Source organism: Crinia signifera, chromosome 2 (genome assembly GCF_055691185.1).
Source record: "Crinia signifera chromosome 2, ASM5569118v1, whole genome shotgun sequence".
Taxonomy (NCBI): Eukaryota; Metazoa; Chordata; class Amphibia; order Anura; family Myobatrachidae; genus Crinia; species Crinia signifera.
In genome coordinates this window covers 208,382,476-208,454,564 of record NC_139218.1, presented here as the reverse complement: position 1 = coordinate 208,454,564, position 72,089 = coordinate 208,382,476, and the positions used below count along the sequence as shown (strand labels likewise).

The 72,089-nt window shown below is 44.8% G+C and overlaps 1 protein-coding gene across 8 annotated transcripts; it reads left to right on the top strand.

Moving 5' to 3' along the window:
- Window positions 1-39,288: 39,288 nt before the first annotated feature.
- Window positions 39,289-64,693, top strand: SRRM1 (serine and arginine repetitive matrix 1). 8 transcript variants are annotated; one of them, XM_083173626.1, is made up of 18 exons: window positions 39,290-39,466; window positions 40,656-40,745; window positions 46,802-46,924; window positions 48,824-48,994; window positions 49,856-49,959; window positions 50,042-50,242; window positions 50,667-50,855; window positions 51,219-51,338; window positions 52,289-52,557; window positions 52,646-52,726; window positions 56,444-56,530; window positions 56,712-56,850; window positions 56,949-56,987; window positions 58,339-58,443; window positions 62,251-62,715; window positions 62,837-63,023; window positions 63,277-63,478; window positions 63,745-64,693. In XM_083173626.1, the coding sequence occupies exons 1-18, from the start codon at window positions 39,446-39,448 to the stop codon at window positions 63,750-63,752; spliced, it is 2,601 nt and encodes an 866-aa protein (XP_083029752.1). In that variant the 5' UTR covers window positions 39,290-39,445; the 3' UTR covers window positions 63,753-64,693. The 8 variants fall into 8 exon arrangements, with proteins under 8 accessions (XP_083029756.1, XP_083029752.1, XP_083029753.1 ...); XM_083173627.1 differs by having other exon boundaries at window positions 63,672-64,693; XM_083173622.1 differs by having other exon boundaries at window positions 39,291-39,466; window positions 63,277-63,444.
- Window positions 64,694-72,089: the final 7,396 nt, after the last annotated feature.

The following is a 72,089-nucleotide window of genomic DNA, read 5'->3' as shown; positions in this document are numbered from 1 at the left end:
AGCCCCCCCCCAGGGAGAAGCATACCCAGAAGCACCACCGTCCATGCGGAAGCCCCAGCCTGCTGAGGCCGCTCCAAGCTCCTGCTAAAGCCGGCCCGCAGCAGCGCAATCAGCAGAATCCCGGTGAGCTGCAGCGTAACTAGCAAGCCGAGGACAAGGAGAAGGTACCTGTCAGACTCAGCCCCTCATCCCTCCGTCACCTTACACCCAGACAGCCCCTGCATTGTGGGGCCTTGTGCCAGTCACATAGCATTGGTGCTGCCCACCTCCCACTGTAGTTCTGGGTGACTGCATCCGGGCTGTAGCAGCACCAGGCTGGTACCCACCACTCTTAGTTCTCTGCCTGACCCCCCCCCCCCACACTCTCTGCCTGACACCTCTATACCTCTCCTCTCTCTCTGCCTGACACCCCTCTCTTTCTCTCTCTGCCTGACCCCCCCTCTCTCTCTCTGTCTGACAGCTCTCTATCTCTCTCTCTCTCTCTTTCTCCCTGCCCCCCCCCCTCTCTCTGCCTGACCCCCTCTCTCTTTCTCTCACTCCCTGCCCCCCCTCTCTGCCTGACCTCTCTCTCTCCCTGACCCCCCCCCTCTCTCTCTGCCTGACCCCTCTCTCTCTCTCTGCCTGACCCCCCTCTCTCTCTCTGCCTGACCCCTCTCTCTCTCTCTCACCCCATCCCCCTCTCTGCCTGACCCTGACCCCCCTCTCTCTCTCTGCCTGACACTTCCCTCTCTCTCTCTCTCTGCCTGACCCCACCCCCTCTCTCTCTCTCTCTCTGCCTGACCCCCTCTCTCTTTCTGCCTGACCCCCCCCCTCTCTTTCTGCTTGACCCCACTCTCACCCATCTCTCTTTGCCTGACCCCACTAACTCTGCTTGACTTCTGCTCTCATCCCCTTTCTCTTTGTACCTGACCCCCATCTCTCTTACCACACTCTCTCTCTATTCCTGACACTCTCGCTTTCCCCCCACTTTCTTTACCTGACATATATCTATCTCTGACACTATCTCACTCTCCCCTCATTTCCTCACTTTCCTGATGCCCCCCTGTCATTCTCTCTAGCTATCTATGGGGGGCACCAACTTTTTTCTTGCCTCCGGGCATCATGGATGAACTTACGCCCCTGCCCTGCCAGTAGACTAAAACACCTAATTGAATAATTGGAACCCATACATCATGATTGCAATTATGCACTGATGTACTGATTTAAACACATGTTGCTACTGTTGCATTATAATGACATTTTTCTGTCTGCCGCAAAGTTGGTAATTTGTTACATTGCCTTTCTACTGTGATGACATGCATGCGCTGTTAAAATTGTATACTGCAATGTTATGTTCTTTTTGTAAATATGTAAATATCTGTTTTTTTCCTTCTGGTGATTGTTCAATTAATGATGTCATAGAGGGCAACCCGGTCTGCCTCTGATGACTCACTCACTCCTCCCTGCTATGGAGCACATGGTGTCCCCTGCACCCATAAATAACTTGTGTATGCAACTGTTCAGGTTGTTCCTGAAGACCAGTACTTGAAGTGGGGCGTTATACGGCGGTATAACATACTGCCACTTCCCGCCACCACTTCATTTTTGTCTGTTTCTAGACTGTACCAGCGCTAGGATAAAAGAGGTGTCCCTCTAGGTACACCTCTCCATTGGTGGCAGCAACACGCTGCAACGGACGGCTGTTTCTGGTCCCCCCTGCAGTATGAAGAAGTCGGCACCGGCTGCCAGACAATCCTGGCTCTCGCGGTCTGGCTGCCAATCAAAAGAAGGGCGGATTTTTTCGAATACTGGAATTAGCCAATCACGGCTCTTGGCCGCCAGCCAATGAGAAGTTGCTAAGCGGGAGGCGTGGTTGTCGGACTCAGGGGATGGAGGCTGAAGCGGGTGCTGGACCAGCGGGGCAAGAAAGCTGCAGCAGTTACTGGACCCTGTGAGTGAGGCAACAGCTTGAGCCAGACCCAGGGGCTTGGTGGTTTCAAGGCTGAGGTGTAAGCTAGTCTGGGGGTCTGGCCTGCAGGAGGACTGCTGCTGGTGGCAAGCGCAGCGCCCCAGTCTGTAAGATAGGCTCACTGGCCACACAGAAGATCAGGCATCTGCTGGATCCTCCAGCAGCTGCACCCATCACAGATCCACACTACAGTCCATAGCCTCAGCCCTCCTGCCGAGGAACTGCATTCACAGCAGGTGAGCTGCTGCTGTATGGCTTGGGGGAAGTAGGGATCAGGTGAGATGTTACATGCAACTGTTTGTTACATGCACTTGTATGTCCTTGATAACGGGTTAACACCCGAAACGCCGTTGGATTAAAGGCTTTTTACATTTCTGAAAACAGTCTGGAGAGTGCCGCTTCATTCCCACTACTATATTGGAACAACTCTGCTTGTTACCCAAGAAGGCACCACAGCATCATTACTGGATAATTACACGAGTGCCAGACCAAACCCCTGTTTTTATATATATATATATATATATATATACAGAGAGAGAGAGAGAGAGAGAGAGAGAGAGAGAGAGAGAGAGAGAGAGAGAGAGAGAGAGAGAGAGGAGAAGTGGATGGCACTCTCAGACGTAGATCGGCTGCCGGGGTGCAAGCGCCCAAAGTATGAATAGAGTAGAGGAGTACAGCGGCACACACTCTGACTTTGCAAACAAGAAGGATCACAGACGCAGTGGCTGGATGCCAACGTTTCGGATTTTTATCCGTTGTCAAGGCTAAGTACTTGGTGTATCACATTGTCACAATCGTATAATTGGCTAGGTGGTACCAAGTATAAACCCCTTCTTTGCTTCCACATATATATATATATATATATTTATGTTTATATTAATCCTCTCCCTGCAGTTACCCATTGTCCAAGCTTATACTACATTTACTCTGTGTTTTGACAGTGTAATTTTCTCCCATGCAGCTTGCGGCCAGTATTGACAAGTGGGAGGGGGGCCCCCCATCTAAAGTGACCCCGGGCCCCCCCGAAGGCTCAATCTGGACATGTAGGGGACCCACACCTGGTTCCCCACGACTACCCTCTCACTGTCCCACCCACCACAATGCGGTTCCCCCTGCAGTCCGTCTGGCAGACCATCCCATCACGTCACTCACCCGCTGCAGTGCGGCTCCCTGTCCACAACACAGCTCCCTCCCGTAGCCTCTAAATCCTCCACTAGCCTAAATTCCCCCTGCACCTGATGGGGCTGTATTAAAAGAGGATCCAGACCATTAGGTGACAGAAAATCTGTTTTCTACCTGTATTAAATTTCTCTTCTATTTTTTCTCTATTTTTTGTGTTATAATATTTAATGTAACTAGTAAAAGCTATTTCTTGCAGCATGTTACATTTCTTAGCATCTGGGGGATTCAGCATTAAATCCCGGCGGTCGGGATCCCGGCGTTCAAAATCCCGACGCCAGAATCCCGACCGCCGAAATCCCGACAAGGGGCGGGACATGGATCGCCCCCCCCCCCTGCAGGCTCGCTGCGCTTACCACGCTCGGCACACTAATTTATTCTCCCTCCAAGGGTGAAAGTGTTGGGATTTCGGCGGTCGGCGGTCGGGATTTCGGCTTCGGGATATTATAAAAATATCAAAATATATTAAGAATATATTTTAAAAATCGTATTTTTATTATTCTAATTTTAATAGTCAAAACCCTGTAGTAAAAAGTTTATGGCAGGTGAGGCATCGCCTCACCTGGCTACCTTTTCTGCACATCTCTTATCAAAACTCAGCAAATCTCCAGCAGTATATACTGCTGCACATGTGTGCCCACAGGTACTCCATGGCTCATAAAGGGGGTTATTCTGGTTGGTTTGGTCGGATCGCGTGCGCCCGGTACAGATGTTTTTTTCAATTGCGCATGCGTACCATTCGCAATGCGCATGTGTGGCTACAGCACACCGTGCACGAATGAACCTTCCCGAGCAAAAAATCCTATCCGTAAGTGCACGGGCACAGTGGGCGTGATGTGGACGTTTTTCAGGGGAGAGGCCAGAAAAGTGGGCAAAACTGGGCGTATATGGGGGTGTGCACCCGCCATGTTTGGTGAGCGCACAGTGCATTTTTGGCCCAAAACAGTCGGACGCCAAAGAGTGCTCAATACCACTCTAAATGTACCCATAGACGGTCCGTTCCCGGACCGTCCGTTTTGTACTATGCGATGCGCGCTCCTGTTGCGATTCTATCCCTACTGTCCCTGTATATTCGGAGGTCCAGGAAGGGTATACTGGAGATGTTATACTCAAAAGTAAATTTTAAATTGAGATTGTTGTTGTTTAACCCCTCTATGAATTTGCACAACTGTTCTTCAGTGCCATTCCAAATGATGAACACGTCATCAATGTAACGCATCCAGGTGGTAATGCAGTCCACAAAATGTTGATTATTCTCGCTAAATACCACCTCCCGTTCCCACCATCCAAGGAAGAGGTTGGCATATGTGGGGGCACATGCCGCCCCCATTGCCGTCCCCCTTCCTTGGATGTAGAAGTGATTATTGAACAGGAAGTAGTTCCTGTGTAGGACAAAATTTAACAGGTCCAGGAGAAAATGCTGGAAATCACCCAATCCTTCCATAGAGAGGAAGTATTTAACAGCTTGGACTCCCAGATCATGCCTGATACTGGTGTACAGAGCCTCAACGTCCAGACTCACAAGGAGTTCATTCTTGTCCAGGTATACATCGTTTATTTTCTTAAGGACATCTGCAGTGTCCTTTGTGTAGGATGGTAAGGACAATACGTGGTGCCGAAGATGGGTGTCAAGGAATATACAGGCATTTTCTATCAGGGCACCATTGCCTGACACAATGGGACGTCCTGGGGGTTCTTGCAGGTTTTTGTGGACTTTTGGCAACATATAAAATGTTGCTGTTCTGGGGTTGGGGACCTGTAGGAATTGATGTTCTGTTTTAGTGATGGTATTGTTACGTAGTGCCCCATCAATGATCCTCTCATATTGGGTCTTAAAATTCATTGTGGGATCAAATAGAGTCTTGGTGTAACATGTAGTGTCGTCAAGTTGTCGACTTGCTTCTTTAAGGTAAAGCTCAGTGGGCCATAGAACTATGTTCCCACCTTTGTCAGATGGTTTGACTGTGACGTCCTGCCATTTTTTGATCTCCTGCAGCGCTTTACGTTCGGCTTTGTTGATGTTATTGGAGGATCCAATTTTGTATTTGATCTTTTTATGCAGTTTGTCTAGATCCTTATTGACCATTTTGGTAAACACCCGGATCTCTGGGCATGTGCTTTCAGGGGGAAAAAAGGTTGATCGTTTTTTACACGTGGGTCTGACCATTTGTTCAGATGGTTGAGTTTCCAAATTACCTTCAAGATCTTCAAGTGCTCTAATTGCCTCCTGTTCTTCCGCCGTCCATTGTATTTGTGATGTCAGCGGATCCTCTTTTTTAGCATAGAGTTTAGTGAGTGATAATTTGCGGCTGAACAGTTGTAGGTTGGTCTCCCATTGGAAGCGATCAAAAGTACTGGTAGGACAGAAAGAAAGACCTTTTTGTAGGACAGATTTTTGTATATCCGTGAGTACATGTTGGGACAGGTTTATCACCTGTAATTCGGATACCCTTGCCTGTCCCCTTCCTTCCACCTGAGGGGATATCGATTCGGTGTTCTGGGTTCCCATCGAGAGAAATCCCTTCTTCTTCTTCTTGTCCCCCCGTCTTGTCGGTCTTTTTGTTTTGCGCCTCTGGTATTCCGGCCATATTCTAAAAAAGAAGAAGAGGAAGAGGAGGCAGATGGGGGGGCAAGCGATGTTGTGGAGCTTCCCATATTGTATTGTTGATTCATCTGTGAATCAGGAGATCTTCTACCCATCATAGGTTCGGTTTGTTGGAAACCGTTATCACTTAGATCTTCCGTACTCGAATAATCGGTTCCAGACGAGGAAGGTGCATGCCTCCTATTCTCCCTTTGGGGATTAGTCCTGGTCCAGCGAAAAATCTGTCCCACAGCGAAGTCTCTCTGATCCCTATGAAATTTGTTCTTCTTTCTTTCTATTATATTATTTTCGTATTCCTCCAGATCTTTTTTATTCCTTTCAAAATTGTTTTGAAACGTTGTTAACTGCTCCCATTGTTCTAACCTTTTTCCAATGGTTTCTATTTCTTTCGAAATCTCATCTAGCACTAGATGGTTGTGTTGTATAAGAATGCCCATGAGTTCCTGAGAACACTTGAGCAGACTTTTCTCCCACTCTTTCTTGAGATTGTCCGTGTAGAGGTCAAAAGCCGGGAAAGTTCTTGGTCTAAGACCCCTGGGTGTTATCTTGGTTTTACAATAATTTTCTAGACTGGTCAGATCCCAGTTGGTTCTGATCTGACGTTGTAGCAGGTATTTTAATTTGGTAAGATCATCCGTCCAGTTGCCATCTTGTGGTACTTCACCGCCTGGTGCCATAAAAATACTATCAAGATCTTCAGTCCTCCTTTTTTGTTGGCGTTCATTTTTAAGACTGAAGGTGGACATGTCGCTGGTGTGCCCTTGATGGAATACACCAATGAATGTACTGGTGGCCAGTCACGTGTCACTAAGAAGTCCTAAAATGGGTTTACTGGGTGTTAATACTCTGTGTCGTGCAGGATCCGAAATCGAGAAAGACCTCGATAATCGCAGATTTGCAAGAAGGGAAGGGAGTATGGATCCGCACAGACTAATACATTAAGTTTATATATATCTGGAAAACATGGAAAAACCAATATGTTGGACTACTAATATTAGATTAAAGTAGTCGTGGATTGGTGGTGCGCCCAACACATTCAGTATTTGTAACTGAGTAAAGGGGGGTGTCCGCAAGAAGCAGACCAAAAGACAAATGTGCCTTTTTGGGCGCACTCTTTATTGTATAAATTCAATATGGTTACTGCATTAAAACATAACTTTTAATAGGCTTCTTACACTAAAATACTGGGAACATTCATCAATTTACAATCAGTCATTTGATGCATATTCAATTAACTGTGCATCAGAAATCAGAATTCACATATAACATTAAGACAAGACATAGACAAATATACATTAAGAGACAAGCTGTACCATTCGCTTGTCTTGGTGTGCAACAAAATCTCTAGTCGCACTCTGAGATTTAATAGCCTCAGCAAGATATCGATTTATCTATAGTACCAAATCAATTCGAATATCAATTGCCTCAGCAAAATATCAACTGATGGCTCAGCCGCTTCAGCTCTGACCATCTCTCATGCTCTTCAATTGTAATGCAGAGCCAGTTACTGCCCCTTATGCTCAGGTGGAGAGGAGAGAGACCCTGTATAGTATTTAAAAATGAAGAAGAATGACCCCCGTGAGCAGTACTCCTACAACCGGTGGCTCCTGAGCATCTACTGTTAATTCACCCGTCTGAGTTACCAACCAGTCAGTTCGCCAAGAGTCTCCTCTCTGGCTAGTGAACTGGCCCCCTCCAGACTCTGCTGGATTCTGGCCTATAGGGGGGGTTTAGGTAACCTAATGGACTGAGTGTCAAGTAAGAATGCCAGGTTGGTTGTTATAAGGGAGTTATGGTATAGTGCACTTCTGCTTTCCAATTCAGCTTCGTGAGTCACCCTGGTGCTTTACAGTATTGCAGGGAGACACTCCGGGCTGAATGGATGAGAGAGTGTTTTCGGAAAAAGTGAATACCAGCGACAGACTGTCAGTTTACCATTTGATGGGACTTCTACTTTCAGAGATCTGCAAGCATCGAATCACTGATGAGAGAGTCCCAGACACATGGATGCCTAACCGACATATAAAGAGAGATTTGGATAGAATAAAGGTAGAATTTGAAATAGGAGAGAAAAAAGATGGAGATTATATTAGACAATCATACTCGCCTCCGGGTACTGTATGGCAATTTACAATGGAGGACTTAAATCCAGCATCATTCTGGATGTACCAGTGTGTATCAAAACACATCCAATCAATTGGTGATCCCTTAATTAGGTAGATTGTCCCCAAAAAAAGAGGGGGGGGGGTTGCAACAAGTTTATATTAGTGATGTGCAGGGCAGTCAATTACCTCAAAATTAGATCACTGCTGACAAATGCTGTGTAGCTTTTATCTAAAATGGATACAGTATAGACTATGTGCATGTATTCAGACAATAGTCACAGTTATACTGGATATTGTTACAATTGTGCATTTATTGACACTCTCTGTATTTAGTCCACCTAACTGTTTGGTGGGAGGTCAATTGGTGCACAGTATTATATCAGCTAAAACTAGCAAATGCATATATCTGACATTATAAATCCAACTGTAACCACACAAATTTGAGCATAAAGAATGGTATAAGCTGCTATCAAATAAACACATCAAGGAGCTACTGTTGGTAGAGCATGAGAGTGAATCATAAGCCGTATTTGCTCAGTAAGGCCCTTATTCTGATTGACGCGGACTTTACCGCATACTTTCGGATCGCGTCTTTACGGCGTCTGCACATGCGTGGAGAACGCTACGCGCATGTGCCACGCATTGACTCGGTACCAGTTCGGCCAAATCCCGTCCAGAACTGTTCACCGCTATCATTCGGGAAATAGGGGCGTATTATGGGCGTCATGCGGAATGACACATGGGCGTAGTTTCAAAGTGGGCAAAACGGGGCGGAAACATGGGCGGACACGGGGGAGTACACTTATGTTGGGGGGCGTACATTCGGAAACCACTCCGAATGCACGCGATCAAAAAGGGCAGAAATGTGCGGTGTCCACAAGTGTACTATTGCTTTGCGGACACCACTCGTTCATGCGGTAGGCGAACGTACGCCTAATGACTAAAACCATTAACACCTGAACCCAATAGAATCTACTCCTTTACTCATTACTCACTAATAGGCCGCTTGTCAGTGCTTTAATTGAAACCATTGCTGCTTCAAGGAAACCTTAGTAATCCCCCACATATGCTGTACTTGTCCCACACTTAAAAACTGCTAACAATGGACATGACTGAATATTAATACTATCAATACACATGTGTATTCGACATGTACTCATGAAACCACACATTTTGGGTAAAGTAAACACATTTATTTATATTCATGTCACACTCAATGCCAGTGTGATGCAAAGACCATAAAATAATACATACAAACAATAAACAACATGGCAGGAATGCTGCAAAATAAATAAAAATACAAAACATATATAATTGCACACAGATGGACTCCAGCACCTCCTATGTGCCACTGCACATGCAGCCAGTGGGAAATGAGGAGGCTGCTGGCCCTTCTACAGCAGGGCAAGCTGCACCTGACCATTCAACAGCAGGGCACCCTACACCTGGCCCTTCTGCAGCAGGCCAACCTGCAGCTGGCTCATATGCACCATCAGCAGAATCATTTGGAACACAACCGGGGACTTCACAAGATAGTACCATGGCCATCACTTCAAGTACAGCTGACAGTAATGGCAGGCAAAAGAGGGCAACAGGGGAACCACTAAGGACATATGAAGCAAGGGCTCATCTGGTTACCCTGAGCACGTGATTGGACACAAGAAGCTGACACACACAGCACAATGGAAGATTTGGGAACACATAACGGCGGAGATTAATGCAGCCACAAGTTCATTTCCGACCACGTTTGGCCTTGGTAGGCTCCTTGGCCTGTGCAGCAGCTCTTCGGGGACGGCCAGATGCTGGGGCAGGTGGAGCAGATGATGTGGAGGGGTTGGCTGGTCTACCCCTCCTGCCAGCAGGGAGTGTTTCCGGTGGTAATGCACCAGAAACGGATGACATTAGGACCCTGTTGCTGGTAATCAGCTCCACCATAAGCTCATTATGGTGGAGGAGGAGATCATTTTGGCGGGTGGCTTGCTCGGCCAGCACCTGAGCACTTGCAGCCATGGCCTGATGTGACTCAGCCATGGCCTGCATGCTCGCAGCCATGGACTGCTGGGTGCTGACCAAGCTCGCCAGGATCTCCTCGGTCCTACGCACCCGTTCTGATGCCAAGTCTCCCTGCTGGTTGATGTCCCCAAGCACCTGGGCCAAGGCGGCCAAATCGGCTTGGCCCGATGCCTGCTGCTGCACAGGCCTACCTCTGGGGCCAGGTGGCACGGACTCCTCCACCTCCTGAGCAGAGTCCTCACCAAGCGGTGGGGTGTCTGTGGGAAAAGATAAACACAATTAGGAGACATTCTACGATAATTACTTGCACAAGTTTATGGCATGACCAATATTTACCTTCCAGAAAAGACGCAAACACTTCAGCTGGGGCCTCGCTATCCATCGTGCTCACCCCCCTGATCTCCTCAACTGCTATACAGCTCTCGGCCATCACCTCCAGGGGGGTGAGCTCTAGCCCTGATGGCATGGGCCCGGCCCCAGATGTCTGGCTGTGTTCCCACCGCTTGGTCATCTTCCTCTTCAGGTTGGTTTTGAAGTCCTGCCACCTGCAATGTAAGTTGACATATTAATACATGTCACTCCCAATGTTAGCTGTTGCAGCCATTGCTCTGTGCTACATATTACAACATGTGATTAATGTCCCATATATAATATTACATGCAACTATGATATCAACCGTTACAATACACATTCACAATCACCCTACTCTAACTCTCCACGAAATAACATGGCAATAATGTATGTGTATCGTAACAACCTCACGGCCCATTTGCTAAATGCATCTAAGCATCAATTCAATCATTACTTGGCTATTACTGGCCACATGTATCACAAAACAACTTGCCTCTTCTTCACATGGTCCGTCTCACGAACTTGTGGCGCTACTTCATTAATCTCTGCCGTTATCTGTTCCCAAATCTTCCATCTGCGTGTGTGTGTCAGCTTCTCCGATGGACACTCAATCCAATCACGTGCTCGGGGAACCAGGATGGCAAGCTCCTGTGCTTCATATGCCTTATTTCTTGTAGTTGGTTCCTCTGTTGCCCTGGCTCTCCCCTTGCCACGTCCTTGGCCACGCCCCCTGTCACGTGTCGCTGCACTTGAAGTGCTGGCCATGGTACTACCTTGTGAAGTCCCCGGTTGTGTTCCAAACAATTCTGCTGATGGTGCATATGAGCCAGCTGCAGGTTGGCCTGCTGCAGAAGGGCCAGGTGTAGGTTGCCCTGCTGTAGAATGGTCAGGTGCAGGTTCCCCTGCTGTAGAAGGGCCAGCAGCCTCCTCATTACCCACTGGCCGCATGTGCAGTGGCACATAGGTGGTGCTGGAGTCCATCTGGTCAAATAGTTGCTGCAGCACTGGGTCCACCTCTGGTTGTGATCCAGACATGTTAGCAACAACATTGTCACCTTCTAATACACCTTTATATACTGTTTGTGTATCCTGTTTGGCGGACATCAGCGGCAGCTGCGTTCCGTGCGTGTGCGTACGTCGCTGTTTTTTCGCGCCGCATACGGTGGCGGAAATGCCATTGTGTAAAACCTGGTGAAAGTTCTACATGAAATACTGGTCACCAATGCTAACATTGCATAGAATCTTCTGATAAACCTGTGACTATTGCACAATACACATGCTATTTGCTAGCATGACATGACATTTGAATTATGACTACTGTGGTATTGTGGCGTTTTATTGCAAGCTAAAAGTAGCCCAATCCCTTAGATAATCCAGGCCACAAATCATGCAATACTCATCTCTACTGTTATAGACCACACATGTGAGAGCCCTATAAATAGTGAGTTGCTGCTAGAATCATTTGTCTCCAGATCTGGACTTGTCAGGGTCTAAGGTAAGCTCTTCCATGCTCCTTGTAGATATGATATCCATTAACAATGTAAGTGTATGAATGTATGCACCATTGCCTCACTGACTACAGATTGTTGGGCCAGCAAAGTGCGTGTATCATTATTGCAACATGTCACATGTTCACTATTTCACTCACAGGTCTTAAACATGTGTGGGTTCATCTATTGCAGGACAACATGTCCCAGCAATAGATGAAATGTCTCATAGTACATGATGTTGGCAAAAAATGCTGACACCTTTATATGTGTGTTTTGGACGGTGTGTATTGAGTTCATATTATTGTGTCATCATTAGAGAGTCAAATGGATCTGCGGGATTACACGGGGCGGCCATCTATTGTACGTATTGAAGGCTACAAATCAATTTGTAGTGGGATATGGCCATTATGTGCATAGGTGCATCAGTATTTATGTTCATTTCTTTATAGGTTGCAGAAGCTATTCTGCGCTACATGGAGAGGAGGCTAAGGGCACTTGCGGCTCTCCCCACTCGTCGCCCAAGGAGGCCAGGACGTGCTAGAATCTATCGCACACGGGTGACTCTGTTTGCTATGCCCGATGATGAGGTACTTACTAGGTACCGGTTACCCCCACATGTAATTCTGGATCTGCTCACCCTAATTCAGAGTGATTTGGAACCTCTACACGGGATCACGACAGCAATTCCGCCTCACACACAGCTGCTGGCGGTGTTGCATTTCTGCGCCTCAGGATCATTCCAACAAGTAGTGGCAGTACTTGCTGGAATATCTCAGCCGGCCTTCTGCCGAATCCTGAGGCGTGTGACGTCGGCCATGTTCAGGCGCAAGGGGCACTTCATGGCCATGACATTTGCCACCGAGACCCTGCGCAGAAGCCAGCAGGCCTTCCATCAAATTGCTGGCTTCCCTAATGTGATAGGGGCTGTGGATGGCACCCATGTACCATTTGTGCCTCCATCTCGAAGTGAGAAGATATATAGGAACCGCAAATTGTTCCACTCACTGAACGTGATGGTGGTATGTGGCCCATCCATGGAAATTCTCGCCTTCAACTCGAAGTTTCCCGGAAGTGCCCATGACTCTCATGTCATCCGACAAACCGGGATATGGCAAAGACTCCAAGAGCTGGAAGGCCGTGATGCGTGGGTTCTGGGTGACTCCGGTTACCCATGTACGCCCTGGCTACTTACGCCGTACAGCTACCCAGCACCGGGCCCACAGGAGGCATTCAATCGGGCGCATGTTGCCACCAGGCAAGTGGTGGAGCGCTCAATTGGCCTTTTAAAAGGTCGATTTAGAGTGCTCCACCGCACTGGTGGTGACTTACAATATGCGCCTGAAATGGTGTCGAGGATCGTGGGCCTGTGTATATTTTTCCACAACATTGCTGTGCGGCGTGAGATACCCTTTGATGAGTGGGAGGTACCATCTGAGCCGCAAGATCCGCCCATGCGCCCATCCCGCGCCCCTGAATGCCGGAGGGGATACCAGCTGCGGGACTCTGTGGCGCAAAGATACTTCAGGTACATGTTATCGAGTTCACAGAACACACCAATTATTGTACAAATCACCCCTGCAAATAAGTACAGTGTGTTAGTTGTCAGTGTTACAACACGAAAATTAGCCAGCCTGCCCTCCTAATGGCAAAGAAATAGGAGATATTTATCATATGTGCTTAGTTTTGGGGGAAGTTAAATATTGGTGCGAATTATTATACCTTGTTCAAGGGATCTTATGTGTTTGTTATATCTTCATTATTGTAGTTGATACTATCCCTGATGACTGGTGAGTACATTGATTTATTCTGTAATGTGTTTGGGATTTTTTCATGTGTTGATGTCTGATTTGTTTGCAGATATATATATATATATATATATATATATATATATCTATATATATGATATTAGAATTTATTCACATGTTTCTACATTTCAAGGAGCAGGCAGCCAGGCAGGCAGGCAGGCAGGCAGGCAGGCAGGGCTGTTGTATAATGGTGGTCTCAGGATACCTGCAAGTGTGTGTATGTGTCTTTTACACATAAATGTACGCATACACATAGATGCATAGAGTAAATAATGCTAAGTACAGCTATGCGTTGCTAAGCTATAGCACGCGTTGCTTGGCGGAGCGAGGCGTCATTGGATTTGCTAAGTGCATACACACTGTGTTTTATATATATCAGATTTGTTCATTGCCATACATCAACACTACTGTTTGGAAGGCAAGCGAATTTGTCACCATTTGTGTTGGCGCAGAGACGCTGTTCATGTAAAGATGAACAATAAAGTTATTAACACAAATAACTGTGATCAACCAATGCCACCAGCTGATTGGTTGATAGATGCCATTGTCAACATGGCGGAGACACGAAGGGCAGAACCCTTCACACATGCGGAGCTGCGGGTTCTTGTCTCCGTCATGGAGACAAGGCTGGGCCGTGCAGGGCCCTTTATAACGAACCGGCATAAGCGGAGGGCCTATGCTGCGGCAGGGCGCCGAATTTACGCCCGCACTCGGGTGCGGAGGTCCCTCGGGCAGCTGGAGAGGCGGTGGTCGGACCTCCGCAGGCGCCAGCCCCAGCTGCTTCAGCAACTCAGGGGCAAAATTGCTGAGTGTGAGTATTTTAGCTATGAAATTTCGCACTTACAACATAGCATATATAAACAATAAAATGTGTCTCATGATAAGTGGGTGTCCATGGGTTTAAAAGTCCATAGACTGTTATGTGTGCTTCTTCCTGGTTAACATGCAGTCATGTGGCTTTTATATGTAATGCCATAGCATTGAGGATTATGATGCATACAATGTGCCAGATCTAATATGTGTTACACATTGATAAATGCCTGGGTTGTAATGTGTGAACAAATTACTACCAATCACATACTAATTTAAATGTCACTATTTGGAATCCATTAACAGTAAGGAGCTACTTTCCTGCATCGTTTGCCATCATTATCACCCTTCCATGTATGTCTTGTTATGGATTAATACATGTGCCCCAATGACCCCACATTGACCATGATGTTTTTTTCTAACACACAGCACGAGCCCAAGCACAACAGGCCCGGGAAGAGGCGGAGGCAGCCCTGGCACAGGAGGAGGCCCAAGACCCGGAGGAGGAGGTGGCGGAAATGGTGGAGGAGGAGGAAGTGGAGGAGGAGGAGATGGTGGTGGAGGAGGAGGAGGTGCGTGAGGAGGTGGTGGAGGAGGATGTGGAAGCGGAGTTGGTTGCGGAGGAGGAGGTGTTGGTGGCGGAGGAGGAGGTGGAGGAGGTGGTGGTGGTGGAGGAGGAGGAGGAGGAGGAGGAGGAGGAGGAGGAGGTGGAGGAGGAGTTGGAGGAGGAGGTTGTTGGTGCAGAGGAGCTGGCGGAGGAGGGGTCTGAGGAGGCCACGGTTGCCCCGGAGGAGTCGGATGACGATGGGGAGGAGGCGTGCCAGGCCCCGGAATATCAGCAGATCGGTATGTTAACATAATGCATCATTCATGAAGTAGTTGTACTGGTATTTGTTATGTAGCACTGTTGATAAAAAAATTTTTTCCCATACTATTCATATAGACCCCAAAGTGGGTAGCTACAGATACAGGTACGGGTTAGATGGGGTGTCCAAGGCATCCCTTTCATCCAGGACACCTCTCAATTACACCGGTTTGTGGGATGGGTTGGAGCTCCATTTTGACTGCCACATAACCGTTGTAGTTAAACAGGATCCTGGAGTAAAGGGATGAGTGGATCATTTGTGGCTTAAATTCACCTGCTGCAAGCGTTGATTATGACCCATCAAATAGTGGAATCTATATTGTTGGTGAATGTTATTTATAAACTCTAGGATGTATGCTATAAATGGAGTATGGCCCGGCCTACCTTGGAATGGAGTCAGAAGTTGCCAGTGTCCCAGGAGCCTCCTCTACCTAAACACCCCCTGTACTTCAGATTTTTTTTTTGCCCTCACAGAATTGTAGGTTGGTTTAGACAGAATTATGATTTTGAGGATGTGTACTGTGCATTCATGACATTTGCATAACTCCCATGCCACGAACCATCACTGAACTTAGACTGAGCAGATTGTGACAAGTTCTTATTGACGGAGGCCATGACCTGCTTGTCATTGGTTAGTCATGGGTGGGTTGTGACTGAGAAGAAACAATATGACTGTTATGTCTTCTGCAGAGTAAAGGGTATAGGCCAAAAAATACAGTATGTAGTAAATAAGTTAGCATGTATGTATATATGTATGTGTCATATCTATTTATCTATGTGTGGCTCTATCTCTCTACATCATGGGTCCTCAAACTGCGGCCCTCCAGATGTTGTGAAACTACAAATCCCGCCATGCCTTGCCACAGTTTTAACACTTCCTTATAGCAAAACTGTGGCAAGGCATGCTGGGATTTGTAGTTTCACAACATCTGGAGGGCCGCAGTTTGAGGACCCATGCTCTACATAGATATATATATATATATATACACACATGTCACCTAGCATTTGTGCAATTTATGTCGCAGTATGTGAAATGTATGCAAGAATAACATGACTAATTGTTGCCCCTTTGACATGCCCACAGATGACACCACACCGGCAGATGAGGGGGTGCGTGGGGCCCTCCAGCGACTGGAGCACCATCTGCGGCTCGCTCAAGCAGACCTGCAGGACCTTAAAGACCTGCTTAGTTAATTTATAATTTTATATTTTTTTATTTATGTTAATTGTCGGGTTCAATAAATTCTTTATGCAAGTTCACAGTTGTTGGTTTTATTTGCACTTTAAATAGTATATGTGTAGATTGGTTATAATCTTTTACACAGGGTGTAATACAAACCATTGCACTTACATTGCTGTAAGGGTTAATGTGTGCAATGCATGTGTTAGGCATGCTTGTAAGGATATATTGGAATCTAATTGATTCCAAGTCCAAATAAGCAGTTTTTTATGAGGATAGGTAATTGAATAAGTGGGTCATGTGATGTATTGCAGAAGATACTTCATAGTGGGTTGTTTGGCGTAAATACTCCGCTTACGTGCGGTAGCACCGCTTGGCTCCCGTTCGGATGCGGTATTCCCGAGCATACTCTGTAATACTCTGTAATACCGTGCCGAATCGGAGTGTTTCTCCCGCACACGCATGCTTTGTATGTCGTCCGTAAACACGCCCTGTTTTAAAGAGTGAGTCCGTCCGAATGCGGAGGACACGTGGGCGTTTCTACGGACGATGGCCGCATGCGGCAAAACACCGTGGCGTGCCGACCGCTCCGTAAGAATGCGGGAATTTCCGCACAGATCAGAATAAGGGCCTAAATGAGAAGTTATGCTACCAACAAACACCCCAGAGCTGTAATGGGGATGACTGTGTGAACAAGCATAGATTTGACCAATTTAGAAAAATAACTTAGTCTATAGAGATTTGCTAACCAGGTTTTGCCATTAGAGTCTGCTCATTTGGAGGTGCAGATCACTGCCTGGCTAAGACATATGTGAATTTGACCACTCAAACAATTGGCATACATCTAGCCTGCAACAGCTCATAAATAGCGTTAATACACTTGAGCAGATTAAGTATCTAAAGACAGGGTCATGCTCTAATTGAGGTATACAATGCGGCATAAGGTAACTCCATAGAGCAGTGCATAAACACTAAGTGTGAGCCTGCAATGTCAGCCGCTCGCAAGCTCAGCTGAGCTGCGGCGGGGGTTACCTCCTGTCTATGCTCGTGTTCCCCAGCCGGGGACAGCGTTTCCTGGATGCGGCAGCGGTAGTGAGTCCTCCGTTCCCGCTGATGGTGTGTGAAGCAGGGGATGGTCAGAGCGCGAGCGGCTGGCGGTGGCGGGGACGCGTTTCGCCTGTGGCTTCCTCAGTCCGCCATCTTGCTTGTGGGCTCTTGCCCACTTCTTATCTCATGTCTAAAATCAGCCATTGGTTAAAACCTTTGATTGCCATTTTTGGGAGCCTATGTATTTGCGGCTCTGGAGGCAGATTGGCCTATCGTATGCGACGTGCTCCCAATCAGTGCAGTGACATTGTTACGTTTTTACTCAAGCTACATATTTGTAGCTATTAACATGTTGAACTCCGGCTCAAAGTACTCGGAAAATCAGCCCTTATATGGGTGGTCACAATAAGTACATTAAGGCACCGCGGTGAGTGGTATAGTAACATTAGTACAAAGAAGAACTACAAACTGTAATGCTTGCCCATACATGTAGTGATTTTATGTCGACATGTGGGGTGTTGACATTATTATTGTCGGCACTGCTCGATACCTTGCTGTGACATGAAGGGGCAGAATACGTAATTGGTAATTATGGAGTGGATTCCAACCTGGAAAATGGTCTATTAGATCGGGTCATGGCTGAATTTAAGGGATTATATATAGTTGCTGGCGTCATTACTGATGAAAATGATTGTTAATGCTAAAGAAAATTTTTATATATAAAAATAAGGATGTGAATATATGAAATGGGGAGGGATATTATTATTGGGTTGAAGAATATTACTGAGATACATATTTAGGCGGTACTCTGACCCAGTAATCTGTATATGTCAAATACAATACAAGAGATATTAAGAGGTGACAATATTTTGAAAAAATAATGGAGTTAATTTATTCCAATAACGTGGCTGGGTCAAATAATTAATGACACCACCGTGACCTAGTGAGATGTGTACTGATCTACAGTTCTATGAATGGAGTGAAAAGTGCAAGTCAAAAGGTGAAAAAGTTGAATAAAATGAAAATAAGAGTAAATATAAAAGTATGAATAGGAAATAAAATTAAGGGAAGATGACATAAACAGTGACATTAAGGGTTGACCTGAAACAAAGGTGAACCTTGAGTGAGAATGGGACTGTCGTTGCAGTGCCATCCTTAGGCGGGTGTGAGTGAATTATCCCGTTATATTGATAAAGGTAAAAATAATCACAGTATATCAAACTGTATTATTTAATGAGGTGACAGGTCACTGTTAATTACGTGACTCTGTATCAATAAAAATACATTGTGGCCCAAGCTGTGATATGATAATTATCTAATAAAATTCATTCTGATAATATGATAGGACTGAGGCAGTCCATTCATATATTGAGTGAATAGTGCGAAAAACAATACATAGAACACACACAAATCGCAAACTGGCACGGCAAAGTGAGAACTAGTGAGAATTAGACTACACAGAGGACTAAATTGGAAAGAAAAAAAGAAACAAGGTAAATACATATAAGAAGATATGTATATAGTACCGCAACTGTAGATTTGTTGTATAAACCCTCATTCTATCATTGGAATGTTGTTACAAAGATGAGTGAGGTAGAGATCAAGGGTGGATTACGGATCATTGTTTTAGGAAGGCTGCATAGTTGATATAGTCATTCAAGCCTCCTGGTGTCAGGGACCCCAAAAGAAAGATCCACTTGCTCTCTTTTTTTAGGAGTGCTTGCATTAGGTCTCCTCCTCTTAGACCCAATTTGACCTGTTCCAGGCCCCAAATCTGAAAACCAGTCGGTTTGCCTGAATGTTTATGCAGGAAATGGCGTGCCACTGTAGTTATTTTCCTCATTTTAGTCTGGTCTGTGGTGGCGTTTCTAATGTTGCCAAGATGTTCCAAGGCTCTTTGTTTTAACATACGTGACGTCATTCCCACATACTTCAGGTTGCAGCTACATGTAATGCAATAAATCACATTCTTGCTCTTGCAATTAAAGTAATCCCTGATTGGCATGTTGTTGCCATATTTGTCCACCATTTCAGTTGTTCTACTTATGTATGGACAAACTTTGCATCCCCCACATGAGTAGCTGCCTACTGTTTTTTTGGATATTGTGGTGGTCGGTGCGTTGGTGTAATGACTTTGAACCAACTGGTCCTTCAGACTGGGGGCCCTCCTCCAACTCATATTGACCTTGGGTCCCAGTTTCGCCGCAAGATCCTCATCGTTCAACAGAATCGACCAGTGTTTTTGCACTATCTGTTTAATTTCCTTCCACTCAGAACAAAAATTACCTACAAATCTAATGGAGTTTTGTTCTTTGCTGCTGGAGGGATCTTTGGATTTATAGAGAATTTGTTCTCTAGTTGTAATTGAGACTGTTTGTCTTGCCCTTTTGATTGATCTCATCGAATATCCTCGCTCTTTTAATCTTAGCGTTAGATCCTCACAATTAGATTTGTAGGTGGCGTCTTCTGAACAATTACGTCTCAGGCGCAGGAATTCCCCTTTAGGAATATTGGCCATTGTTGGAGGGAAATGTCCACTTGTCCTGTGAAGGAGACTATTCGTGGATGTTGTTTTGCGAAACAGTTCTGTTGCGATTCTATCCCTACTGTCCCTGTATATTCGGAGGTCCAGGAAGGGTATACTGGAGATGTTATACTCAAAAGTAAATTTTAAATTGAGATTGTTGTTGTTTAACCCCTCTATGAATTTGCACAACTGTTCTTCAGTGCCATTCCAAATGATGAACACGTCATCAATGTAACGCATCCAGGTGGTAATGCAGTCCACAAAATGTTGATTATTCTCGCTAAATACCACATCCCGTTCCCACCATCCAAGGAAGAGGTTGGCATATGTGGGGGCACATGCCGCCCCCATTGCCGTCCCCCTTCCTTGGATGTAGAAGTGATTATTGAACAAGAAGTAGTTCCTGTGTAGGACAAAATTTAACAGGTCCAGGAGAAAATGCTGGAAATCACCCAATCCTTCCATAGAGAGGAAGTATTTAACAGCTTGGACTCCCAGATCATGCCTGATACTGGTGTACAGAGCCTCAACGTCCAGACTCACAAGGAGTTCATTCTTGTCCAGGTATACATCGTTTATTTTCTTAAGGACATCTGCAGTGTCCTTTGTGTAGGATGGTAAGGACAATACGTGGTGCCGAAGATGGGTGTCAAGGAATATACAGGCATTTTCTATCAGGGCACCATTGCCTGACACAATGGGACGTCCTGGGGGTTCTTGCAGGTTTTTGTGGACTTTTGGCAACATATAAAATGTTGCTGTTCTGGGGTTGGGGACCTGTAGGAATTGATGTTCTGTTTTAGTGATGGTATTGTAAACACATATAATAAACACATCAAGGAGCTACTGTTGGTAGAGCATGAGAGTGAATCATAAGCCGTATTTGCTCAGTAAATGAGAAGTTATGCTACCAACAAACACCCCAGAGCTGTAATGGGGATGACTGTGTGAACAAGCATAGATTTGACCAATTTAGAAAAATAACTTAGTCTATAGAGATTTGCTAACCAGGTTTTGCCATTAGAGTCTGCTCATTTGGAGGTGCAGATCACTGCCTGGCTAAGACATATGTGAATTTGACCACTCAAACAATTGGCATACATCTAGCCTGCAACAGCTCATAAATAGCGTTAATACACTTGAGCAGATTAAGTATCTAAAGACAGGGTCATGCTCTAATTGAGGTATACAATGCGGCATAAGGTAACTCCATAGAGCAGTGCATAAACACTAAGTGTGAGCCTGCAATGTCAGCCGCTCGCAAGCTCAGCTGAGCTGCGGCGGGGGTTACCTCCTGTCTATGCTCGTGTTCCCCAGCCGGGGACAGCGTTTCCTGGATGCGGCAGCGGTAGTGAGTCCTCCGTTCCCGCTGATGGTGTGTGAAGCAGGGGATGGTCAGAGCGCGAGCGGCTGGCGGTGGCGGGGACGCGTTTCGCCTGTGGCTTCCTCAGTCCGCCATCTTGCTTGTGGGCTCTTGCCCACTTCTTATCTCATGTCTAAAATCAGCCATTGGTTAAAACCTTTGATTGCCATTTTTGGGAGCCTATGTATTTGCGGCTCTGGAGGCAGATTGGCCTATCGTATGCGACGTGCTCCCAATCAGTGCAGTGACATTGTTACGTTTTTACTCAAGCTACATATTTGTAGCTATTAACATGTTGAACTCCGGCTCAAAGTACTCGGAAAATCAGCCCTTATATGGGTGGTCACAATAAGTACATTAAGGCACCGCGGTGAGTGGTATAGTAACATTAGTACAAAGAAGAACTACAAACTGTAATGCTTGCCCATACATGTAGTGATTTTATGTCGACATGTGGGGTGTTGACATTATTATTGTCGGCACTGCTCGATACCTTGCTGTGACATGAAGGGGCAGAATACGTAATTGGTAATTATGGAGTGGATTCCAACCTGGAAAATGGTCTATTAGATCGGGTCATGGCTGAATTTAAGGGATTATATATAGTTGCTGGCGTCATTACTGATGAAAATGATTGTTAATGCTAAAGAAAATTTTTATATATAAAAATAAGGATGTGAATATATGAAATGGGGAGGGATATTATTATTGGGTTGAAGAATATTACTGAGATACATATTTAGGCGGTACTCTGACCCAGTAATCTGTATATGTCAAATACAATACAAGAGATATTAAGAGGTGACAATATTTTGAAAAAATAATGGAGTTAATTTATTCCAATAACGTGGCTGGGTCAAATAATTAATGACACCACCGTGACCTAGTGAGATGTGTACTGATCTACAGTTCTATGAATGGAGTGAAAAGTGCAAGTCAAAAGGTGAAAAAGTTGAATAAAATGAAAATAAGAGTAAATATAAAAGTATGAATAGGAAATAAAATTAAGGGAAGATGACATAAACAGTGACATTAAGGGTTGACCTGAAACAAAGGTGAACCTTGAGTGAGAATGGGACTGTCGTTGCAGTGCCATCCTTAGGCGGGTGTGAGTGAATTATCCCGTTATATTGATAAAGGTAAAAATAATCACAGTATATCAAACTGTATTATTTAATGAGGTGACAGGTCACTGTTAATTACGTGACTCTGTATCAATAAAAATACATTGTGGCCCAAGCTGTGATATGATAATTATCTAATAAAATTCATTCTGATAATATGATAGGACTGAGGCAGTCCATTCATATATTGAGTGAATAGTGCGAAAAACAATACATAGAACACACACAAATCGCAAACTGGCACGGCAAAGTGAGAACTAGTGAGAATTAGACTACACAGAGGACTAAATTGGAAAGAAAAAAAGAAACAAGGTAAATACATATAAGAAGATATGTATATAGTACCGCAACTGTAGATTTGTTGTATAAACCCTCATTCTATCATTGGAATGTTGTTACAAAGATGAGTGAGGTAGAGATCAAGGGTGGATTACGGATCATTGTTTTAGGAAGGCTGCATAGTTGATATAGTCATTCAAGCCTCCTGGTGTCAGGGACCCCAAAAGAAAGATCCACTTGCTCTCTTTTTTTAGGAGTGCTTGCATTAGGTCTCCTCCTCTTAGACCCAATTTGACCTGTTCCAGGCCCCAAATCTGAAAACCAGTCGGTTTGCCTGAATGTTTATGCAGGAAATGGCGTGCCACTGTAGTTATTTTCCTCATTTTAGTCTGGTCTGTGGTGGCGTTTCTAATGTTGCCAAGATGTTCCAAGGCTCTTTGTTTTAACATACGTGACGTCATTCCCACATACTTCAGGTTGCAGCTACATGTAATGCAATAAATCACATTCTTGCTCTTGCAATTAAAGTAATCCCTGATTGGCATGTTGTTGCCATATTTGTCCACCATTTCAGTTGTTCTACTTATGTATGGACAAACTTTGCATCCCCCACATGAGTAGCTGCCTACTGTTTTTTTGGATATTGTGGTGGTCGGTGCGTTGGTGTAATGACTTTGAACCAACTGGTCCTTCAGACTGGGGGCCCTCCTCCAACTCATATTGACCTTGGGTCCCAGTTTCGCCGCAAGATCCTCATCGTTCAACAGAATCGACCAGTGTTTTTGCACTATCTGTTTAATTTCCTTCCACTCAGAACAAAAATTACCTACAAATCTAATGGAGTTTTGTTCTTTGCTGCTGGAGGGATCTTTGGATTTATAGAGAATTTGTTCTCTAGTTGTAATTGAGACTGTTTGTCTTGCCCTTTTGATTGATCTCATCGAATATCCTCGCTCTTTTAATCTTAGCGTTAGATCCTCACAATTAGATTTGTAGGTGGCGTCTTCTGAACAATTACGTCTCAGGCGCAGGAATTCCCCTTTAGGAATATTGGCCATTGTTGGAGGGAAATGTCCACTTGTCCTGTGAAGGAGACTATTCGTGGATGTTGTTTTGCGAAACAGTTCTGTTGCGATTCTATCCCTACTGTCCCTGTATATTCGGAGGTCCAGGAAGGGTATACTGGAGATGTTATACTCAAAAGTAAATTTTAAATTGAGATTGTTGTTGTTTAACCCCTCTATGAATTTGCACAACTGTTCTTCCGTGCCATTCCAAATGATGAACACGTCATCAATGTAACGCATCCAGGTGGTAATGCAGTCCACAAAATGTTGATTATTCTCGCTAAATACCACATCCCGTTCCCACCATCCAAGGAAGAGGTTGGCATATGTGGGGGCACATGCCGCCCCCATTGCCGTCCCCCTTCCTTGGATGTAGAAGTGATTATTGAACAAGAAGTAGTTCCTGTGTAGGACAAAATTTAACAGGTCCAGGAGAAAATGCTGGAAATCACCCAATCCTTCCATAGAGAGGAAGTATTTAACAGCTTGGACTCCCAGATCATGCCTGATACTGGTGTACAGAGCCTCAACGTCCAGACTCACAAGGAGTTCATTCTTGTCCAGGTATACATCGTTTATTTTCTTAAGGACATCTGCAGTGTCCTTTGTGTAGGATGGTAAGGACAATACGTGGTGCCGAAGATGGGTGTCAAGGAATATACAGGCATTTTCTATCAGGGCACCATTGCCTGACACAATGGGACGTCCTGGGGGTTCTTGCAGGTTTTTGTGGACTTTTGGCAACATATAAAATGTTGCTGTTCTGGGGTTGGGGACCTGTAGGAATTGATGTTCTGTTTTAGTGATGGTATTGTTACGTAGTGCCCCATCAATGATCCTCTCATATTGGGTCTTAAAATTCATTGTGGGATCAAATAGAGTCTTGGTGTAACATGTAGTGTCGTCAAGTTGTCGACTTGCTTCTTTAAGGTAAAGCTCGGTGGGCCATAGAACTATGTTCCCACCTTTGTCAGATGGTTTGACTGTGACGTCCTGCCATTTTACACCCAGAAGCTAAGGTCAGCTAAACCAGTGGTCAGATCAGTCAAAAGCTGGACAAACGAGGCAAAAATGAAGCTTCAGGCCTGTCTCGAATGCACAGACTGGGGAGTCTTTGAATCCTCCGCTACAAACCTAGACGATCTGACCGACACAGTGACAGCCTACATCAGTTTCTGCGAGGACCTGTGCGTGCCAATCAAAACAGCACGCACCTTCAACAACAAGAAGCCATGGTTCAGCGGTCAACTCAGGAAGCTCCGTCGGGCAAAGGAAGAAGCCTATCGCAGTGGTGATATTGTCCTGTACAAACAGGCCAGGAACTCCCTAACACGGGAAATCAAGCTGGCAAAAAAAAGAGTGTCTCCATCTGCTCTCAAGACCTGTGCAACACAGCTCGCCCCTATCTCTACCAGGATTTTCAACACTTCACTAGAAATGTGCAAGGTCCCCACCTGCTTCAAAGCCTCAATTATCCTCCCGGTTCCCAAGAGCTCATCTGCGAAAGACCTCAATGACTACAGGCCGATTGCACTAACATCGGTGGTCATGAAAGTGCTTGAACGTATGGTGCTGAACCACCTGAGAGTTGTTACAAATGCTCACCTCGACCCCCTGCAGTTTGCCTACCGAGCAAACAGAAGTGTCGAGGATGCAGTCAACCTAGGGCTGCACCACATTCTACAGCACCTGGACAGTCCAGGCACCTATGCAAGGATACTATTTGTTGATTTCAGCTCGGCATTTAACACTATCATCCCTCACATCCTGGAGCCAAAACTCCGTTCACTAGGAGTCCCAGAAACTACATGCTCCTGGATCACTGACTTCCTGACTGAAAGGAAACAGGCGGTGAAAGCAGGCGCATTCATTTCAAACACATGCACAATTAGCACCGGTGCCCCTCAAGAATGTGTCCTCTCCCCCCTGCTCTTCTCCCTCTACACAAACGACTGCACCTCAGCAGAACAGTCAGTAAAAATTATAAAATTTGCAGACGACACAACGGTTATCGGCCTAATCATGGATGGAAACGAGTCGGCATACAGACGGGAGGTGGATCGGCTAACTAAATGGTGTAGCGGAAACAACCTTGACCTCAACCCCCTCAAAACGGTGGAGATGGTGGTGGACTTCAGAAGGAAACCAAATGCCATGCACCCACTCATAATATCTGACAGAGTAGTGTCGAGGGTCGACTCCTTCAAATTCCTAGGAACAAAGATTTCCTGCGACCTCAAATGGGGTCCCAACATCATTACAACTGTCAAGAAGGCTCAGAAGCGGTTGTTCTTCCTGAGGCAACTCAAGAAATTCAACATCCCGCAGGAGCTGCTGCTCATCTTCTACACTGCCATAGTAGAGTCTGTCCTTTGCTCCTCGATCACAATCTGGTTCGGAGGAGCAAACGAGAATGACAGACGAAAGTTGCAAAGAGTGGTGAGGATGGCAGAAAAGATCATTGGGGCGGAGCTCCCCACTGTCCAAGAACTATACCTAGCCAGGGTCAATAAGCGTGCAGGAAAGATCTTGGCGGACAAGCTACACCCTGGCCACAACCTGTTTGAACCCCTTTCGTCAGGCAGACGTTTTAGGTCCATCCCAGCAAACACGACAAGAACTACAAAAGGCTTCTTCCCAATAGCTGTCCACCAACTAAACCGTATTGAACATACCAAATACTAACTCAAACTTTTCTAGATACATGTGAAATGTATGTGATGTATGTTTATGCCTCTCTTCCCGCCCCCTTTGTGTTCCCTGATTGATGCTGCACTGTTACCACAAAAAATTCCAAGCATACGCAAGTATACCTGGCCAATAAAGATGATTCTGATTCTGATTCTGATTCTGATGGGTACCTTTAGAGTTTCTGCCTGAGTACGTACGTCCTGGGTCTGCTAATTAACGCCAAATACAAGTGAATTACATACACCTGACTGCAACATTATCCAATGCTGCAGGCTATTTAGTGAAATAACTAGTTTCAGTACCTGCAAGCCATACACAGCACTGAAATACATTTCAAGGTTCTCTTTCTACACTTCTCACCATTTCAAGGTGTTTATTTTTATGGGTTATTAATCCAAATACACATGTTTCAATGTGTCCATTTAGTAACTTTTTAACCATCTACACCAGGGGTGGCCAACCGGTCAGAGGTAAAGAGCCGAAAAATATCAGTCGTCAAGCCAAAGAGCCAACATCATGCGCGCGCCGAAGGGGCGCGCGCGCCAAAAAGGGGCGTGATCGGGGGAGTGGTCAGGGGCGTGGTCATATGACACAAGGAGAGTGGCCACATGACAAAACTTTATGCCCCCAGTGCCAGATATGCCCACCACAGTGCCAAACATCACATGCCCCCCACAGTGCCAAACATCACATGCCCCCCACAATGCCAAACATCACATGCCCCCCACAGTGCCAAACATCATATGCCCCCCACAGTGCCAAACATCATATGCCCCTCAAAGTGCCAAACATCACATGCCCCCCACAGTGCCAAACATCACATGCCCCTCAAGTGCCAAACATATGCCCCCCACAGTGCCAAACATCATATGCCCCCACAGTTAGGAAGCTGGGCCCTCCAGCACAGGTGTTGCCCACAGTGCAACACCTATGCTGGAGAGCCCAGCTTCCTAACTAAAGGGCCCACCTAGAGGGCCAGGAGGGCCCAACAAACAAATGAGCCACGGGCCCTTCTGGCCCGACTAATGCGCACACAGGCCAGAAGGGCCTGAATTTGCCCACGGGCCTAGTGCCCGACACCCGGTGGTCTAGGGTGGATGGAGGGTAGGAGGCCAAAGGCCCCTACCTGGTGTTGGGAGAGGCCGCTAGGGGGAGCTTCGTCAGCTCTTTTGCTTCCCACCCCCGCTGGCCTCTCCGGGAGCCATCTTCTTTTTTCTTGCAGAAGGCGCCGGAGATCTTCTGTCTTGATCCCAGCGTCTTCTGGCCTCTTCAGCGGCGCCGGAACTCTTCTCCCCGCCGCCGTCTTCTGCGCCATACTCCGGCGGCTTCTCGCGTCTTCAGGAGCGCTCCTGCGCTCCGCCGGCGTGGAGAAGACTTTTCGCCCTCCCGCTGGCATCTGATGTCAGACGCCGGGGGCAGGGCGGAAACGGCGCGGCGAGCGCTGATTGGCTCGCCGCGGCCGTTTCCTATTGGCCGCCGATGCGGCGTTTTGAATTTGGCAGCCGAATTGGCGCCAAATTCAAAACCCCGCTTTGCAGACGGGAGGCTGGAGCCGCAATTTACAGCGCGGCGAGCCGCATGCGGCTCGCGAGCCGCGGGTTGGCCACCGCTGATCTACACCCTTAATGCAAGTGTGCTTTTAATGTTAGGAAAACAGGATACACAATTCATAGGAGTCGACATGTGTCAACTTTTTCACTGCAGCGCAAACATACAATTCAAAAAAATTTTTTACACAGCTCTAATTCCCTTTGAAGTTGGATTCTACCAATTTTCACATTAGCAGACCAATTGCTGGTCCAGACAAGTGACGCGTACGCTCCCGTGCTCGGGTGTACGCCACGGCCTCTGATCAGAGCTGCATTCTGACTACGATCGATGAGGCTGTGGACCGTCCGTGCATGGGAGCGTACACTCATATGAACGCCAGTCCCCATTGTTGGGTGCTCCGTTCGTGTGCGGATGTGTTGTGGGCGGAATCACGCTCGCCCGAAAGAATGCAGTATTTGCTCGTATGGACCGTACGTACGGCCACCCGCCTGCATCAACCAGAATAAGGCCCAAATTGTGTGCAAATCTGGCTCTGGTACTTGCCAGGGACACCTCAGCCATTTACCTCACCGTACGTCCCTGGTGGGGCTTACAAGATGTTTTAGAACCCTGTGGCTTGGAAATGGACCACCCATTAACAACATCAGAAGCTTCATTCTCTTAATTGTTGGCCCGGACCTAGCCCTCCACTAGGTTGTGATCCACTTTAGGGAGCAGATGACACTGCATTCCCATCAGAGCTGCATTGAGGATGGGATAGTATGACAGGATATTGGAAAAACCTCCATAGGCTGCATTCGCTTATGCCAAAACTGATGTATTACCACCGAAAAAGTCTGCAGTTTATATACCCAAATTTAAAGCTATATACGACCCGTGAATTCAAAGTTATTTATTCTGTCATTTGTTCTTAAAAATTTGTACATGTTTATTAGCAGTATAATATATGCTAATAATATATATTTGATCTTATAGGTGGCCACCTTAATTAACAAGTATTTTATTCATTATATATATATATATTTCTTTTATGTAAAATAAATTGTATTTGATTAACTCTTTTTCAAACAGTCTCCATCCTTTTGCTATACATGGGCTCCCCTCCATGGTGTATTGGATATTGTACAGTATATATTTTTCATTAATCAGCGCAGCCTTCACATTTCCCTCTGGGTACTTATGCCAAAGCTGCTTAAACCAATTCACTGCAGTCAACCAGTTGCCCTGGGTCAATAATTACACTCCAACATCAAGTCTTTCTGATAGGATGCGGTATAAAAGAGCTACAGTAATTAGTTAGAAAATAGGTCAAACCCACATGGTGGACATGCATTAAGTCCATAGAATCAAAGGTAGACAGGGTCAAAAAAGTCAACAACAAAATAAAAAGGTTGGGACAGTCATTTTTTAATGTTTCATCTAGGTTTTGCTCACCAAGCTTTGGGTATTCCCAATTATAAGGTGCCCATACATGTCCCGATGCGGGCGGTGCGATCTGTTCTTTGAGGTGCGCGCTCCCGTGGCACCTCATCGCACAGTACAAAAAGTATGTGCTGCACATACTTTTGGTACTTGCTTTTCATCGCATCGCAACGCATTGCATGCACAAGGCATGCACAAGGCATGCGATACAATACGATGCGTGCTCTTTTAGCTCAAAACGCACGCCCGCATCGGGACGTGTATGGGCACCTTTAGTCCTTGTTTATTGTACATCAAGCAAATTTTGAAAAATACATGAACAACTTTAAAAAAAAGTGTGTAGATCATTGGCATGTTGACATTTTAACCTGTCAACCCACAGATCGCTTGAGAATGGGATGCTCATGCATGTAAGATGCTCGTGCACTCCATAGCTGCAAATGGGGTTCATGAGTGTTTAACGCGCATCCCATTCTCGCCGATCGGCGCACCCATGCCCAGGGCCGGCGCCACCACTAGGCAGGTCTAGGCATTTGCCTAGGGCGCCGGCCACTGGAGGGCAGCAGTTCGCCCCTCGCCCCCATGCAAAGGGGGTACCTGCTGCGCCGTCTGGGGAGCGGGCAGGGGGGTCCATGCTGGCTTCTGACAGGAGCCTGCAGTGGTGTCCTTGCCGTGCGGGTACCTGCGGCGCTGTGTATAAAGCTAGTGGCGGTGGGGGGTCCCTGCAGTGAATAAGAAATAACTAGCGCTATCCGCCGGGCGATGCAGCGGCGCGTGAAGCGCTGCCGTGTTTGAAAACACTGGCTGCACGCTGATGGGCTGAGATTTAGCCCATCAGCGTGCGGCCAGTGTTTTCAAAACAGAAGCGCTTCCCGCACCGCCCCAATCATAGAGCTAATTATTTCTTATTCACTGCAGGGACCCCCCGCCGCCGCCAGCTTTATACACAGCGCCTCAGGTAACCACGCGGCAAGGACACCACTGCAGGCTCCTGTCAGGCGCCAGCATGGACCCCCCTGCCCGCTCCCCAGACGGCGCAACAGGTACCCCACCCCCCACCCCCCGGCACCGGGGCGCCCCCACCCCGACTCACCTGGGGCGCTCCGGTGCCTTGCACCGGCCCTGCCCATGCCGAACACTCAGGTGCACAGGGAGCTCTATCTATATGTTGACGTATTAACTGTCTACAGATGGAGAGCCTCCAGTTCTTGCCTGGGGATCGCCAGCATGCCTGCGCTGGCGATCGCCGGCGCAGAGGAGCTCCCTCTGACTGGGATGTATGTGCGTCTCACACGCACGAGCGTCCCAGTTTCTGGACGGCACTGCTGCGGGTCCCTGCCCATCTCCACTTCAGGGAGATATGCAGGGATAGGGGGACGGCGGAGCAGTGAGGGGTACCGGGGAAGGCGGCGGGCAGCATGAGCCGGACGCTGGCTCCATCTGTATGTAGACACTCTTTATCTATACATTGGAGCCTGCTTAATACTGGTGCCTAGTTCTTACTTTCACCTCACATGCTGTATCGCAACTTCTATGCCCTGGCTCTGTAACTATACAATGAGCGCATTCTCTAATTTTGAGAGAACAACATAAATAATACAGTAAAAAAGTTACATAGAACGTGCTGGAAACAATGTATACTATATAAAAATATAAATGATTTATTATACTGAAATTCAATGGGTAGTGATAAATATGCACATTCTAAAATTATGAAAAATACATTTAGAGTAAATATATGAATACAAAAGGAAAATAATTTTCACACAATTCAACAGCCTGACATAATCAGTGGGTTAGTCTCTGCCCTTGGAGATGGAAACTGTGATCCAATTGAGTGTTAATAATTATTCCAGCAAGATTAATAGTTGTGAAAAGACAGCTGTTATTGTCCCAAGTTCTATATTGTCTTACTGGGGGGTGGAAAAATGATTTTTATACATCCACTTCATGGGAGATAGAGGTATGAGCTCTCTTTTATCCTGCCTGGTCAGACATAGTAAAACATTAAAATTTCAAAAAGGGGGAGAAATTAGGGATGTTGTTATTATTATAAATAAAATTATAATAATAATAATTGCCATCGATAGTGCTAAACTATGCAATGGCTGACCATCGATAATTTTATATATCGATGGTCATCCATTGTGTTTGATTGATTGGCCTGTGGGCCAATCAAAGCACGAGGGTGGAGCTTCGCGGGTGTCGGGGCGGGGCTATGCTCCGTGTCCCGGCACTTTGAAAAAAAAACAAGCAAAACATAGTTTTGCTGTTCCATTGATGGAGGGAAAACATCTGGTTCTCCCCCATCGATGGCAAAAGTATTCGACATTGGCCATAAACCATCGATGTTCGATGGCCATCCCTAGGAGAAACCTCCCTATACCTGCAGCAAGTAGATGTTGATGGGCTGCGCATGCGCAGGCCATTTGTGCGAGTGGACGTGACTATTCGATGGCGTTCATGAAGGAAGCATTTAGTTGACTCACAAAGCTGTGCATTTTCAGCTTTGCGAGTCAATCAGACTGACCTCCACAGTGATAGTATTAGACCATTTGGTATATTTTCATTTTATATGTGTGATCATTTTAGTCAGTATTCAATGATGGCAAACACTATGCGATCGGATCGCATCAGGATCAAATCGTACGGCAAGCCATGAGACATGTATGTCATTTTGACTATATAGTACAGATCTGTATTATACAGTATATAGCCAATGCAGCCCTGTCTATCTGGCTTTGATTTGTGCTGTGCAGGAGCGCGTATCGGGATTGCAAGGTTAAAAAAGGATGCAATTTTGACTATATAGTCTAAATCTCATGCCAAATGTCACCGTGTGTACACACCATGACTGTTGCAAATATACAAGGAAATATGCTACAGTGGAATGTTACTGCAACTAAAGTAACTATACTATTGCATGTGTTGCCAGTTATTTGAGGAGAACTGATACATGTGTGAGAATTCTTGAGCATCTATGTGGAATATGATAGAACACCCCAAGTAATGTACAAGATAATTTACACAAAATATATATAAAACAAGACGCATACAAGTAGCCACACAGATAGAGGGTATCTACCTTTATTGAAATAAATATACATTACATAGAGTGCACTGGCTGCTTGCCACACTTATTCTTTTTTCTATTTTGTCACTTGTGTTGTTTTTACTTTGCAGATTTATATATAAATAATAAAAGTAAAATGTTATGCAAATAGGTGCACCACAAATACGACAACCTTTTCTCTTCCACATTACCTCACAACTTTCTCAGGTCCCTGGTCGGGATAAATAAAGAGGCATGAGATCAGACAAAAGGGGCGTGGCTTTGTGGGCTCTCCACTCTCATGAAGCCATGCCCCCATTTTGGTGCTGTGGGACATAACCAGCTCTGTGTGATCTGCTGGACACCTCTGTCCCTCTAATACCTTTGCACGCACACAATGTAAATTACTGTGGCAGGGGAGAATCCCAACTGCGGCCCCACAGTGGTACACTGCAGGCTCCGGGTGTGACCTGGGACTGTCCTGAAAAAAGTGATAGTTCTGTGTAAATTGGGACAGTTGAGTGGTATGCATCTTCAGTAGAACTCCCATCTTAGTAAATATTCCCCTATAAGTCACTTTGTCCAATAAATCACACATGAGCAGCCTCATCTTAAAGGTCCTGACAAGTGACTCCCACACAATTCTCCTACCATACTGTCTAGAGAATTCAGTTGTTGTTTTTTACTTGTGTAGATAATCTAAATTCATAATGCCATTATTACACATTTACCTGAATCTGTCCCATAGATTTAAATAACTTTGCATGTTGGATTTCAGGATTTGACTGCGCAGGGTCGGATGCGATAAATCACATGTGAAAGGTCTGCATGTGATCCTGATTGCTGTGGCTCAAGTGGATTCCAATGGCCATTCACTGCTGGGAGACATTGCAGTAGTATATGGCCACCTTTACTCTGGCCAGTCCGGTAATTAAGGCCACGAGGGTTGGTGTTCCTGGACTGACCATTGAATTAGAAGCCCTGTCATCCTTCATAGTGTTCATCTGGTGACGTTTTCTTTAGCTGCATATGAGAAAATAAATGGTGGTAGGGAAGGTGGTGCGTGTCACTTCTGTTTCTGTCTTGGGTGGCTGGAATCCTTAATCATGCCCTGTGCCCATACAGAGGTCCGACTTGTCTGATGCATCCTGATTTAACCTGAATCCCCCTAGCAGCTCCCCGGGAGGGTTCCATCTTACTTGGCATGCGATAGGACTTCCATAGAGTTCAAAGGAAAGTGGATGCTAAAAAGCACCCGCCAGGTGCCACTTATGGTCCATTACAAATGTATCTCCAGGGTCTGATCTGATGCATATGGGAAAGCGCATCGGATCCGATCTGATGTCACAGACCTCCAATTTGGCCAGTTTTTATCCCATATATCAGCCCAATCTGTCAGAATCGTGTGAAAACAGGCCAAATCAGACCTGTGTATGGGCACCTTAAGTCTGGTAGTTGGTCAGCCCTTGGCAGTTGTCAGCCACGATTACAGTGCTTTATTTTTAAAAATGTATATATATATATATATATATATATATATAAATTAATACGCCTTGTTTTTGTATAGACGCTATGACAGTATTATAATATGGATTTTATTCAGGTGGTTTTTTTTTTCTGCAGGGTGCTGTCTCCCCCCCCACACACCCCAGTGTGATACTCCTGGTGCCCACAAGAATTTTGTGTGAAATGCAGTTCCTGCTGTCCCCCTGACAACATGGCACGTGAAGACAAGAGAGTTTTTTGTTGAATTCTGCACACACTATACAATTAATTCCCTTAAATTTGCAGGCAATAGACCACTATGTGTTCGTTTACACTAGTGGGGGTGCCATCCTAAACAAACTATTCGTATGAGTTAGGAATAGAAAAAAAGAGGAGAAATAAGTTTTTGTGGATGCACTCCTAACGGACCATAGAGAATATTAACAAATTGAAATTCGTTTGTTTCTAAAAGTAGTGGGGGCTCCTTTTATCTTTATTAAACATGGATTGGATAAGGAAACACCCACACGGTAGCGAAATGAGGGGATAAAATTACATTAACATACACACATGTAGTGAAAAAAAGAAAGGAAATTGTGTGATTGAGATTTAAAATGTAGGTAGAAGTGACGGAACGTAGTGGTGCTTGGTGTATTGGGGATGGAACTTCCCACCAGGACACGTGTTTCACTGTATACGCTAAGCTTGAAGATGCATAGCCAGCGAAACATGAGTCCTGTCCATTGTAGTGTCAGATAGTAGACTGTCAGTATGCAGGTGTAGGAAATGTACTGTACATATATCTGATAAATAATACCAGGATATTTATCTCCACGCAGCAGGCTCATATATTAAATAATACCCTCACAATAGAAGGCAATATTAATAATAATCCATTAGAGCATGCTCAATTATTATCTGTACAACGAAATTCAGGTGGAAAGTAATAGAGTTCAGACACTGCTATTAATAACATGTCCAGCAGATGTCACCGTTGCTCCTTGGTTCATTTACTGTAGACACTCAAACAGTAACATAATTTGTATAAAATGTTTCTATTTTAGCCTCAATAGCTCATTGTGGAGATAACTTTCCCCATTCCATAACAAAAGCCAATTAAGGCTTTCCCACTGCAGCTCTTAAATGGTATATTTCCGTTTTTTCCCCACAATTTATCATTTAAGGCTGCAGTGGGAAAGCGCCAGAGTTGAAATACCAGTTAAAGTTAACCGGTATTTCAACCCGTTTTAAAAGCAGAGTCCTACACGTTTAAATACCGTTTTTAAGGCAGTGGGAATGCCTCTTAAACGATATTTAAAAATCCCACACTAATTCCCCCTCCCCTGGTACCTTTCCTGGAAGGGTACCTGCACCGCACCCACCCCCTCCCCTGGCACTTACCTGCGTGGGGGATCCGGGCAGCGGGGTCCGGCATCATGGCATGGGCACAGCACTTCAGGTCCCTCCCTGTGGCTAGTGATGGATGCAGGGCAGCGGGGTGGGGTCCATTTTGGATCCGGGCAGTCCCTGTGGCTGATGGTAACTAGTAGTTTCCACTATGCGCATGTGTATTGAGTGCCGTGCATATAAATGAGCAGTTCATTACATGCTCATTACATATGCGCATATGTAATGAGCAGCTCATTTATATGCAGGGTGCTCAATACACATGCGCATAGTGGGAACTACTAGTTACCATCAGCCCCAGGGACTGCCCGGATCCCAAATGGACCCCACCCCGCTGCCTCCCCACTGCCCTGCATCCATCACCAGCCACAGGGAGGGACCTGAAGTGCTGTGCCCCGCTGCCTGGATCCCCCACGCAGGTAAGTGCCAGGGGAGGGGGTGGGTGGAGGGTAGGTACCAGGGGAGGGAGAGGGGTGCAGGGCAGGTACCAGGGGAGGGAGGGGGGTGCAGGGCAAGTACCAGGGGAGGGAGGGTGGGTCCAGGAAAAGTACCAGCGGAGGGGGGGGGGGGGGGTTATGAAAGACAGGCACTTTTTTTTAAACGGTTCACTACGATGGGAATAGCACTTAAACGGTATTTAAAATGGTAATCTGCTGCAGTGGGAATGCTAATACCATTTTAAATACCGTTTAAAAATACCAGTACTTAAAACGGGTCTGCAGTGGGAAAGCAGCATAATGCAGCTTTCAGACCGCATAACTGTATTTGAAAACATTTCCAAAAACAGGTCTGCCAGTTAAAACTCCTTTAACACCGCATCTCTTAAACGGTTTAAATGCTGTGTTTTTACATATCCTGGCAGACCCGATTCTGGAAAAGTTTTCAAAACAGGGTCAAAGCCAGTAGCATTTCAACCCCCCCCCCCCCCCCCCTCCGGAGCATCATATACTCCGGAGGCTCCAGAAATGGTGGAGTTTGAGCATTACCGCGAGGTCTGTGGTCAGTGACCGTCGAGTGCCGGGAAGGACAGGGACGCGGCACTGGGAAGCGAACTGATGTGGGGCTCTAGGGTACTGGTCTACGCCGCCTCCCCAAGCGCTGGAAGCTGTCAGACCCAGGAAGTGCCGCCTCAGTCCCGGGCACATGCAGCCAGGGCCACATTGAGGGCCAGGGCGCAGGAGGCAGATGGCACCGGAGGGGGTGGGGGGACCTGCCGCTGCTGTGCGATACTCCCGGCTGGAGGATACAGGATCCATTGTTTCTGGGGCACACCGATTCGGGCCGCCACCGGCACCTGCAGGACAGGTGAGACCTCTCCCCATCCTCATACTGTAGCTCGAATCACGGCCATGATTCTGGCTGTGGCCCCTAGCCGTTCTGGCCGGTGCACTGGCTGGGGTGGGTAGGGAGGAGGGAGGGGGAGAGGAGGCCTCGGTGGGGGGGAGAGAGGATGCCTCTCTCCCTCGTGCATATCTAATGAGCAGGTCATTAAATATGCACGCAGCGGGACCATTATTGGCTGGGTCCTAAACACCGCTTAAGACAGCAAAAAAAACGGGTCTGAAACGGGTAGGACCCTGCTTTTTATCGTTTCCCTCAAAAAAAAAGTCCCCCATATTTCAAGAACCAGCACTGGGCCCAACCAGCCAGCAGGGTAATGCCACAGCCGGGGGAGACTTTTTATATAAGTCCCCCCAGCCAAAGCATTCATCCCCTGACCGGTCAGCATGGGCAGGGGTCCTGGGGAAGTGGGGACCCCCCCCCCCCCAAAGAAGCTGATTCTGTGTAAAAAATAGATGAAAAACTATTCTCTTATACTGTGGAACTATGAGTCCCAGCAAGCCTCCCCCGCATGCTGGGACTTGGAGAACCACAAGTCCAAGCATGCGGGGCATTAAAGGGCCCGCTGGCATTTGTAGTTCCATAGTAAAAGAAATAGTTAAATAAACACACTGACACCCATTAAAAATAAAACTTTAATACATCCAAAGCCCACACATACTGATACTTACCTATCTTGAGCCTGTAGGTAGGTCCCTGGGTCCGGTGCTCCTGGGTCCGGGTCTCCAGGCCTGTAGAGTCCTTTGAGCCCGGGGCTGGATGTACTCAGGAGGGGGACCCCACGCCGTTTTTTTTTTTATTTTTATTTAACTCTATTTGGTACTTGTTTCCTAGCACGGCGCCAGCGATTTTTATCTCAAGCATCAGGACCTAAAAAATTGTGTCGATCGCATCGCATGCAAACAAATCACATGCGATGCGATTGACGCAATTTTTACATTGGAATCAATGTAAAATGGTCCCTGAGATCCAATTTTACATTGGGCCCAATGTAAAAAGCCCCCGAAACCCCAATTTTAATTGCATACGCCCCCTCATGGGTGAAATGACCCCCCATTGTTAACGCCACCCCACGATAAACGCCAACCCGAAGCATGGCGCGCGCAGCGAGCCCGTGAGGGGCGGCGGTACGCGTCCTCCAAACTTTTCATACCCCCACTATCCACTTCGGCGTGGAGTTGATTTTATAAAGTGTGGCGAGCACAGCGAGCCACAAGCGTGGCGAGTGCAGCAAGCCCCACGAGGGGACGCGCATAACTTCACAGGTATACGTGTCCGCTCACACACTTTATAAAATCAACTCCACGCCGACGTGGATAGTGGGGGTATGAAAAGGTCGGAGGACGCGTAACGCCGACACTCGCCATGCTTCGGGTTGGCGTCAATAGTGGGGTGGCGCTAACAATGGGGGGACACTTCACATACTTAAAATCCATGACGGGGCATATACAATCAAAAATTGGTAATTTCCCATTGTTACCTATGTAAAATCGAGTTGATCGCATCGATCGCATCACATGCCATTATAATTGCATGCGATGGATGCGATCAACGCGATTTTATCATTGAAAGCTAATTTAACATTGAGCCCTATGTAAAATCGCGTTGATCGCGTCAGTCGCATCGCATGCCATTATAATGGCATGCGATGGACGCGATCACTGCGATTTTCTCCTTGACGGCAATAAAAACACTTAATTGACAGAACATCGCATCAATCGCATACCTTAAGTTACCTTAACTTAAGGTATGCGATCTACCACGACGGGCGCCGTGCTAGGAAACAAGTACCCTCTATTTTTACACCAGAAACATGCACAGATCACAATGATCTGTGCATGTTTCTGACCAATTTGCACATTAGAACCTGGTCTGAAAAAAGTGCGATTTATAGACACCTTAAAAGTGCGATTTCCGTTTGCGCATCCCATTAAATATGCGTTTTGTATACTTTTCTGTGCGAAAACATCTGGATGCGATAAAAATGCTTTTTTTCCCCCGCACATTCAGAAAGTGCGATTTTTCGGGGGGAAAATGCGATTTACGGGACTCTGCGCATCCTATTAAACGGACGATTTGAGAGAAAAATGCGATAACGCCATTTTGTTTACTAATTATCACCAAAAACACAAAATCGGACTCTATTAAATGTCACCCAGAGTCTCTATATCATAGAGAAGACATATACTGTATTTGCTGGCGTAGAAGACTACTTTTTTCCCCTGAAAAACATGCCTCCAAGTGGGAGGGTCGTCTTATACGCCGGGTGCACTTATATAACAAACTCTATATTTTGAGTGGAAATGTTGGGGGGGGGGGGGGGGGGGTCGTCTTATACGCCCAGTAGTCTTATATACGCCGGCAAATACGGTATTTATAATCAGTTGTAAAACTCATTTTCAGAAATTAATGAATGGGACGAGCACAGGTAAGTACGCAGCAGCAGGTATGGGCCCTGACAGCGATACTGAGTGACTGTGTGGTGAGGTGACGGTGTGAGTAGTAGTAGTAATAAAAGTAGGCCATAGGCGCCGCTGTTCTTCCTCCTCCCGCTCTGTCTGACAGTGCCCGGGAGTCGAGACTGACGCGCGGCGTAGCACCACAGCGTCACGTGCGGCCTTTCTTCCCTCTCAGCACGTGACCACAGTTGCTGTATCCCGCGGCCGCCCTCTCTCAGAGCGCAGTGGCTTGTGGGAAGCGGGGAACTGAGCTGCGTTAGGAGGCGAGGACAAGGCAAGATGGATGCGGGCTTCTTCCGCGTAAGTAACGGGGTCGGGGGATGAGGGGGGAGCGTAGGAAGAGCGGCGAGAGAGGCAGTTAGATGTCTGAGGCGGGGATCCTGGCACAGCAGACTGGTGTACTGCTTGCGGGAGGCGCGCTCCGGAGACACTGCGAGAAGGCCGCGGCCTGCCCCGGAGCGGGCGCCGGGCTGGCGCTGCTCGCACACCTAGAACTGTCTACCACGTCCCCGTAGCGTGTGCGCAGCAGCTTCCTGCCCGGGAGACGTTTCCGCTGAGTCTAGTATTCATAAACAGTGTGTGGCCGTGCAGGGATCCGGCTCCGGGAACCTGGGCAACATCCCGTCTGTCTGGCAGCGTGCTGTGCGGTACGGATGCTGAAAAGCTGAGCCCATGCTGCCTGGCGTCCCCGGGTGCCGCAGACTGGCCGGCCCGGTGTGAATAGCGCTGCGTGTCAGACGTGTGCCAGCCGCAGGGTCCGGCGCAAGTTGCAGCACCTGTCCCTGGCTGTGTATCGGCAAAAGTTCTGATCGCACCTCTCATATCTGACCATTTTGGATGCAGCATAGCAGCTCCTGTCCTACAAACAGTCCTGTGCTGTCTCACATGTATTCCATCCTGTATGTGGCCTGCAGCTGCTCGGCTCGCAACTGTTCTCCGCACACACGTTCAGCACTGAGCACACATGGCAGGAAAAGCTTGTCACCAGAAGCAGGTCATGGAGAAAGTGAATAGGCCTAACTTGCTATAAGGGGTAATCCATTTGTGCAGAATAAAATGGTCTTTCATCACAATTCTTTCCCAGTGGTCATTATTGAGCTCTCCATTATACACTTCCTTTTTTTTTTTATGCGAAAAATTACCTGTGGTCACATGAAAACACATAGTGCCAGCTTTTGGACTTCTAGGATCATCCTAGCATTAAATTATAGCAGCTGATTGGCTTCACTTGGCGTCATATACACAGGGCTGCATGTAATAGTCTCTCAAGACATATTTGTCACCCCCCCAAGTACAAGTAGCTAGAAAATGTAATTTAATGGAACATGATGGGTATTGACTCGTGTTAGTATAAAATGTAATATTTACCTTTTGGGTCTTATTTTATATTTATTTTTGCTTAACATAGACCTATTTATAACACTACACTCTACAGAGTGGAAAAGATATTGTGTGATGTGGAAATTAAAAATAAAAATGTGATTTACAGGGCACCAGTGCGGAGCAGGATAATCGATTCAGCAACAAACAGAAGAAGCTTTTGAAGCAGCTTAAGTTTGCAGAATGTCTAGAAAAAAAGGTAAGTTGGAACTGAATGTGCTTTAATAAATATGAGCCTTTCTCTTCTTTGCTTAAACTCTTTAAGGATGAATGCAACCATTATAGTTTGAAGCTTTGTGTTATAATTTTGATCAAACAGGTGCCCCCATAATTTGTAACCATATAGTATTTAGTTTTCTTCAAATGGGACTCTCTTTGTGATGGAAAATGAATTTAACATTCTCTTAAAGCAATCGAGTGGTATTTCTCAGAGTATATGTAAAAATACTCAGTCTAGTTTATTGCCTCGTTTATAACCCTGGTACAATCAAATGGATGGTGACATTCCAGTATATGGTGCATGTGTGCCCCCAAATGACTCACTGCATTGATGGAACATATTTTGGGGGTAGTTCAGTTCTGTGCCAGTTTAATCAACTGTTATAAGTGCCCAGAGATATTCAGTTATTTGCGCAATGTAAACCCATATTCGTAAGGAAATGCAGTTTATCCCCAACAAATGCTGGGGTTTAGTTGCGGTAATCTGGATTTTCTGATGTAAAGCCCCATACACACACACAGCACGATTTTAGCAAGAGTCGCTGGGCATATGGTCGATGACCTACCATATTCCCATGCGTACAAGGCGACTGTAGTCGGGAGAGCGCTCCCGCGTCCACGACTGCAATGGTCGTAGGAGCATGCTCCTGCAACCAGTGGCTTCCCAGCGATGAGCTGTTTCCCTCTGCAGCTTCTGCCAGCAGTGTCTCCTTTTCATCAGTAACCATCTCTGGTCGCTGATGAAAACGGGACACTGAGCAATATATTGCTGAGACATTTTAAGCCAATATTGCTCAGCAATCATATTGCTTCATGCGTACGGAGCTTAACTGCTGTATGCAACGCTGCTACAACGACTAGGTCTGAAGCGCTAACAAGAAAAATTGGAACTTAAACAATGATGACTACACCTCATTATTGATATAATAGTGTTCATTCTAGCACCCGCCATATTTGAAAACCAATGCAGTTCCTCTTCCCTGCCTGGGGTGTCGCTGTCTGCTGTGGTGTTTCTTGCACAGTTTGGTTTGTATATCGGCACTGATATGCAAACCAGACCTGTGCTAGAAACACCACAGCAGACAGCGACACCCCAGGCAGGGAAGAGGAACTGCATGGGTTTTTAAATATGGCGGGTGCTAGAATGAACACTATATAAGTATAATTTGCACCTCCATTTTTTTTATTTTTTTTTTTAGTTCCAATTTTTCTTGTTTGTACGATAAGTGGGTAACACTCTGGGAACTATAACATCGGGGCTGCATTGCACCACATACATTCTATCATTCATTTTCCAGGTCTGAAGCACTAGTTTGCTTTTATTTATCATTGTACCTTAGAAATGTGTGAGCAGAAGTACGCTAGTTATGGGTTTGCAGCATGCACAATTGTATAGCTCCAGGCACTCATACCTGGATCTTAATAAACTGAATTGAAGTCGAACTATAAGAGGGGATAACCATGTATCACAGGGCCTGGCACAAAATAAGTGTAATGGTGTGGGGAATATATCTCATCCATATAAGGTTGGAGTGCACCAGAAATATGTATTTTACTGGCTATGCTGCCTGGGGCTGATCTTGTTGGAGTTTTGTTTCTTTGATGTATAATTAGCTTTTTTGCAATCATCCAGACCATTGCTTGTACCTAGATCCAGTCGGTTGTGTCTGTGTCAAACTGAGGTTTTGTTTTTTAACTGAAAAGGGGTCTTTGATGCAGAAGTTGCCTATTGCAGCCACTCTACTTTCTATATATGGCTCTGTGGAAGGAAACTTGGGCATTAGTTACATGTAGTGGCCACATACCTGGATTATACCCCTTTTACACCAAGAAATAACCCAGGTCAGCGTTGGTGTAAAAGTGGTCAACCCAGGTCCAGTAACACTGGTCTCCTACCCAGGTCCTGACCAGGGTTGAACACTGGTTGGACCTGGGTCGTGGGCGGTGTAATTGGTACCAACCCAGGTTGGGACATCTGGGTAGTGCTGAAAGGATACCAGAAGTGCTGGACGCCTTTCCACAGTGCGCTGCAGTGGCAAAAGACAGCAGCCAGGAAGAATACGGGCAGTGCACACAGAAATCATAATTGGATAATTGGATGCAGTATAATTTATATTATTATTATTATATTTTTTTTTTTGGGGGGGGGGTGCACATGGGAGATTCGGTCTGCTGCTGCAGTGGAAGGGGCTGGGGAGAGCACATGGGTGCTGCTGCACTTTTATACCGCTTGTGTGCTTGAGCAGTGAATAAAACTTTTTGAAAAATATTTTACTCAATAAAAAAACCAACATTTTTCAGTGCTAACTTGTCATGTCTTTTAATTTTTTATTTTAAATCATTAAGGGAAAGTTGGATGTTAGTTTATCCTAAAATGGACAATTTTAATGTCATCCATAGGGAAAAGCAGTGCTGACCCAGGTTCAGTGTAAACGGTGCAGACCTGGGTCACAGTGCTGTGTAAATGGGGTATGAAGCTGGGTCCAACTCTGGAAACTCCCATGTTCAAAGACCAGGGTCCGACCAGGGATTTTGGTGTAAAAGGGGTATTAATTACTGCATAGCTTGGCAATAGGCTCTTACATTTGTACCCTCATCAGGACTGCTCTCCTTAACGGCAGTAGCCATTACAAGCAGTCAGACTGGGGTCTAGCAAAATCTCATCTGCTGTTATATTAGTAGGTTCTTGTACCTGGCTGTTATAGCTCTCACGCCAGCACCATTGTTTTGTTACACGTTCCTCAACCAGCGGTGAGAGCGTTCGTATAAATTTTAAATAGAAGCTGGAAGTAATTCTGTTTGTTATGATAAAAAAAAACTGTGTAGAAGTGTCTGTGTGAATTTTATTTGTGTCCTGGCAAGCTGTTTTTATTATAATTCAAGCTGTTTTCTAATACAGCATGCTACTGTTAGAACTGTGAATCCCGTATATAAAAAAAAATATATAGAATTTGACGGCAGATCAGATCCATTTGGCCCATCTAGTCTGCCCCTTTTTATCCTTTAGACAATCTCAAAGCATTTTTGAACGGTTTCAAAACTAAACCATTCACGTTAAACCAGTGTTTGTCCTGTAATTATGCTAATAAATACCAGTCCCATTAAGATACATTTTTTTCTTTGCCAGTCTTTGGCTTGGCTACATTCTATTAGAAGTCTCTCAGAGTGATCTTCATATAGGAAACAGAAGTGGGTATCCAATTAGGTGTGATAAAACAATGGGCATGGAGAACTAAAGGTTTTATGATTTTTATTTTTTTTTCCCCTGTGTTACATTAATATTTACAGGGAATACAATTAATATTTTTATATTTTTATGGGAAATTTATCATTTACAGTAGTTTGAGGATCGGCACTCACCCAATTTGGAATACAACTGTTCTGGTGCCCTCTAATGTAATGTGAAGGCATCCATAGTAATAGCGGCACTCAGACTTCATAAATTCAACATTTTTTAATCTAATAAACAGTGCATGTTAAACCAACGTTTCTGGGTCTATTACCCCACTTTCAAGGTGCAGAAATGTAGTACAAAAAACCTTTTAAGACTCTTACCTTTAAGTAGCGTAAGAGAATAGTGCAAGTCCCTCCACCAGTGCGATCCCCGTGCGTGTTGATGCCAGAAGCACATAGTCAGTGACTTCCGGTCCGTTTTATTGCTGTTTTCAGTTTAGATCTCATGCAGTCATTTGTTTACTGAGGTTACTATGTCAACACGTGTCATTCTGCCCTGGCGGATGGACCGGAAGTCGCGCACAATGTGCTTACGGCAGCCACACCCATGGGGGGGCCGCTTTGGTGGAGGGACTTGCACTCTACTATTATGTTATTTGAAGTTAAGGTTTTTTTTTTTTGTAATTTCTGCACCTTGAAAAAGAGGGTAGTTATCGGAACTTACCATTCCTAGATTTGGGGTGGTTTGCAGATGAAATAGAAATCACAGGGGTTCTGCACTCATTAAATTAACTAAAAATATTAAATAGTGGTCATTTAGTTTATGTATTGATCAATACATTTAATCCTGCAGCCCCCCCCTGCATGGGACCCCACTTTTCTGCAGGTCCTACTCTTTTGAGCAATAGAGCCAGGGCTTCTCCTCTGCTAGCATTTGGAGATGACATTAAAGGGGCATTGATCGGGCAATCTGAATAGATTACTTAGAAAAGGAGCATGGATTGCTCAATGTGTACACGATGCGCGGTTCCTCAGGTAAAGCCAGTGCTATTAAAAATGGGCAATGCCCTGCTCAGCACATAGCATCACAGTATGTATGCGGCTTAGGACCCAGTATCTGGCTTTCCATAGGGTTTTACAGTCAGACAACCCAGATCACCGATCACTAGTGACGTAGTAAGAACACACTAGACCAGTGGTAGCCAACTTCAGTCCTCGAGCTACCAACAGTTCACATTTTCCAGACAACCTAGCTGCTGCAAAGGTGTGCTTGTTACTCACTGACACATTTTAAAAGATCCACAGGTAGAGCTAATTACTTCACTTGTGATTCTGTGAGGAGATCTGGAAACATTAACCGTTTGTGGCTCTCGAGGACTGGAGTTGGCTACCTCAGCACTAGACAATTTTATGATTTTGTAGTAATTGGCAATTTCATTTCAAATGTTGTCTAGTGTGATTTCCCCAGCATTAGGCTAGAAAATCTTCATTGGTCAGAAATGATCAGTGCCTGGGAAATAGACCTAATGTGAAAAGAAATATGTTTCATTCCTATTTGCCTTGTAGCCCACAGATTGTTCTTGGAGCTGTGTTATGCTGGCCAGGTGGTACATCAGTCATTTCATCCAGCAGCCGATATATCGCAATGATATGCATAGGAATGACATATTCAGCCATATAGGATACTATTTAATTGTTTCTCTACTGGCAGCCAGCAGGTGGCATCCAATCGAGCTATTCTGAACTATTTGAATCAAGGAGCCCTAGAGTATCTGCATCTTTTTTCTTGTTGCACTCCGTTTTTATTTATGGCTAAATTTGTCCAAAAGTATTAAATGAACAAAATTGTGCCTTCCTGTTCTCCTTTGGTTCAGTTATGTGGTGGTCTATCATGCTTCTGATGGTCCACATGCTTTATGATGGGGAATACCAGTGCTTATGGCTACCAATCACTTTGAACTTAAATAATTAGCTTTGGTTCTGAACCACCAACCTGGGTGCCACAGAAGAACCTCGCAGCACCCACAGTCTGGTCGGGATACAGTTGCTAAGTCAACAATCCATTAGGTGGACCACTAAACATCGACAAGGCTTAGGTCAACCTATGAAATAGGTCAACATGGCTAAGGTCGACATGAGTTTTCAAGGGTTTTTATTTTTGAGCAGACTTGTGCTGACAGGCGGTATTTTATACCCTACCATCCACTATGCCATGTGGGGAGAATATAATAGTATGCTGAGCTCAGCAGTAGACTGATATGGTGTCTGTCTAAATTCGGGACAATAACATGTGAAAAACTCATGTCGACCTTTTGACCTAATGCTAGTCGTCCTCCCGACCTTAGCCAAGTCGACTTTTAAGCCCTGTCGAACCTTTAATGGTCAACCTAATGTATGTCGATCTTCGTACGGCCCTATGACCCATACCCGTTTACACAATAATGCTTCTGCTTGTGTACTGGGCATCACAGCTAGACAGGAAAGTTCTAATGCCCATTCAGCTTGGCGTTGTGACGGACAAATCTACCTGCCGATCGGTAAGTGTTATATGCTTACCTGAAGCAGCCGGTCTGTCATTGCGATGGTGGGTCTGCAGACAAGTTGCTGTAGTGTGTACCCACCTTTTAGGCATACAGAGTGTGAGGAGAAATTTTGTTTCCTCAATGTTCCAGTGCTGCTACTATACCCCATTGTGACATTGACCTTGGTGGGCTTCAACAAACCTGTAATGCAAGTAAAAATACTGTGTGCATTGCGCGGTCGGTTGATAATCAGATGGGCTGCGAATTAGCCCCTTTCTGAGTCTACCCAATAAGTAATATTGCTGCTTCTATTCTCTGATATTGATTGTTTATTTTATAGGTGGAAATGGCAAAGGTGAACCTTGAAGTAATCAAGCCCTGGATTACCAAGCGCGTAACAGAAATATTGGGATTTGAAGACGATGTGGTTATTGACTTTATTTTCAACCAGCTGGAAGTGAAGGTATTCCTCCATTGAAGGCTTTACATATTGGTGTTTTATATCTATGTGAGAAGCAACACCTGACTGTAGCGTATACATTGTGTGAACTTGCAAATCTTTTAAAACCAGTGTTGATGGATTAAGTTTAGCTGACGGTACATGCTATTCAGACTGCAGCTCAGGAAGAAGTTATTGTTTTGCTGTGTGACATAATCGGCTAGACGGCAGTTTTCTAATGATGATGTGATTTATGATTTAAAAGGCCTGAACCAAAATGGAAGTTATTCCTTGCGTGTGAAGTATAGCACCATCAACTAATTAGGGCACAGCAGAGTGAGTGTCCATTGTCGCTCTGACCCAACTCTTGATGATGCAGTGTGTGTTCTGGAGGTGAGTTGTGTTATGGTGGATGAGCAAAACAAAAAGCACAGTAACAAAATATGTAAAAAAAAATATAATAAAAAAATCAAGACTTTTTTGGACAAAAGACAAATGCAAGCTGTCACACTGCGTGATGTAATGTGTGGAGAGGGTTGTGTCTTTTATGCCAGATATAAACTGTAATTTTTTTTATCCAATAAAATATATATATATAATCTCCACAGAATAGAGCTATTTTTATAGTACTGCTTTAGTTCATACTTAAAATGTAAATTCATGGTAGGATTATGAGTAAGTGCTTCTCATGTATGTGTCCAGTCCGGCTTTATGTACCTCTCGTTTAGGAGGTGGCTTCCCTGCCTTACACACTCCATCATTGCAATAAAAAAAAAAGCTGTTCCAGAGATTGATTGGACACTTGAATACTTTGTTCATCAAGATAAGCACACCTTCTGTATATTGTATTCACTGTAATTGCAGTGAGGTACTCATTACTACTAAACTGTAGTAATAAACTAGAATTAAAGTAGTTTTGTGTATTTAAAATTGATGGGTAGTATTAAATATACTTTTTAAGTGTTTAATAGTTGTGTTAATTTGAAGCATGATATTAAAGCGTAGATCTTTGATAATTTTTATATTTGTAACTGTGTACTCATTATTGCTTGTTCATTTTTTGCAATTTAGATAAATGATATAACATTAAACTCAAGGTGGTTGAGTTGCTGTAGGCAGTCGGAAGCAAGCCAAGCAAACACCTTTCGCTCCAGGGGAACTTGGAGATACCCAAACCTCCCCCCAAGGTTCCAAGAAGAGGCTGAAGACTGCTGCAATCTGTACTTTGTGCTGCACTGTGCTGTGCTTGTCACACGGAGACCTATTGCTTGACTATGCGCATAATGTCACACTGCCCAGTAATGTCAACTTAACCTTTTAAGCCTTTGTGGACAATACCTCTTTTCCACATGTTATCTATCAGTGTAGTCAATGGACTGTATACAATGCAGGGACATGCATGAAATCCTTCTGTAGCTCAGAGTTTATAGTAAGGTTTATTCTTATAGCAATAAGTACAAAAGGTGCCCATACACGATGCGTTTTGCCATTTGATGCGTGCTCCCATGCACATTGTATAGTAGAAAGTGTGTGTACTTTTTGTACTCTATTGCATTTAGTAAAAAATTCACACTGCTGTAGAACATTGCATGCATTTTTAACTAGATGCAGATCTAGTACAAAATGTCCGGCGCACATCGCTTAGTTTATGGGCACCATATCTCTGAATCTTCATGTAGGGCAGACTGCAAAGACAGATAAGTAGAATGCGAAAATCTTGGCAACCTCCACAAAGGTTTAACAGGCCGTTTGCTTAGGCAAGATATTAGGTATTTGGAGAAATGCAAGTTATAAAGTCGTAGGGAAAGTTAAGTATTTTCCCACAACTGTATAAACTAGTTTTATAAAATCTGCCATATAAGGAAAATGCACTGTTCTTTTTCAGTACTCACCTGAAAATCTTCCTGTTGCTTCTTTTTTCAGAACCCAGACTCCAAAATGATGCAGATTAACCTGACTGGCTTTCTAAATGGCAAAAATGCCCGTGAATTTATGGGAGAGTTATGGCCGCTTCTTTTGAGTGCTCAGGAAAATATTGCTGGTATCCCAACCGCATTCCTTGAACTAAAGAAAGAAGAAATAAAGCAAAGACAAGTATGTGTAGTTGGGATGTGGTTGGGTAAAAGGGAATGGCATCTGATTGTAGTATTCATTGAGGTGTGAAAGGGCACTCCTTCATGGGAACTGTTCTGCAGCACTTCTGAGGCCAGCATCTACACACAGATCATGGGGCATTTCCTCTTTTCTGGGGAGTGATGTTGTGAAATAGTGCTGATCTTCACTAAAGGCCCATACACACTAGACGATTTTCAGCTGAAAATCGCTCAAAACAGCCAGTTGCCCAGTTGGGCTGCGCAGGGTAGAGTTTACCTGACCACTTGGCTCTGAATAGAAGAACAGAAATTCACTGAATAAAATGGCCGCTGCTCCCACCCTTGGAATACAAACTCACCCATTATGTAAATAACCTTTTTGTATGAAAGATTTTCAGCAAAGTCTTTCGCCTCCTGAAAATCTCTCGCTCTTTGAAAATAGCTGTGTGTACGCACTACTTTGGTGACAAATCTATCTTTCAAAGATTTTGGAAAAGTCTTTTGAAATGAAAATCTTCTAGTGTGTATGGGCCTTTAATCCTATAATATTGATTTAGTGTACTAATCGCCTATATCAATATTAGTGGTAGGACTTCTGAGTTAAATAAACATGTGAATTCAGCCTACTCACTGGGAAACTATTACTTGACTGGTTCATGATCATATTTCAGTTGTCACAAATTCCCAGTGAATTTGCTGCTGTGTGTAGGTTTTTGGGGGCAAGTTATACAGATTGTGTTTATAATCTATCCCATATTGGTAAAATTGAAATCATTTGTAAGTGGTGTATCTACAAAATGCTTATGACTGTTGGCACCTTTTGGTGATCTTTATTCTCTCCACCCCACCTGTCCCATTTCAGATTGAACAAGAAAAGTTGTCATCTCTGAAGAAACAAGATGATGACAAAGATAGAAGGGACAAAGATGACCGAGACAAAAGAGATCGATCCAGAAGTCCACGAAGGTACAGTAATATTGTCTCTTTCCCTGTTGTAGCCAGAATCCAGTTGCGTAGTTGCTAATGTATTCACTGACATTTATTCTAGGCGTAAATCCAGGTCCTCCTCACCACGGAGAAGATCTCCAGGCAGAAGAGAGCGGAAGCGAAGCCACTCTCATTCACCTCGACACAAGACCAAAAGCCCTAGCCCTACTATAGTTTTTGAGAAGGAAGAGCCTGAGATACAAGAACCTGAGCCGTCTCTTAAAGTGAAAGAACCATCTGTACAAGAGGCAACGTCAACTAGGTGATTACAGCACTACTTTTGTATTCACATGTTTCCGATACCTACTTGGCTTTAATATGCAGACATTTATTTATTTTATGTCTTTAATGGCATTTTGTTTTTTAACAAAAGCAGTATTGCATTTGTAGTTCACATGTTTTTATAACAGCCCCCAACTTTTTGAGAAGTCTTTGCACATGAGACAGGACTGTAGGGTTTGTTGGCAGTTTAGCCAGAAGTGCCTTGGTTATTTTGCCAAATAAGACCTGGCTTGTAGTTCATGTTGCATTTTATTGCAAAGACGTTTTATATTTGAGTTCAGAGCTTTATTTGGCCATTCAATTTTTTCTATGGATATATAATCAAGATATATAGATCTATATTACAGATAGAGGCGTTTATAATATCATTTTTATTAATTTTAATTCTATTTGCTTTAACCCAGTGATATACTGAAGACCTCCAACCCAGACCCTGTCCCAGAAACCAAGGATACATCACCTGAACCAAATTCTCGTAAAACAAAAGAGAAAGAGAGACATCGCCACAGGTCTCGTTCACGCTCTAAATCAAAGTCAAAATCTCGTTCACCTTCCCATTCAAGGCCACGAAGGCGGCATCGATCCAGATCAAGGTAGATGTCGGATAATCAGAATTGATCAGCTTTTTTTAAAAAAAAGTGTATATAATATATCAGTACTTATGTAAGTATAATGGATAGGTCTTAAAAATGTCTTAAAATAATTATGTGTACATAGTGAGGAAGGAATGCCGATCAGTGGTCTTCATACATATGAATTACCTCTAGTTATATTGGATTGGGTGTCTTAATCCTTACCTAGTAATGTGTACAGTTTTACTTCCATCTCCCCTCCTTTCCACTGTGTCGCCCATATGGGTCTGCACTTCCCCCTTTTTTTTTTTTTTTTTGCTCACCATTATCCATCAACCAATAAAATTATTGTATACCAATTGATGATGGTCTCCTTTTTAATAGGTCTTACAGCCCAAGAAGACGACCTAGCCCCCGGCGCAGACCATCTCCACGAAGGAGGAGTCCCCCTCGAAGAATGCCGCCACCACCGAGGCACAAAAGAAGTAGAAGTCCAGTTAGACGGTAAGTATTGATGTGAACCTCATCTTCAGGTCTTAAACCAAGAAGTCCAAAAGCTGTCTGGGTCATTGTTTCAGTACCCATGCTGCAAGCACAAAAGGTTTCTACGTCAATAAATACAATCTCAGGACAAGATATCATCAATCCAGATTTGGAGGCTATGCCAAATGTGGATGATTTCCTCACTCTTGGGCACTCTTTTGGGAAAGCTAGTTTTGGCTTTCGAGGCAGTCTAGTTTGGCATATTTCCATTCCAAGGATGGCTTACACCTTCACTGATTTTTTTTTTTTTTCCTTTTCTCAGTCTAGTCTGTCCCCCTCCTGTAGGTGGTTAAACTAAACACCTCTCCTGGTTGCCCATTTACTGGCTAGATTTGGATGTATGTTACCACTGACTCCTGGGTGAGGTGCTGTTGTACACAAATCTCCATTTACAGGGTATTTGGTCCCAAACAAAGGTCCCCCAGAAACTTTAAGCTCTGTTATTCTCAGTGCACTTGTTGCTGCTCAGGGGCTGTATCGGATTCAGTCAGACAATGCCGTAGCGAAGTGGTTGCAATCACCAGGGTAGCACAAAAAGGCTTTTTTAAGTAAAACTAAAGATCTCTATCAATTATGTCACCTCTGAATAACTACATATGTTTCCTAAACCATGGTATAAAACTTGCAAACTTCCTCAAATTGTTTTCAAACAGAATTTTTATTTTTTTATTTTTTTTAACCTGATTTCTGTAATGTTAATTGTATAAATCAGAGGTAAAGTGGTAGGATAATCATTTTAATATCTAATGATGACTTCACCTAGTAAACTAAATTTAAAGTTTCATTAATCCACCTGCTAGAAATCAAACGTGTAATTTTAATTTAACTGATAATGCTTTCGTTGTGTGTATCAAAGTTAGGGTTTCCTTGAGGAACTTCCTAAATCTTTGTAAATATTTTCCAATATACAGGAGAAGACATTCTTCAGCATCTTTGTCTGGAAGCAGCAGCTCTTCCTCCTCATCGCGGTCACCCCCACCCCCTAAGAAGCAACCTAAAAGAATATCTTCCAGTCCACCACGCAAGCCTCGTCGTTCACCCCCATCTTCAAGCCCACCACGGAGGCGATATAGACCATCTCCACCCCCCAGCCCACCTCCCAAAAGGCGTTCTCCATCACCACAGCAGTCTTCTCGTCCAAGAAAGATTAGAGGATCTGTTTCCCCTGCTCGGGCTCCTGGTAATTCATTTTCTTTTTTTTTTTTTTCGTGCTATACTAGACCAAGAAATCTTACGTGTGGTTTTTTTTTTTTACATGTATATTTCAGCACCAAAACACTTGGTTATAGAGAAGCTGAAGAGTCCATCACCACCCCCAAAACCACGCAAAAGAGACTTATCAGATTCTGGTAAGTTGGTAACTCACCCAAAATGTATTTTTATTTATTTTCTGTACAGGACTGAAGCTACAGTAATTCAGGATGGTTGTAGTGGGCATGGGCTAAGGAGATACTGAATTGTAATCTGGGAGAAATGTTTAAAGATGTTTTTCGATTGTGTAAGCCTCCAGTAATGTTTTTGCTAGAGAATAGCTGTACAGTAGGTAGTGTTCTTTCAAAGTTTTGCGTTAGTGCCTTTCTTACAGAGGAGCCAATCAATTGCTTATCAAATTGTATACTCCTTGGCAGGCTTTTGCTTTCTAAAGGTTGTCTTCTCTACTGCCAGGCACGGATACTTACTGCTGCTTTTCCATTTTTTCATCTTTTGGGATTTGGAATTTTTTTATTTTTTTTGTACTTTGGAATCATGTCTTTATTTATAATGCAATACGGCTGTCCAGTATCTTTGTCATGTTAAAGCAGGCATGTCCAAACTGGCCCTCCAGCTGTTGTGTAACTACACATCCCATCATGCCTTGCCATAGTTTTAGCATCCCCCCTATAGTAAACCTGTGGCAAGGCATGATGGGACTTGTAGTTTCACAACAGCTGGAGGGTCATAGTTTGGACATGCCTGAGTTAGAGGTAATTGCTCTAGTGCTTAATTATAAGAGTCCTAATCTGCTTTTATGGTTTCAAAGATTTCTTCAGCATCCACTAGGGATACTGGGTATAGCCTGTAGAAGTCTGGTCTCTGCACCAAATTGTTGAAGATTTTTCCCCAACAGTCTTCCCTCATCTACTGGCTGCTTTGTAAATTTTAAGCTGCAGGGCACAAAGATCCTGGCAGCCCCAGATTGACTGCAGCACATATGGTAAACCAATCTTCAAAGTCTTTCAATAGATGTCCTTCGTGCCTGGATCTTTTGTTACAGGGCCCGTGTTTCCATCCAGATCGAGCACGGCTGGCTTTGGCGGGGTGGCCTTTGAGTCCTCTGAGCAAGAGGATTATTAGTGCCATGCTTCAGGCTCGCAAATCTTCCTCTGCTAGAACATAATACAGAGTTTGGCGATCCTACTTGGCTGTTATTCACTTAAGGCTTTCAACCTCAGGTCTTTCCGTCAGATTGCCCTCTTACCAGATATTCACCCTTTCGGTACTTGTATACCTTCACGGCTCCCATCGCATGCCGTATGTAGTGGCATGCAATGCGATTTTACCGGGTTTTTTATACATTTGAGATGAAAATCGCATGCCATGCAATGGCATGCGATTTTTATCACAAATGCATCCAAATGCATTTAAATTAGTAGCAAACATGTGAAATGCACCCCAAATGTAATTTTTCACACTGTACCACCCCCACTATAAACGCCAACCCGAAGCGTGGCGAGCGCAGCGAGGGGCGGCGGTACGCGTCCTATGACCTTTTCATACCCCCACTATCCACGTCGGCATGGAGTTGAGAATAGAAAGTGTGGCGAGCCACCGAGCCCGAAGCGTGGCGAGCGCACACGGATACTTTCACAGTTATACGTGTCCCCTCGCAGGGCTCGCTGCGCTCGCCACACTTTCTATTCTCAACTCCACGCCGACGTGGATAGTGGGGGTATGAAAAGGTCGTAGGACACGTACCGCCACGCTTCGGGTTCGCGTTGATAGTGGGGGTGGTACAGTGTGAAAAATGACATTTGGGGTGCTTTTTACATGATTTTAACACATGTCCATGATTTTAGTGAAAAATGACATCGCATCACATTGCATGCGATGCAATTTTTCCCTGGACGATGCCCATCGTCAGAGCCATGATACTACACAAGTACCACCCTTTCTTTCAGGGTGTTTTACACTTCCAGCTTCCATTCATTGCTCCAGTTGGTCCATGGACAGTTTATTTTGTTTTTCTGGTGCTACAATCTGCTCTCTTGAAGCGGTGGGCCCATATAAACATCCGTCGACTCATATGGAATAATATATTTCTTGCTATTGACCTGGCAGGTTTCAGACTCTAGCACCTTATCCTATCCCTCTCTTTTTTGCCTCTTTTATGAAGGTTGGGTTATTCTATGTCATCTACCCAAAGTTGTTTCCCGGTTCCATATCATTCTGGTTCCCTCTAAGCTGCTTTTACAGGGTGCCGCACCCTGTCTGTTTTTAAATCCTCAAATGCACCCTGCCCTTTTTATGTGTGGCACTGTGCGCCCTTAATCTGCCCCCACCGCACTGACATGCCGATGAGAACTTTCAGTGTGTGCCATCATGTGTAAGAGGCATTATAGTGGGTGTCATAATGTGTAAATGTAATTACGACAGAATAGGTAATGGGCATAGCAGAGTATGACCATGTATAATGGGGGTAATGCAGTGTGCAATTTATTTATTTATTTTTTGTGTGTCAAATGTTAATATCTAATATAAAATTTGCCCTCCTGATTGAAAAAAGTGCCCTGCCTGGTGGTCAGCACCTTGCCCTAAAAAAATCCTAGCGTGAACACTATTTATACATAACAAAATAATTTTGTCGGTCAGATTCTTTGTTTGCATTCATTTCTCATTGCAGTCAAGGGGTGACTGGTTTTAAGAGGGACAGCTTTAGGGCATCCCTGTGGACACATGTTCATGGGGCACAGGGTTGTATGCGGGAGTTAGTTCTGGTGTACCGAGGCATACACAGTGATTTTTTTGCCCTATTTCGAAGTGATCTGGCTAGATCGCTTGGATACTAAGCAGGGGTCCCTTCGTGTGTATGCCCCCGAGTGATCACTAGATTTTGACTACATGTAGTTGAGATCTACTCAGGTTGCCAGTGTATTTAAAAGGGAACACTGGTTAGCACCTATCTCACATACACACATCTATATATATATATATATATATATATATATATATATATATGTGTGTGTGTGTTTTGCAGCAGATGACTGCCTTTTTAATGGTCTTGCAGCAGCACATCAATGCCTTCAGTATTTCAACTTTATGCTCCTGTAAGTTGTACAGTGTATCTGGAAAGTATTCACAAATGTATGTATTTCTACTTTTTAACATCCACTTGGACTTAATTGGAAACTGTCATGTGTGCAGCCATAGCAGAGCAAGGCGCCATGCAAAGTCACACACTACATTTCTTGGGGGTCCATCTCGACATTGACACAAAGTGAGACTCGTGTCCACCTTTTGCTTGTTGACCTAGTGCATGTTGACTAGACACTAGTTTCAACCCATACATCACAAAACTACAATAATTCCTGATAATTGAGGAGGTCGAGGGTTTCCTTGAGGACCTGTATAGAAAAAAAATCAAACAAATTAATGCATATCCCAATTAAAGCGAGACCTCGGTTTAAACGATGTTTGAGATATTAAATAGAACAATTGGTACTTAGGTTAGTGGGCACCCAACTAACATATATTTGCTTAGTTTTCCGCGGCTCCTCGCGGGGCTTGCTGCGCTTCGGGCACGATGGCTCACTGCGCTCGCCACACTATATAAAATCAACTCCATGCCGACATGGATAGTGGGGGTATGAGCGTAGTAACTATAGTGGGCACCCAACTAATATAAGTACCGAACAATTTTTTTGCAGCATTTCAATTGTTAAAGGGTGAATAGAATGGTTGTATTGTGTGTGTGTGTGTGTGTGTGTGTGTGTGTGTGTATATAGCTTTAGACATGTAAAAATGAATTCTTGTAAAAGTACATACATCTTATGTGCATCAATCATTTAAACACCACATTTATTTTGCAGATGATGAAAAAGGAGGCAAAGTTGGGTTATCTGATTCAGTGCAGCAGCGTCGCCAGTATAGAAGACAGAATCAGCAGTCTTCCTCAGGTACAACAATATACAATTGTCTTGCTGAAATAGTTCTGCTTGTTTACTAGTTCTATCTAGGAATGTGTCATGTCTGTCCAGACATTTGGATCTATAAAAGTTTGACAAAAACATTGTCACACATTTAGGAACTACTCGCTCTCTGATATCAGTGTCTTGTTCCTCTACCACGACTTTCTAGATTCTGGATCATCATCCTCTTCAGAGGATGAGAGGCCAAAGCGCACAGGAGTGAAAAATGGTGAAGTTGGGAGAAGACGCAGACGTTCCCTATCAAGGAGCCCCTCTCCAAGAAAAAGACCTAAGGACCCATCCCCACAGTAAGTACCTCTATACTGTAGCTTATATTATGTTGGCTCTTTTCTAGCCAAGAGGTCACCACTTTTCAACTTAAATTGTTTTTCCTACCTGCTATCAGGATGCAGAATGTGAAAAGGTGGCAATCTCCTCTTAAAAGGTTTGTTCAACCTTGGTTGTGAAGTTCAGTAGTTAGATAATTTAGACTACCTGTGCTGCTTTATGTAGTGGACTAAGGGCTTGACTCTCTTTGGCACAGTCCCCAGAGTGTTCGCACCGATGTTGAAGAAGCACTGCACATATTCCCTATTGTGGATGTGCAGGGTTTCTGTGTGGGTGCCTTTGGAGACTTGCATAGTAACCGTGGTGCTCCCACAGGGTGGGATGAAGGCGGCCAGGGTGAGCGCCTGCGTTTCCTGGGCCCAAGAAAAAGGCTGGGTGCGCCAAGGAAAACACTGGGCATCCCCATGCGACTGTGTGGGCTGCCTGGTGAAGGTATTGGTAATTAGGTTTTGATAAAAGCAATAACACCAAGCGCTTGTATTTGAAAAATACAGTGGGAGAGGTGGGGGGATAAATAGACTGGGGGGGGTTTGAATGATTAGAGCAAGCAGGAACAGTTAGTTAAAATAAATAAATACTGCAAATATTGTTTTACAACCCTACTGAAAAGTGGTCGGGAGGGCACCAGTCCAGTACTAAGAAGCTCACTAGCTATCTCAATGTGAATCTACCTGGAGTCCTGTTGCAAAGGATAACTTACTGTTTCTCCTTGCTCTAATCTTTCAAACCCCAACCCCCAGTCTATTTATCCCCACCTCTCCCACTGTATTTGTCAAATACAAGCGCTTGGTGTTATGCTTTTAGCAAAACCTGATTACTAATACCTTTACCGGGCAGCAATCGCATGGGGATGCCCAGTGTTTTCCTTGGCGCACCCAGCCTTTTTCTTGGTGCCAGGAAACGCGGGGCGTTCACCCTGGATGCCTTTATTATCCCACCCGTGCTCAAATCTTTAACCCCCCACCCCTCCCACTGTATTTGTCAAATACAAGCACGCTGGGGCGTGGGCGTTCTCACACACCGGTGGGTGGCATTAGAAGGCTCACTAAGCAGCAAACTACTGCTACTTAGCGAGCCAACCAGAATTAGGCTCTAAATCTGGTCATGTAAATAATAATGTCTGGTCATGTAAATAATCTAAATCTGGTCATGTAATAAATAATGTTAGCCTGCAACTTGTAGGCATCATTGAGTTCCCTAGTTAGTCTAACTGGTGTTTTAAAGACGCTATTATTTAAAAGATAAAACCAGGTCTTAAACATTGGGTTAGGTCGCGAGGGCAGAGACGCATGTTAGTGAAAATGGAATTTGTCAACTTTTAGCATGTGAAAAATGTCCTTTAAGGGGATGGAAGACCTATTCTAATTTGTTTTGACTTTAGATTTTTTTTTAGTGTTGAATTGGATTATATGTTAAACTGACTAATGCATATGGTTTCCTTTTCCTAGCCGAAGAAGGAGAAGTCCTTCTCCACCTCCAGCCAGAAGGCGTCGCAGCCCATCTCCAGCTCCACCCCCTAGGAGACGACGTTCACCTTCTCCACAGAGGCGCAGGTAACTGACAAATTTTATTTAAAAAAAGTTTTTGTGAGTAGTTTTTATTTTAAATGGCTGTATTCAACATTGTAAGTCACAATTTTTAAAAAGCATTTGAATACCGTAAGTATAGCTTGGCACGATGACAAAACTTTGCTATTTTTAGATTTCAAGCAGTGTTGAGGAATATATTTTTTTTTAAAGCAAAAGCTATTGTTCTATGCTTTCTAATAGACTTGAATACAATATTATGGTTTTGGAGATATATTGCATGCTGCTTCTTCTGTCCACTAAGGGCTGTGGTCCTGAAGGCACAACAAACAGTTCAGGTTTTAGGACTATCCAGGCTTAGGCACAGGTAACATACTTTGTACCTCAGTCAGCTTGATTATACCATCTGTAAATATGCAGTGAGCGTATTAAACCTGGACTGTTGGGGTGCCTGGAGGACCACTGCATGAAGGGCACAGGGAACATTAACTTGTGTAGGGAAGTATGGGCAACAAATGGTTGCTTATTTGGTACTTGTGTAATATCTGGGCGCCTGATTTTGACATCGGGTCCAACAAATCGGTCACATCGCATGCAATGCGACCGATTTGACCAGATTCGGGCTCAGTGGCTCGCTGCGCTCGCCACACTAAATAAAATCAACTCCACGCCGACGTAGATAGTGGGGGTATGAAAAGGTCAGAGGATGCGTACCGCCGCCCCTCGCGGGCTCGCCACGCTTCGGGTTGATCGTGGGGTGCCGTTAACAATGGGGGGGTGGGGGGTTGCATTTGACCTAATAACCATCAGGGTGGCTATACAATGAAAAATTGGGGGGCATTTAACATTGGATCCAATGGCAAAATCAGGTTGGTCGTGTCGCATGCCATTATAATGGCATGCGATGCGACCGATTTTTTTAAATTGTACAGGAATGTCTTAAAAACCCCGAAAATCGGGTCCCATCGCATGCCTTAACTTAAGGCGTGCATTTAAAAAAATCTGGTGCCCAGATATTACACAAGTACCAGTAATTTTAAACAGCAGCTCCTAACCCCCTTTCCACTATACTCTAGTCACAGATCAGCCAGTTTATTGGCGACCGTAGCGGCCTCCATTTTGTGTGTGTGTGTGGGGGGGGGGTTGCTATTAATTGGTACCCTAGGTTACTTATCTATGCTGAGTGGAATGTACAGGCATCCTACATGACGCCCACACAGCTGCTTCGCTGGCTGTAGTATGATAGACTTGGGTCAGTGACTTATGCTGCTGGACTCCAGGAGGGAACCATTCACCACCCCTCCCACAGCTCGCAGCCACCCTGATTTAGCTTCCCTCTTCTAGTAGATCTCCAGGTGAGACCCAGCTTACCACATGCTTCCAACTTAAGCCATAGAGAAATGGTTGCTGCAATACTTCAATTTGTCTGCACATCGATTGATGCAGCTGTCGGCACCTTTCATGCAAAGGCTCAACCGATTTTCACCACTAGACGCAGCTTCTCTGGTTAAGTTTTACTGGTTGAGTTGACGCTCTGTTTTTGAAGCAGGAAGCTAATGTCTCCTTTTTTCCTCAGAGGTTGAGACCCCCTACATTCAGGCAGGCACAATGATGCAGGCCTACAGTCAATGTAAGCTGCCAGATTATGTGGTGTCTGCGGTCAGAGGCCAGGGTTTCTTACCTAAAACAGCAACAGTTTGCTAAAGGCAGGTAGATCTGCCGTTAAGCGCGCATTCCAAGCAGACCTCCAGGTCCTGAGCTCCAATATTGTGTCGATACATTGGTGCTGCCTTCTGAGTACCATGGGGCCCTTGTGTGTAGACCTAATTATCTAGATTCCTGCCAGGTGGGAGTCCCCTTTTGGTCACTACCAACCCTCGTGTCTGCTAATAGTGCTTTCAGACCGCAAACTCTGGTCCAACCCTGTATTTTGAACACTGGACCATCCCTGCTGCGACCTGGGTCAGATTCCTTTTTGACACCTTTCACATTGCACTTCAACCCGGGTTATTCCCTTGTTGGTCGCTTTCACATTGGACCCCGGTCAGCACAGTAATACCTATTGGTGTCATTAAAAGTGGACTTTTTTCTGGCTACCAAACATGACGTCACTAAGGAAAGAAAAGTGAGAGGCTGAGAGGAATGCTGAGCGACGCCTATATTTGCGCTCGGGGAGAGCCTCTATTTTACCTATTTTTTTGTAAGCCACAGCATCTTTTACTGTTCCTGTCATATCTGCGCATTACTTCATCTCCCCTTATACACACCGCATCTTGACATGGGTTGGAGACACAAGGACACTGCAAAAACCAGGGTCCAGAGTGCGGTCTGAAAGTGGTATTAGATAGCTAGTCTAGTGGCTGACGGGCATGCTGGTTCTCTTGGGTATCGGAGGATTTTAGTACAGCCTTATACAGCAGGCATATCCAAACTCCCATCATCTCTAGCCACAGTTTTGCTATTAGGGAATTGTAAAACTATAGCAAGGAATGCTGGGATGTGTAGTTTCACAACAGCTGGAGAGCTGCCGTTTGGACATGCCTGATATACAGGATAAAATCTTGTTCAATGCATTTCTTCTAGTACATAGGGCACTCTGGTGCACCTAGCTTGCAGGGTAAAGTTCATATAGTGCTGGTTCTTCACCTCTCCTGTGAGTTTGCCAGTTTTCTGTCTGCTTACTCAGGCTTGCTAATTTAAGTGGCTGTCTGTGTATGTATAGGGGAGTGGTGTATTGGAGAGGCCATTTAGGGGTGTGGATTGTATTGTCGACCTGCTAAGTTCGACAGTCATTAGTGCGACACTGTTGGGTGGACATGGGTAAAGGTCGACAAATGGGTTAGGTCACGAGGTCGATGTGGGTTTTTCACTTTTTTTTTTTTTTTACCGGAGTGTCGACATTGACACAGTTGGAAGTCAACCGCAGCGCTCGCTATGCTTCGGGCACACTTTTATTCTCCCACCACTCCCTAAGGCAGTGATTTTCAACCTTTTTACCTTGCGGCACACTAAATAAGACTTTGCCAAGGCACACCATGAGATCCCCACAGGGCAAAACACATTGGCCACCACAGGAGAAAAACAAACCTATTGGCCCCCACATTAAAAACAATCACACTGGTCCCCACAGGTAACAAAAATAAAATACATTGGCCCCTTACATGAAAAGAAGAGACCAGTAAATAACATTTAAACTGGTGGTGGCTGTAAATGGGTTTGGGCATCTCTAGATGTGGGGGCACACTTGAGAACAGCTCAAGGCACACTAGTGTGCCACGGCACACTGGTTGAAAAACACTGCCCTAAGGCTTGAAATACCGCCTGTCGGCTCAAAAAAACTGAAAAAAAACCATGTCGACCCAAGTCATTTGTCGGCCCAAAACCATGTCGACCTTCATCCATGTTGCCCTAGAACCCTGTCGACCTAATGACTGGCGAGCCACCGAGCCCGAAGCGTGGCGAGCACACGCGGATACCTGTGAAGCCCGCGAAGGGACGCGTTTACCTGTGAAGGTATCCGCGGGGCTCGCCACGCTTCGGGCTCGCTGCGCTCGCCACACTAATCTATTCTCAACTCCACGCCGACGTGGATAGTGGGGGTATGAAAAGGTCGTAGGACGCGTTCATCGCACGATCCAGAAATCGGGTGCCGCCAAAATACACAAGTACCAAAAATTTGACACTGCTTTAAAAAAAAAGCAGTGTTTTTTTTTTTTTTTTTTTTTTTAGCATAATTTTGATGAATTATATATTTTAGCTAATCTGTAATATGTATTGCAGAGACTTGTCTAGCTGCAATTTATGCCCCCTTTTTCTTTTTTTATAATTTTGTAGGTCCCCATCTCCTCGCAGGCAATCTCCTCCACAAAGAAGATACTCCCCTCCCATTCAAAGGAGATACTCCCCCTCTCCGCCACCCAAAAGGAGAACTTCATCACCACTTGCTCAGACATCTTCAAAGCGAAGAGTGTCCCAGTCTCCTCCACCAAAGCACAGAGTGTCGCATTCGCCGCCACCAAAACATAAAGGCTCTCCTGGAGCAAAGAGGCGTTCTCCATCACTGCCTTCTAAGCACAGAAAAGGAGCCTCTCCAAGCAGGCCAGGACGTGAGGCACGTTCTCCACCCCAACCTAAACGTTTATCAATATCTCCACATCCACTGGCAGCCCGTGGCTCTGAGAGCCCATCCACACACAGGAGAGGACAATCTTCATCTCCAAGGAGGCAGAAGTCATCCTCTCCAAGTACACGGCCTATAAGACGAGTATCCAGGACACCAGAACCGAAACCAATCCAAAAGTAATTTTATTTTGTAATATATATATTTTACATCAAAATTAACAAGTGTTCTTGCTTATTTATTTCATGTAGTAAACGATCTCTGTGTAAGCATTTTTTTTTTTTGTTTCTTTTCCTCTAGGGCCTCTCTAAGTCCACAGCCTACAAGAGATTCGTCCTCGAGATCTGCTTCTGGGTCCCCTGAACCAGCTCCCAAAAAACAAGCCGGTTCACCCTCTAGATCTCCAGCTCACTCTGGCAACTGGTCTCCAGCTCCACCTCCTGCTAAGAAAGCAAAGAGTCTGACACCTAGCCCATCTCCTGCTCAGGTATATAACTGCTAAGCAGATCACCTGCAGAGATTTATTTGGTGCATTTGCTTATGTTCTAATAAGCTAGCATATGTGCTTTCTACTTTCACTAATGTAGCACACCCACTGCATTTTTTTCAGGTTAGCAATTAAAAGTTTCAGTACAATCTGTATTGTCAGAACTAGTTTTGTTTAACTGCCAGATCCATAAAATCTGAATCCTAAAAAAAAAAAATCTAGTGTCTACTTTTTTTTCTTTTTAACTGTGTAGACCTCAGATCAGGATGGTGCTGGAGGGAAGAAGAAGAAAAAGAAAAAAGACAAGAAACACAAGAAAGAGAAGAAGCACAAGAAACACAAAAAACATAAGAAAGAAAAGGCTGCAGCTGTTACTTCCCCAGAGGCAGCCCACTCCGATGCAGACCCAGAAGCAAAGAAGGTGAGGGAGGCGCATAGCTTACCCGGTCTTGCCAGTATGTAACCTTCATTTAATCACCAATTTACCTCTGTAAAAAATGCATTTCCCTGAATTCCTGTAATCTAAAGCAATTTCTGCATGTTTGTTACACAAGATAACTTGGTGTGTGGGAAGTGTAAGGGGGGGCCCCGTTGATTAGTTTTGGTCACCAATCACTGTTCTGCCTCCTTTTCTGTCTTCTGCTGCAGTGTAATAAAAATTCTGCTGATGCCGGTCGTGTGCCTCCCTAAACAAAAATCCTATACATTTCCCCCCCACCAGGAGACTGAAAGTGACGGAGAAGCAAATCTGGACGATTTGGAGAAGCATTTACGAGAGAAGGCTTTGCGTTCCATGAGGAAAGCGCAGGTTTCCCCTCAGTCCTAGTTATGTTATGTCCTCATTTGCTACATTGTACATTATTTTTATTTGGTTTGTCCCTTACCCCTGTTTTCAAATGGCTTTAATGCTGTTTGGAACGTTAGAGTATTCCAAGTGTTACTAGGTTGAGGATTTACTTCATGCACCTAATAAATGAATATAATTTGCAGATAACAACAACTGCAGCTCTGAGTTGAGTCAGTGGGAATCCACTGTTCATGTTAATCTTGAACATGTATTGTATTGGCCCAATGCTGTAGTGTCTGTGTTGACAATTGGTTTAAATGTTTTTCAAAAAAAATGTTGTGCTTTTAATATTTTAAGTTGTCATGACTTTCCCAGATTTAATAAAGTGTACAGACAATTGTTTATTTTCATAACCATTACGTGACTCGCATACTCAGTGTGAGAAGGCAGCATACGAAGCCTTTGGGTGCAAGATTTAGTCAATTTGTTAATACGTTAACAATGATTAGCGTGATACAGCCATTGTGTTCTACACCTGTGTATATGAGGTCATTATAACCAGTATACCTCTGGGTCTGCTATATTCAACAAACATCCCATTTCGGACAATGTTGTGGACATGTGTATCTTTGAGAAGCTAACATGGAACACTGGAAACGTCACTTATTTTTTAGTTTTTTGTTTGAATTTTTGTTGAAGGGGTTCGGCTATTGCCTCCATTCCTAAAGTTGCGTTACTGCTGTCTGCCAGATGATACTTGTTTCCAAATCTCGATTAAATGACCTGGTCTCTGACTATTGTATTTTTTCTTTTTGCAAAAGATAAAACATAAGTTATGTAAAGCTTGTGGATTAAACAAAGTTGAATTTCTACATTTAAATGACTTTTGTGTGTTCGCAACGTGTCCTGTGTATACTTTTTTTTTTTATCTCCCCATTTATTAATGCATATACAATTTCATTATTCCCCTATGTAAAACATAGGTGGGTGAGCCTTATCTATCCTTGTTTAGAACTACAGTATTGGATGCTACCAGTTATGTCACAGGGAAGGAAAATAGAGATTGGAGGGGGAAATGTAGCTGGATGGCTTTTAAAATATGTCAAATTTGTTGCTACGATGTCTGAGATTCATTGATAAATGATAGAGGATGCACTTATTTGAGAGAGATAGATATATATATATATATATATATATATATATATATATATATATATATATATATATATATATATATATATATATATATATATATATATATATATATATATTCAAATACTGAATTCTCGACAGTGTAGAAGCAGAATATTAGTCCCATGCCATGGCGGCCCAAAAGAATGAGCTTAATTTCTGCCATGTGCAGGACTTCGGAACTCCACAGCACCCAGCAGAAGTAATCACAATGACATTAGGAGCATTACATCCACACTGTGATATTCAATTAGATAATCTTTAGCCTGCAGCTTGTATATAGCCAGAGAGTGAGTCTGGCCCATAGGGTACTCAGACATGTGGTCAATATAAATTAGATGTTTAGTAGAGTTATCAGGATTGGTACGAGGGAATATAGTACCCTTGTCGTCCGCAGCGGATACTATTTGATCTCTCAAGAGAGTATATGTTCGATTTGAGGGACTGCAAGTATGAAATCACGACAAAAGTTCAAAGTGGCCCAAACCCCCTCAGCTACTGTTGGATAGATATATGGAGTGAAGGGTGTGTCCGGTTGTGTGTTTTCCGGATATGTGATAGTAGCATAATTGCAGCATCTAAGCGAAGCATCTTTAACCTCTTCATCTGCGTCTAGAGGGGCAGATGCGATAGAGGTTATATCAGCATGAAGCAGGGCAATCTGATGATCGAGTCAATGGTTCGAATCCTGAATATACTTAAGAAGTTGAGGGATATCCTTGTTGGAAATTGAAGCATAGAGATTGCTGTGTCACAATATGGGAGAGTCGAACAAATAGCCAGCAAACTCCTATAGCTAGAGCCAACTCACTGTCAAGTGCAGAGTAGGATCTGTAACACCAGGAATTCAGAGCCTCGTCTGTCAAGTTGGAAGCTGTTCAGCCGAGGAGCAACAAACCCCCCCCAGATTCCGATGTCTGAGAAAAGACCACTGCAATCCTGACAGTTGGGGACTTATACCATACCTGGTTGCAATATATTACTGTACCTCTCATGCAGTCAAGCCTGAAAAAAAATCTATATTGAATTACTGTCTGCAAATTTTGCTGTGGTTTGAATATTACAATAGAAACTGAGTACAAGTTATACTGATCACAAATTACTATAACTAATGTTCTGACCCTAGTGGGACATTTTAAATGAAACAACCAGCCTAACTTACATTATAATATTGATATGGACCATATAATTGTATGCAGCAACACTCCTGTGCAGAAGACACTTGACAAAGAAACCATCACCACATATTGTGTAAGTATTAAAGGTAAACATAAGGGATTGAAGTAATGGGCACATGGCATGCTGACCAGACAGGAATGTGAGGAGACACATGTGAGGGAACAGTAAGGGTGAGGCCAGAGTATAATTTCAAGTTCTATAATCAATTAGTTTCCTCTAATTGAAATTTGCTGTAACTTGTTTATCACTTACACATTATTACATTGCACAATAGTTGATCAGGTGTGGTCATGGATTGCACAGAAACGCTTAATGTTCCTGACATTTTCTTTTGGTAAACTGAATAAACTTACCTAGAATGCATTAAGTAAGGGTAACCTACTCACTTTAAAAATGTCAAATTTACCATGACATCCATATGGCCTGTAACATTACAGTTAGGAGCTAATTGGCTTGTGGTCTATCAGTTCCTAACTGCCATGTCACAGGCTGTGTTTGAAAAATGACAGGTTGGTGGTTTATAAATAGTTTATAATTTTTCAGGCTAAAGGCCCCCATACACATTGCGATGAGCAGCATGCAATGTGACGTGATGCGCGCTCCTGCAGGCATCACATAGTACAAAAAGTATGTGCTGCACATACTTTTTGTACTGCCCACGGATTGCATCGCATGCAAAACGCACACGTGCGATGCGATCCGCCTGATAACGTGTCACATTGCACGCTGCTTTTCGCAACGTGTATGGGCACCTTTAGTAGTACCCCTTTCAGACCTACGCAAAATCCCGGGTCCTGCACACCTGCAATTGACTGGATTTTTTAAAACTTGTGATTGTACTGGGTTTAAAATAACAGGTGGTATGTCTGAAAGTGGTATAACTCTTAACTGCAGGTTAATTAATGTACATTTTAAAAACAACGGTGTCTGGTCTTGGGTGTCTATTCTTGCCTAGCCAAGTTTCTTTTGTAACAAATAGATTTAGCATTAAATCTATTAAAATAAATAATTTGATTATGAGTGTAATTGCCCAGTGGCTTAAGAGGTGAATTAATGTTGGCATTTATGAAGTTCTGGACTCAATTCAATTAGTCCATGAGTAATTGAGGCGTAAGTAAATGCTTATGGGATTTTGTTTGAAGCCCATACACGCTGCTTTGTGGGCGTGCTTTCCATGCTGTACTAGCACGGATCACATTGCATTCCATGTGCATCCGTTGTGCATGCAATGTGATGAAACCGAAGTACAAAAAGTATGTGCTTGCACATACTTTTCCTCTACCTCCCCCATGGCAGCCCTCACTCATGGGTTTCTCCCCTCTGGGTAGTGCATTGGAAAGGAAGAAAGACACCAGCCCCCATAAAAGGGCCCCTCCTCCTTCCTCCTGTGTCTTTTTTTCCTTTCCGGGTAAGTGCAGGTACAGGTATGGTGGCAGGTGGACATTGGCTTACCCGGCTCATGTATGTCCCTGCGGCGGCTCCGGCCCCCTGCAGAGGATGGTAGGTCCAGTCGGGGGCACCCGGTGGATCGAAGTCAGAAGGCCGCATGCGGACCCCCCCCCCGGGGGCAGTACAGGCGGTGACGTCCGCAGGAATGGTGGCGCGGGATAGCGTCTGCCGCGTCACTGCCTGGCCCGCGTGCGTCTGCACAGGGCGGACGTCGGCGGCAGTGCGCGGCGCGGGCGAATGACGCGCTTCCGCCGCGAGCGGAAGCGTATTTAGCCGGCGTCTGTGAACAGCGCAATGCAGGAGTCAGCGCTGGGGTCGCCACGGTATCTGAGGTCTTCAGTACAACGGGGTAAGGCGCCGGTGGGCGCATATTCTTTGTCAGTACATAGTATTTCCGTGGTGTCTGTTTAACTGGAGTTATGTAGGTAGTTAGCGGGGGAAGGTTGTAGGTGCTTAGTAGTTTTTTCTTTCTTCCCTTAGAGTTAATTGCGCACTACTGCCATGGAGGACGATGGTCGTGCTGTAAGGAAGTCAGGGTAAGCCATAGTTTTTAGGGGTGTCCACCTTAGCCTATACGCCTATATAAGTAATTGTTATGGTTCTCTCTTAGGTCAGAGACCAGCAAGGATAGGTCCAAGCATAAGAGACCTCATTTAGACAAGTGCGCAGCCTGTGAGAAAGTGTTACCTGAGAAACACGTGGGCATTCTATGTGAAGGTTGTAAGGCCCCCCAACAATTGCAGCCAGCACAAATGTCAAGCCTAGTGGAAATGTTAACATCTGCATTAGCAGAGAAATTTGTGGAGAAAAGGTCTTCTAAAAGGAAACATGTTATCATCAGTGAGGACTCAGATGACTCTGTCCATCAATCAACTAGTGCGGTCATGCCAGAGTTTGATTTGGACCAGACAGATGAGATGCCCAGTCAGGATAAACGAGAGACTGAAGTGAACCCTGACATGATTGATAATTTGTTAAATCTGATTTACAAATCCTTAAATATTGATGATCCACAGGAGGACTTAAGCCTCCAAGAAATGCTATTTAAGGATAAGAAACGCAAAGGTAAAGTGTTTCCTCTATCTAATACTCTGAAAGAAGTAATTTCAGAAGAATGGAAACACCCGGACAAACAGGTGGTGATTTCAAACAGGATCAGTAAAATGTATCCGTTTGACAAACAGCAGGTTGCCTCTTGGGAGGTAGCGCCAAAAGTGGACGCAGCAGTGGCAAGACTGTCCAGAAAGACCACTTTACCCCTTGAGGAGGCCAATATATTTAAAGACCCTATGGAGAGAAAAATTGAGCTGGGTCTTAGAAAGCAGCAGTTGGTCGCAGGTACTGCTTTGAAACCGGCAGCGGCTATGGCCGTTACCTCCAGAGTATTACGAGGTTGGTGCCAGCAGCTGGAGAGTGACATGCTGGATGGTGTCAAAAGGTCCGAGCTACTTAGGATGGTACAGGATGTGCAGATCGCTGTGGAGTTCATGTGTGAGGCCTCATTAGATTCTGTGCGCCTAGCAGCGAGAGCAGGAGCTACGGCAGCTGCCACTAGAAGAGCCCTCTGGCTAAAGCCCTGGGCAGCAGACGTACAGTCTAAAAACAGACTGCTTTCCATGCCCTTTCAGGGTGACTATCTTTTTGGGAAACAGTTGGATGACTTGGTTTCCAAAATTGCTGGGGGTAAATCCGTATGGTTACCCCAAGATAAGGTAGCCAAGAAGACTCCCCCGCCGAGGTTTAATAGGTATCAGCAAGAATTTAGGGAATCCCGGGCCTATAGACCTGGAAGACCTTACAGAAGGGGATCTTGCATTTCCAGGGCCAATTTTCGAGGCCAGGGGAACAAGGAGAGCAGATTCTCTTCTAAAAAAGATCCCCAATGACGCCAACCCACAGGGAGTGGGAGCCAGGTTGCTGAAGTTTCAAAGCGCTTGGCAGAAATCCACTTCAGACGAGTGGGTTTTAGAGGTAGTCCGCTCGGGCTACAAAATAGACTTTGTGAAAAAACCAGGGGAACTCCTGGTCCAGTCTCCTATTCCAGAGGACATGGAAGAAAGGAGAGCATTATTGTCCAGTCTAAAAGAAATGCTGGATCAAAATGTCGTCAGCATAGTGACAAAGTCACAAGAATTTCAGGGATGGTTTTCCCGGTTTTTCGTGGTGAGAAAAGCCACGGGCGGATTTCGAACTATCCTGGATCTACGCAGGCTAAACAAATTCATAAGAATAAAATCATTCAGGATGGAGTCAATAAAGTCGGTCATTTTGGACCTCAATCAAAACGACTTCATGTCTTCAATAGACCTCAAGGACGCCTACCTACATGTCCCAATTTTCGAAGGGCATCGAAAATTCCTGAGGTTCAGGGTACAAGGGGTCACTTATCAGTTCAACGCACTCCCTTTTGGCCTGGCAACCTCTCCCAGGACTTTTACAAAGGTTCTAGTGGTCTTTATCGCATGGCTAAGGCGAAGGGGGATAAGATTATACCCCTACTTGGACGACATCCTGATCGTGGCGGAATCAGAGGCTCTCCTGGTACAGCATACGGCAGAGGTAGTAGAATGCCTAAAGACACCTGGGTGGCTGATAAACGAGAAAAAGAGTCGTCTCGTTCCAACACAAGAAATACAATATCTAGGTGTGATCATAAATACCCAAAACCTGAAAGTGTCTCTGACAAGAGTCAGAAGAGAGAAATTGTAAAAAAAAAGTAAAATGGATGATGAAGAGGACAGTGGTATCATCTTGAGACTGCATGGAAACTTTAGGCCTCATGTCAGCAGCCCTAGAAACGATCCCATGGTCTCGCTTCCACATGAGAAAACTTCAGACATGCTTTTTAATGCAGTGGGACAAAAACAGCAGGGGGTTAAACCAACGGATAACTGTCAAATGCAGCGAGGAAAGATTTGGACTGGTGGTCAGATACAGAACGTCTGGCAACAGGAAAAAGTTTTGCAACACAAGAACAGGTGTTAGTTACGACAGACGCCAGCGAGTACGGCTGGGGAGCAACGTGTGCCAGCCAAGTGGCTCAAGGTCGCTGGTCAACAGAATGGCAATCAGCCCATTCCAATCTGAGAGAGATGGAAGCAGTATATCGGGCGTGTGTTCACTTCCAGGGCCAAGTACGGGGCAAGGAATTAATTATAAGATCCGACAATCAGGCGGTGGTGTCTTATATAAACCATCAGGGGGGCACAAAGAGCAGGGCTCTGTTAGAACAAACATCCAAGATATTCGAGTGGGCGTAAGCTCGGGTAATAAATATTTCAGCAGTGTTCCTCGCAGGGAAGGACAATGTGATCGCGGATCGGCTAAGCAGAGAAGAGTGTTTGCCAGGCGAGTGGTCCCTCAACAGTACAGTGTTCGACATGTTGGTAAGAAAGTGAGGTGACTTGATGGCGACAGAAAAAAACAGGAAAGTGCCAGCCTACTTTTCAAGGTTCCGGGAGCCTCAGGCAGCTCAAGTGGACGCTCTGACGGCGGTGTGGAACATGGAGACGGCTTATGTGTTTCCGCCAATTCCCATAATCCCAAGACTGCTGAAAAAAGTCCAGAGAGAGAACGTGGATGTCATAGCGGTACTACCACATTGGCCCAGGAGGGCGTGGTTCAGCACAGTATGCAGGTTAGCAGTAGACGAACCGTGGAGGTTACCATCGATTCAGGACCTGCTATCGCAGGGACAAGTGACGAGGGCACAACCCCCGTCTTGGAACCTGACGGCCTGGTTACTGAGACCAAGACACTAGCAGCAAAGGGGTTTGATAAGGAGGTCATTGTGACACTACTTAAAGCCAGGAAAAGCTCCACAGTAAAGACATATTATAGAATATGGAAAAGATATGTGTATTGGTCAAGAAGTGAGCATAAGGATCCAAAGATGGTAGCCACAATATTGAGCTTCCTACAACAGGGTCTCCAGATGGGCCTCTCAGGGAGTACCTTGAAAGTACAAATATCGGCGCTTGCTTCCATGCTAGATTGGGATGTAGCGAACAACAGAGACGTACTCAGATTCATGCAAGCGGTAAAAAGGCTGAAACTAAAAATTAAAAGTCCTTTACCACCCTGGGACTTAAATTTAGTGCTAGGAGTACTCATGGAAGATCCGTTTGAACCTATGCATGAGATATCACTGAAATGGTTATCGTGGAAAGTCCTATTTTTGGTAGCAATAACTTCAGCTCATAGAGTTTCAGAGTTACAGGCACTGTGGATAGACGAGCCCTACCTAAACTTCTATGAAGATAAGGTGACTTTGAGGACGAACCCGTTGTTTGTCCCAAAAATAGCATCAGAATTCCACGTAAACCAGGAAATCGTGCTCCCGTCCTTCTGTTCCAATCCGTCTAACAGTAAGGAGGAACGTCTACATACGTTGGATGTCGTCAGGGCCCTAACTATCTACAAACAAAGAACGGTGGAATTTCGCCAAGCAAAAAATCTGT

Coding starts and splice junctions, on each gene's coding strand:
- SRRM1 (XM_083173622.1), top strand. CDS start 39,446: ATGGATGCGGGCTTCTTCCGC. Junction 50,243..50,666: donor CAAGAGGCAACGTCAACTAG/GTGATTACAGCA, acceptor GCTTTAACCCAG/TGATATACTGAAGACCTCCA. Junction 51,339..52,288: donor AGTAGAAGTCCAGTTAGACG/GTAAGTATTGAT, acceptor TCCAATATACAG/GAGAAGACATTCTTCAGCAT.